Below are 68,201 nucleotides of genomic sequence, written 5' to 3'. Positions count from 1 at the left end.
TCTCTTGAAAAGCACATTGATATTTTAACTGTACCTTTTCCAGGAACTAGTGGGGAAAGCATATATGATGGGAAGTTTCCAGGTGAGTGATCTCTTCCCATCCTTCCTAGGTTACAGTGATAGACATAGTTTAGGTTGTCTTAAATTAATGAAGAATGGATGCAAGATTCTCCTTTCTTTTAATATTTTAAAATTCAATCATTTTGTGGAAATGATTTAAACATTGTACTATTTATGCTATTGTTGTTTGTAATTACTCTTTGTTCATGAAAATTCAATAATATTCTAACTATATCATAATCGTGTACATGATGGAAGTGGTCATATGTGCTAATAATGTACATATTATCGTACTCTCCATAAGTGGCCAAAGTCTCTAATTTTGTTATCAAGTTGTGTTTCTAATGGTCAAAATGTCAAATCTTTATTTTCAATTTATAATTTGTTGCTATATAATATGTAATTGATCAATTTTTTTGGACTTAATTTCAGGTTTGGTATTAGGGTTATTTATACCAAGATAACATTGTATTAAGTTTTTTCCTTGAATCTAGATTTGGGTGTATCTGCAATTGAAATGTTTCTGAGTGAGCAATAGGTGTTCTTAGGATCTTTGCAAAAGCTTTCTTTTGTGTTAATATCGTATATAGTAGGTGCTTTCCATGGCTCTTGATCTAAGCCTATCTTCACCTAAAAGGCCTTTTTGATGGAGCAATATGCATTCTTCAAATCACTTCACAAGTTTTATTTTGCACCATCAATGCCTGGGTCATAGCATTTTTTCTCAATAATCTGGATGTCCTTGAGAATTGGTTGGTGCTAGCATAATGACCTGATGGCTAAATCATTTAAGGACTATTAAATGCTAAATTTTATGATCTCCACAAACTATCAAGGGACATAATTCAAAGAAAGTATGTTTACTGTTTGAAGTCTAATGCTTTCTTAATTCCAAGCTTATGATTATTCTTTTAGAATTTGACAGTAGGCTATTCTTTTCACTAATAATTGATTAGTAACAAGGGATAATTTCAACTCTTGTTCAGATGAATCACCTAGGCTAAAGCATGATGGACCTGGTCTTTTATCTATGGCAATTGCTGATCGTGATACTGTTGGTTCACAATTTGTTATCACCTTCAAGGCTAATCATGACCTTGATAGGTAGTTTCTTATCTTCAAATATTTGTTCTCAGTTCCCTACCTCCCCAGATATATGCTTTGCTGTTATTCATCCTTGGATCTTGAGCTTTTGCATTTGTGGCATGTTGCAGAAAGTATATAGTCTTTGGACAGCTTGTACAAGGAAATGAAGTGTTGAAGAAAATTGAAAATGTGGGTGATGAGGAAGGAATACCAACTGTGACAGTGAAAATTATTAATTGTGGTGAAGTCATTGAAGGTATAGGTCATAGTCATCTCTGATTGGAGGGTATATTTCTTAAGATGGAATATCATGATCTAATTTATGGTAGACCTGCCAAAGATACACCTGTATGGTGCTGCATGAGGCTTGGCCATCATTCCTTTTTAATTTTACTTTTCATTTTTTTATCTTATCTGCAGACAAGAGGAAAAATAAGTTGAGAACGGGCAAAGATGCTTCTTCTGGTGCTAACAATTTTGAAGTGCGGAGGAAGGGGAAAAATAAAAAATCTTCAAGAGACAAAAGAAAGAAGAGAAGAAGACATTATTCGTCTGATTCAGATAGTTCCTCAGATTCTGAGATAGAATCATCTGAATCTGATAGTGATTCTGACTCATATCTCTCATCTTCCTCTGACATTAGTTCCTCAAGTGATGATGGGCACAAAAAGAGGAAGAGATATTTTAAAAGAGGAAAATATAGGCGTGGAAAAAAGAGAGAGAGACGACGTGACAAAAAGAGAAAAAGGCGTGTTAAGAGATCAAAGCGTAAATCAAGAAGGTTATATACTTACAATCTATTTATACTTCATGACATTGTCTTCTCTTCCAGCAAATTACCTGTTAATCAACATGAGTCCTGTGCATGTTTTGTTGAGTTTTGTGCTTGTTCAGCTGTGTATGAGAGGACTTTAATGTTTTCTAGATGTAATCAATACTTTTATGGTCCTGTTACTGTTTCCTTGGCTTCCAGTGTGATGCGTTAGAAGATGTTCTTTTCCTTTTTCCCCCTTAGAAAAATAAGTTTTTGATTACTAATGGTAGGTTTTTGTGATCCAAAACCTGCAATCTTGGTAAATTACTAAAATTGTTCAGGATTTGTTTGTTCCTAAGTCATAATGAGTTGCATATATGAACTAACGATGCGCATGAATAGCAACTATAAATATTATGTAAAATGCATATTTCTATCCTTTCTTTGAAATGCAGTTGTCGCTTGTGTCTTTGTTGAAGTAGATCCATGTGTTTCTCTCTAGTGCTTGGTAAACATTTGTTGAGAAAATATCATGGTTTTGTCCCTCGAAATTAATTTTGTTAATACATCTGGTGTGGAATTTACCAAAACCTTTTCCAATCCACGCAAAACAAATAGGGTTATGATGCTTCAAGTTCAGGGGTGAGCTGATTAGCTTTCTTAAGTATCTTATAGAGCTTAAATTACTATATCCTCTTTTTTATCAGGGCATCAGATAGCCTTACAGATGATGACAGTGAGAGTAGCAGGGAAAGCAGCAGTGACAATGATGATCAAGGAAAACCACAGAAGCATGAAGGGCCTTCTCAGAAAAGTGGTAAGTGTTGGAGTTTTTGGACTGCTTTCTCAAAATTTTGATTGACTAGAAGTTTTCTAGGAAAATTTGACATGGTCCTGAAATTCAATGTCCTAAGTTATTTGTTTTCTATTTCCCTTGATAATGCTATTACTTTGCATGCACCTGCCAAAAGGATATCAGCTTGTTGGGTACTTGACATGGGCAAATGTCATACCCATAATTTGATTATTACCCCCCCCTCCCGTAATGCTATCATATAAGAGTTCTGGAACCTCGATATTCTTGTTTTCTACTTCCAATTTTCTTGCTTTGTTTGCTAAAGCCTACTGATATGGATAATTCTCTGTTATTTAAACTTTTTTTTATTTTTACTACACTATATCAATGGGGTTGTCTACGATTTGCAGTTGGGAACCAATCCCCTTCTGCTACAGAGAGAGCAATTCCTCACAGAAAGACTGAAGAGGCTGGTTTGGTGAAGGAGTGTGAAGCTCCTAAGGAAAATGGAGAGCGAAAGAGCAATGGCATTGAAGAAGATGCTAAATCTGACAGAAGTGCAGAGAGACAACCTGATGTGGTAGATGATCGCCCGAGCAAATCTAGGTCTACTTTTCATTCTTCTCCCTCAGTTATTCTTTGTACTTACTGATTCTTCCCGATCTGGTATTTTATTAAAAGTTGATGAGCAGGAGCAGAAGTGCAAGTCCTAAGAGGACCATGAGTAAGAGTATAAGTCCATGGAGGAGTCAAAGACGGTGCCCAAGTCTAAGCCCAAGGCGAAGTGTGAGCAGGAGCCCAGTTGCAAGTAGAAATCCTCCATGTTTTCCAGAAAGAAGTGGGAGCAGGAATCCTGCTAGAAGCATCAGCGGAAGCCCAACGAGGGCTAGAAAGAATAGAAGCATCAGTAGGAGCCCAGTTAGAGGACATCCTCGAAGAACCATTGGTAGGAGCCCTGTAAGGTCCCGGTCCCGGTCCCGAAAAAGCCCAAGTAGGAGCCCACCCAGGTCAACAGGAAAATCAATTAGTAGAAGCCCTGTTAGACTTTCAAAAAGAAGCACAAGTAAAAGTCCTGCAAGATATTCTCGGAGAAGCATTAGCAGAAGCCCCATAAGGTCTAGGAGAAGCACTAGCAGAAGTCCTGTAAGATCTTCTAGGAGAAGCATAAGTAGGAGCTCTGCTAGGGCTCCTACTAGGAGAAGCATCAGCAGAAGTCCATTAAGGGAACCAAGTAGGAATTATCGGCGTAGTTATTCAAGGAGCCCCACCATTGTGCGGCGGGTAAGGTCACCTCCTGGTCGAGGTAGAAGCATGTCAACAAGTGTTTCTCCTGACGCATCACCTAAGCGTATCAGAAGGGGTCGGGGTTTCAGTGAGCGCTACTCTTATGCACGAAGATACAGAACCCCTTCTCCAGATCGTTCTCCTGTGAGGTCCTATCGTTTCAGTGGTAGGATTGATCGTGAGAGGTACATGTCCCATCAGGTTCTTTTATGTTATACTCCCTTTTTTTTTTCCAGAAAACCATTATATATTTTACCGATGGGTGGTTTTTCTATTAATTACCAATTCTAGGTATTCAAGTTACAGGCGGTATTCACCTAGGCGCTATAGAAGCCCCCCAAGAGGAAGAACTCCTCCAAGGTATGAATCTGTTGGCAAATTATGTGTTTGTGTGTGTTTTTTGCTCTTCTTGTAGCTATGGTCATTGGGTGGTTTGAGTTTTGTTACTTGATTCCTAATAAAAATAATTTTTGCAGGTATAGAGGCAGAAGAAGCCGGACAAGAAGTCTGTCTGTATCACCGAGCCCGAGGTATAGAAATCGTCGCTATGGTCATAGCCGCAGTCGTAGCCCAAGTCGTAGTCGAACCTCTATTCGCAGCCGTAGCCCAAGTCGAAGTCGAACCCCTATTCGCAGCTGTAGTCCAGTTGATTCTCCAAGGGCTGGAAGGCGAAGGTCCCCTTCACAGAGCAGGAGCCGATCAGAATCAAGGTCTTCGTTAAACTCTCAGTCTCCAAAGAAGGTGAGCAAAGCGAAGTCAAGGTCATCATCAGGAAGTCCAGACGGTGGAAGGGGACTGGTCTCTTATGATGATGGTTCACCTGATTCAGGAAGGTGAAATAGAGTGAAAGTTGGTTGAAGATTTTTGTTTAGTGTTTGATGAGCCCCATCTTCTGTTGATGCACTGAACTGTGCAGTTTTACGAACTTCTTGTCTCTGATTTGTGTTGTTGCCAGAGGTTGTGGTCAGTAATTACATTAATCCGATTCTAAGTATTTTCATTGAGATGGTTGTTGTTGTTGTTGGCCTGTCATGCTTATTTAGGATAATTTTACTTCGTTATAAATAAAAATAATGAATAGTATGCGAACCTTGTTGCTGTTAGGGGTTAGGAAGAGTCTCTGTATTTGTTAGTGCAGTAGCATCATCCCCAAGAATCTTGTGTAGCTTTATCGAGTCTGTTGTTATTTGTAGCTTTTAATTAATGTGTTGGACAAATTTTCCTTCAATTGATGACCATCGGGAACTAGTCTTCTATTTTAGTTTGCGGTGTGCCTTGGTTACAAAAATTATTTTTATTTTTTATTTAATTTGTATGTTAATTTTAATTTTTTTATGTGTAAATTATTTTATACTTAAAATTGAAATTTTTATATAAAAAATTAAGAAATGTTTTTGAAAAATATTTTAAAATTTATTAAATAATGTTCCAAATGTTGAAAACAAGGTTTTTCTCTTCAAAATAAGTTTAAAAGCTCATTACAAAATTTGGTGTCGATAGTGTGATATCTATTGATGCGATTTTCATGCAAATCTGAACTTCAGACATTGGATTTTAGAAGTAAATTTGAAACAACTCTTTTTATTACAAGTTAAATGGCTTTGAACAGTGATCACGAAGAGAAGCTTTAATGATATCTGGGATCACTTTTTTTTTCCTTTGAAAATTAAATAAAAACTTTAAATTTGTATATAAATATTGTTATTATTATTATTATTATTTTAAAATTTAAAATTTTCTAGTATTTGAAATTGTTTTTGATAACCTTTGTCACGTATTAGTAGTCTCTTGGTGAGGTTACACTCAATTTTCATTCAATTTATTAAGAAGCTGAACACCTTGACAGCCAACAAAGTTGGCTTGAGGTTGTCTTTTTATTGTATTTTAATTAAAAAATAATTCTAGGCAATGATCAATTTTGTCCCTCTTTTCTTTGCCGACGATTTGTTACTTTTTGCAAAGGCGACAGAGATACAAGTGTGAGTGGTAAATGATTGTTTTAAAGAGTTCAGCTTACTATCGGTTTTGACTGTTGATCTAGAAAAATTTAAGCTCTTTATCTCGCCTAATATCCATGTAACGGTTGCTTCTCGTTTAAGTCAAGTATGTGACGTGCCTTTAACTGATGACTTGAAAAAATATCTAGGGGTGCTCCTCATTTATAAAATAGCCTCCAAGGAGATGTACTCTTACAACCTTGAGAAAATGTCAAAGGAATGGTTTAACCAGTTGGATGACATTGGTGGTTTCTTTATAAAAAAATATCACTATTTTATCCAGCCACAAGCACATAATAGATTAGCTCAAAATATTATAAATCTATGCTTTCGATATTGTTATTGTAAGCACACATTCAAGGCATGAAAAATTGAATATGTTTTTTGAACATATTTTCATCGATAATTTTCTATCTATTTTTGAAACTACATTCACTTAACTTTTTTAAAATTTTACATTCGTATCCATTCATATCAAAATTTTGAAAGAATCACTACCTTTTGATGTTTGCATCTTTCTTTTGAGCTAATGGGTCTTTAACAATAATAGGTACTTATTAAGACAAACAATTTTACTTAGCAATCCTGCATGCTTGATATTTTTTGCCATTTCTAAAAATCCATTGTTTCTAAATGAATACCATCATGCACCCATGACAAACATTTTCTACCAACATATTAAAGTAACAAGATTTGACATTGTAAATGTAGTTATAAGTATATTATAAATATAAAAATTCTTTAAAAATCACATTATATAAAATTTTAAAATAAAAACATTACTTATCCTACAAATAAGAACATATCCTAGATTCCTAGATAATATATGGTAGAAAAGTAAAAACTCTTACCTTATCGTAATGAAAAGAAACTTGAATGGTTTTACCACACCATTAAATATTTGATCATGCTGATAATATATTATAAATATGCGAATAAGTAGAGAAAAATCAAAATAGAAATATTCTTAGAAATTCAAATTCTTTAGGACATGGTTGTTACTATTCATTTTTATTGAAACATGTCTATTGGTTATAAATACATAGAGGATTATACATTCCACAGTTTAATGTACCATGGCACATACATGATTTACAGAAAGATGAATTATTTCATAATACCATGTATCGTATACCGGGGCGAAATCAGATTTTTTTTTAGGGGGTCGAAATTAAATTATAATTTTTACGATAGAAAAAAATGTAATTCACCATTTTAATAGACTATATCTTTATAATTTTTAAAGAATTAAATCAAATTTTTATATTTTTAAAAAGAGTTAAAATGTAATTTTATTTTACTAATTTAAAATTTAAAATTTTTAAAAAGATCATATAAAAAATTTCAGTTTAGGGGCCGGACCGTGCGAGCCCCTAATTTCGCCACTAATCGTATTAGAATATGAGTCTCGTAACATGCAAAAATCCATGTATTACACATTTATAATTTCTAGAAAAGAAAACCAATCATAATTGGGTCGATGGTGCAATGAAAAACCTAATAGATACCCGATGTTAGCCCATTATAAAACGGGCCCAAGCAGCACAGGCAGAAACTCAACATCAGGATAATCCAGTAATTTCGTTGCCAAATGTAAGTATCCAGGCCAGTGGAGGCTGCCTTCATAAGCCGAAAGAAAGCCCGTTAAGCCTTCGGTTTCATTTTCTCTCGTAGAATCATCACTCGGTCTTTTTTCTCTGTGGCTCTGCATCTCTCAGGTCAGGTGAACTTTCTAGGGTTTCTGCCTTTATCACTTACTATTGCACTATTTTACCCTTTCCCCTTTTCTTTAAAGAATATTTTCTGATCCAATACTTATGTAGTTATTTTTGTTATGTTTCTTTTTTGCTTACTTCGTTATAATATGTTTATGTATATTTTAGTTTTTGTATGATTCTTCGGTTTTCGAGTTTAAGGTAGAGTTTATTATAAGCTTGTAGTTTAAGTGTTTCTGCTGGTTTCTCCAGGGTTTAAGGTTTTCAGCTTGATTTCGTTATGATATTATTTGGCTCACTATTTAGGACTGTGTCTGCTTCTGTTTTCGTTTGGGAAGGAGGTCTCTAATAGCCTTGTTTTTCTTTTTCTGATATGGGATTCTGATTTAGTGCATTCATTCACTAGTTTAATTATGTAATTGCTCTAATGGCTAGGGCATAGGTTCCATCTTTTCAAATCTTTCAACCTGATTTTCTTCATGTTTTCTTGCTTCCTGCAATCAGTATGTTTGGAAATGCTAGGATGATTTTCACAAAGCTGAAATAGGACAAGAAATATTTTCCAGGTATTATAGATACCTGCAATGTTTTCCATTTGCTTCTTCCCAATCTCGAAATATACTGTGCATGTGAAAATCTATTTTTATATAATCCATTTTCTGCTAAATCTTGACTAATATCTTGAAACAGTTAATTCAAACGAAAGAAATAATGCATATATAGGGGAAAAGGTCCTTTCTGCTTTGCTATATTCTTTAATGAAGATTGGTGAATTTGGCAATGCTTTGACGAAGTAGGTTTCAGTGTTTTCTCTTTTTTACTTTCATTTAGTGTGCATCAATATTAATTTTGATTGGCTGATTGTAGCTGCTTGTTGTTTGATTAGATTGTTTGTTGTACTGGCTTGAGTTGTGAATCTGGTGAGCAAGGATGGCAAAGAAGAAGAATCCTCTAGTTTTTATGGATGTGTCAATAGATGGTGATCCTGTTGAAAGAATGGTTTTTGAGGTATTGTTTTAGCTACATAAACAAGCCAACAAGTCTTTACATTTTTGCCCATATACTCTTGTTTTGAATTAGTATACATTGGGTTTATAGATATATGTATATTGGAGATTATGTTTTTACACATATTTATCTGTTTTCTTTGATTCTTCAGCTCTTTCCTGATATTGCTCCCAAGACTGTAGAAAACTTCCGTGCCCTTTGTACAGGTTCCAATATTCTTATTTCTTATTGTTATTATCCTTTTTTCCCTAGAATTTTTTAAATTACTATATTAAGAATAATTCCTCTTCTTTACTCTTTAAGTTTTTGTTGTATATGATTTTTTTCCCATTCAAAGATGCATTGGTGGTTAGCGGCAAGATAGTTTTTGGGTTGTAATTGTTTACTATATGCTAGTTCCATACACAGCCATGTGGGTGAAAAAATAAAAATAAAATTACTTGACTATGTTTTCTGAAAAAAAGTAATTATAATTAAATGAAGAAAAAAATGAAAATGGATTTACAACTGCATGTGAAAAGGTAGCAGTGATTTTTTTTTTTTAAGATGAAATCACTTTTTTGGCTTTATTGATGCACTAGTTTTCTCCAGTAAATTAGTTTAATTTGTCTTCCCCTGAGTTGGAGACTACTTAACACTCCAAACTCAGGGATTTTAAGTTAGTATAGATAAGCACACATGCATAAGAATTTGAGTTAGTATCAGACATTTATTCATAGACATTTATATGTTTGTATTTGCTGCGTCCTTAAAATATGCCTTGATCTACAGGAGAAAAGGGCATTGGTCCTAGAACTGGAAAACCGTTGCACTACAAGGGTTCCTTTTTCCATCGTGTCTCTAAAGGTTCCTTGGCCAAGGTTTGTTTTATCTTCAAAATTGGATTTTTCACTAGCTGTTTTCTTGTAGAACATGTCTTAGAAGTGGCATGTCGTTTGGTCTGTTATGATTGTTTATGCTGTAGGAAACGGGACTGATGGCCATGACTGCTTTTCTTGTGATGTAGTTTTTAAGGTTGTATTTATCAAGCTGTGAATCCTCAAAATTTTACTAAACTTTGCCGTGTTCTACCCAGATTCTTTGCACATAAATGTCTTTTTTCTTACTTGTGGACTGACATCATATGTTTGTTGTGCAGGGTGGTGATTTTGTAAGAAGAGATGGTACGCATTCCTTGCAGAGAGGAATTTCATTTTAATTATTTTTGCAGCTGTAAATTGACTTGAGATAAGGTGGCCTTGAGGGTTGCTGTCTATGTGACTGCTGGTTGAAGTTGTTCTTGAAAAGCACTTTGATATTTTAATTGTACTTTTTCCAGGAACAAGTGGGGAAAGTATATATGATGGGAAATTTCCAGGTGAGTGATATCTTCCGGCATTCCATGGTTACAGTCTTAGTTTAGGTGTCCTAAATTAATGAAGAGTGGATGCAAGATTCTTCCTTCTTTTAATATTTTAAAATCCAATTATTTCATGGAAATGATTTAAACAGTGTACTATTTGTGTTATGGGTACAGGATTCTCCTTTCTTTTAATATATTAAAATTCAATCATTTCATGTAAATGTTTTAAACGTTTTAGTATTTGTGTTATGCACATGCTTTTGTTGTTTGTAATTACTCTCTGTTCATGGAAAATTAATAATATTCTAACTAGATTATAATCTGTGTGATGGAAGTGGTCATGCATGCTAATATAAGTAGTATTGTATCCTCCTCAAGTGATCAAAATCTCTAATTTTGTTATCAAGTTATAATTGTGTTGCTAATGCATGTGTTTATATTCTTGTGAATTGGTCAAAATATCAAAGCTTTATTTTTAATTTATAATTTGTTTCTATATAATATGGAATTTGTCAATTTGTTTTGGACCTGATTTCAGGTTTGGTATTAGGGTTATTTATACCAGGATCACATTGTATTAAGTTCTTTCCTTGGCTGTAGAAACTTTTTACTATTTGTGTTAAGCACATGCTTTTGTTTGTAATTACTACTTGTGCATGAAAATTTAATAATATTCTAACTAGATTATAATCCTGTACGTGATGGAAGTGGTCATACATGCTAATATACATAGTATTGTACTCTCCATAAGTGATCAAAATTTCTAATGTTGTTATCAAGTTATAATTGTGTTGCTAATGCGTATGTGTTTAATGTATTTATATTCACTTTGTGCGTAAAATCTCAAATCTTTATCTTCAATTTTTAATTTGTTGCTATATAATATGGAATTTATCAAATTATTTTGGACCTAATTTCAGGTTAGGTGTTAGGGTTATTATACCTGGATAACATTGTAATAGGTTCTTTCCTTGACTCTAGATTTGGGCATATCTACTCTTGAAATGTTTATGAGTGAGCAATAGGTGTTCTCAGAATCTTTGCAAAAGCTGTCTTTTGCATTAAGATTGTATATAGTAGGTGCTTCTATGGCTCTTGATGTGAGCCTCTCTTCACCTAAAAGGCTTTTTTGACAGAGCAATATGCATTCTCCAAATTACTGTATAGGTTTTATTTTGCACCATCAATGCCTGGTTCATACCTTTTTTCGTCAATAATCTGGAGGTCCTTGAGAATCGGTTGGTGCTAACATAATGACCTGATGGCTAAATCATTTAAGGGCTGTATTAAATGCTAAATTTTATGATACTCCACAAACTTTCAAGGGCAGCATTCAAAGAAAGAACGTTTACTGTTTGAAATCTAATGCTTTTAATTCCACGCTTATGATTATTCTTCTAGAATGTGACTATAAGCTATTATTCTTTTCACTAATATATATATTTTGGAAGCGTTCACTAATAATTGATTAGTAACAAGGGGTGATTTCGACTCTTGTTCAGATGAATCACCTAGGCTAAAGCATGACGGACCTGGTCTTTTGTCTATGGCAATTGCTGATCGTGACACTGTTGGTTCACAATTTGTTATCACATTCAAGGCTAATCATGACCTTGACAGGTAGTTTCTTATCTTCTTTAAATATTTGTTTTCAGTGCCCAACCTCCTCTGATGTATGCTTTGCTCAGTTTAAATATTATTCAGTCTTGGATCTTGAGTTTTTGTACTTGTGGCATGTTGCAGAAAGTATGTAGTCTTTGGACAGCTTGTACAAGGAAATGAAGTGTTGAAGAAAATGGAAAATGTGGGTAATGAGGAAGGAATACCTACTGTGACAGTGAAAATTATTAATTGTGGTGAAGTCGGTGAAGGTATAGGTCATAGTCATATCTGAATGGAGGGTATACTTCTTAATATGGAATATTATGATCTAATTTATGGTAGACCTGCCAAAGTTACTCCCTGTATGCTGCTGCATGATGCTTGACCACCGTTCCTTTTTTATTTTTCTTTTCAATCTTTTATCTTATCTGCAGACAATAGGAAAAATAAGTTTAGAACGGGCAAAGATGCTTTTTCTGCTGCTAACAATTATGAATCACGGAGGAAGGCGAAAAATAAGAAATCTTCAAGAGACAAAAGAAAGAAGAGAAGAAGACATTATTCGTCTGATTCGGAGAGTTCCTCAGATTCTGAGACAGAATCATCTGAATCTGATAGTGATTCTGACTCATATCTCTCATCATCGTCTGACATTAGCTCTTCAAGTGATGATGGGCACAAAAAGAGGAAGAGATCTTCTAAACGAGGAAAATATAGACATGGAAAAAGGAGAGATAGACGACTTGAGAAAAAGAGAAAAAGGCGTGATAAGAGATCAAAGCGTAAATCAAGAAGGTTATATGCTTATAATCTATTTATGCTTCATAACAGTGTCTTCTCTTCTGGCAAATTACCAGTTAATCAACTTGAGTCCTGTGCATATTTTGTTTAGTTTTTTGCTTGTTCAGCTGTGTATGAGGAGTCAAATGTTTTCTAAATGTAATCAGCACGTTTTGATCCTGGCACTGTTTCCTTGGCCTCCAGTGTGATGCGTTGGAGGATGTCCTTTCCTCTTTTTTTCCCTTAGAAAAGGAATTTTTTGATTACTAATGGTTGGTTTTTATGATACAAAACCTTCAGTCTTGGTGAATTACTAAAGTTGTTCAGGATTTGTTTGTTCCTAAGTCATAATATGAGTTGCATATGTAGTCTAATTATGTCCATGCATAGCAACTATAAATATTATGCAGAAGTTATTTGCATATTTCCATACTTTGACGTTCAGTTGTCAGTTGTGTCTTTGGGGAAGTAGAACTTTATGTGTTTCTCTCACTTGCTTGGTGAAGATTTATTTAGAAAATATCATGGTTTTTGTCCCTTGTAATTATTTTTGTTAGTACATCTTGTGGTATTTTCCAAAACCTTTCCCATCCACACAACCCAAATTGGGATATAATGCTTCGAGGTCATGAATGAGCAGATTAGCTTTGTTAAGTATCTTATAGAACTTAAATTACTATATCCTCATTTTTATCAGGGCTTCGGATAGCCTTACAGATGATGACAGTGAGAGTAGCAGTGAAAGCAGCAGTGACAGTGATGATAGAGGAAAACCACAGAAGCATAAAGAGCCTTCTCAGAAAAGTGGTAAGTGTTGGAGCTTTTGGACTGCTTTCTCAAAATTTTGATTGACTAGAAGTTTTCTAGGAAAATTTGACATGGTTCTGAAACCCGTCATTTTAAGTTATATGTTTTCTATTTCCCTTGATAATGCTATTATTTCGCATGCACCTGCCAAAAAATGATAACAGCTTGTTGGATACTTTGATATTCTTGTTTTCTACTTCCAATTTTCTTGCTTTGTTTGCTAAAGCTTTCTGGCATGGATAATTCTCTTTGTTATTTAAGCTTTTTGATTTCTACTACACTATATCAGTGGGGTTCTCTCAATTTGCAGTTGCGAACCAATCCCCTTTGGCTACAGAAAAAGCACTTCCTCACAGAAAGACTGAAGAGCCTGATTTGGAGTGTGACGCCCCCAGGGAAAATGGAGGGCGAAAGAGCAATGGCATTGAAGAAGATGCTAAATCGGACAGAAGTGCAGAGAGACCACCTGATGTGGTAGATGATCGCCCGAGCAAATCTAGGTCTACTTTTCATTCTTCGCCTTAGGTTATTCTTTGTACTTGCTGATTCTTCCCAATCCGGTATTTTATTAAAAGTTGATGAGCAGGAGCAGAAGTGCGAGTCCTAAGAGGACCATGAGTAAGAGTATGAGTATTAGTCCATGGAGGACTCATAGCCGGAGCCCAAGTCTTAGCCGAAGCCGAAGTGTGAGCAGGAGCCCAGTAGCAAGTAGGAATCCCCCGCGTTTTCTAGAAAGAAGTTTAAGCAGGAGTCCTGCTAGAAGCATCAGAATAAGCCCATCGAGGACGAGAAAAGATAGAAGCATCAGTAGGAGCCCAGTTAGAGGACATTCTAGAAGAAGCATTAGCAGGAGCCCTGTAAGGTCCCTGTTGCGGTCCCGAAGAAGCCCAAGTAGGAGTCCACTCAAGTCAACAAGAAAATCAATTAGTAGAAGCCCGGTTAGACTTTCAAAAAGAAGCACAAGTGGAAGTCCTGCAAGATCTCGGAGAAGCATTAGCAGAAGCCCCAGAAGATCTAGGAGAAGCATTAGCGGAAGTCCTGTAAGATCTTCTAGGAGAAGCATAAGTAGGAGCTCTGCTAGGGCTCCTCCTAGGAGAAGCATCAGCAGAAGTCCATTAAGGGAACCAAGTAGTTATTATCGTCGTAGTTATTCAAGGAGCCCCACTGCTGTACGACGGGTAAGGTCACCTACTGATCGAGGTAGAAATATGTCAAGAAGTGTTTCTCCTGATGAATCACCTAAGCGTGTCAGAAGGGGTCGGGGTTTCAGTGACCGCTACTCTTATGCACGAAGATACAGAACCCCTTCTCCAGATCGTTCTCCTGTGAGGTCCTATCGTTATGGTGGCAGGATTGATCGTGAGAGGTATATGTCCCATCAGGTTCTTTTATGTTATCCAACCTTTTTTTCTAGAAAACCATTATATATTTTACTGATGGGTGGTTTTTCTATTAATTGCCAATTCTAGGTATTCAAGTTACAGGCGGTATTCACCTAGGCGCTATAGAAGCCCCCCAAGAAGAACTCCTCCAAGGTCTGAAGCTGTATGCAAATTATGTGTTTGTGTGTGTTTTTGCTTTTGTAGCTATGGTCATTGAGTGGTTTGAATTTTGTTGCTTGATTCCTAATAAAAATAATTTTTGCAGGTATAGAGGCAGAAGAAGCCGGACAAGAAGTCTGTCTGTATCACAGAGCCCAAGGTATAGAAATCGTCGATGTGGTCATGGCCGCAGCCGTAGTCCAAGTCGAAGTCGAACCCCTATTCGCAGCCGTAGTGCAGTTGATTCTCCAAGGGTTGGAAGGCGAAGTTTTCCTTCACTGAGCAGGAGCAGATCAGAATCAAGGTCGTTGTTGAACTCCCAGTCTCCAAAGCAGGTGAGCAAAGTGAAGTCAAGGTCATCATCAGGAAGCCCAGATGGTAGAAGGGGACTGGTCTCTTATGATGATGGTTCTCCTGATTCAGGAAGGTGAAATGGAGTGAAAGTTGGGAGGAGATTTTTGTTTAGTGTTTGATAAGCCCCATCTTCTGTTGGTGCACTGAACTTGACTGGACTGTGCAGTTTTACCAACTTGTCTCTACTTTCTGTTATGGTATTTTAGGAATTTTCGTTGCGGTGGTTGTTGTTGGCCTGGCATGCTTATTTAGGGTAATTTTATTTTGTTATAAATAAAAATAATGAATAGTATGCGACCTGTGTAACTATTACGGGTTAGGAAGAAATTCGGTACTTTGTTTGTGCAGTAGTATCATACCCAAGTATCTGGTGTAGCTTTATGTGTATTAACGGAAAGTTTGTTGCAGAAGAGGCGATGCGTTTCTGCAGCATCATTTCCATAATTTCATTTTTGTTTCTTTGCCCCCAATTCATTATAATTTCAACCCAATTTTCCAAAAGGCCTGACTTTATATCTAAACATTAATAATTATTATATTTTGTGATGTTACTTAATGTGAATAAAATATAAATAAATGATAATTTATTTTTTGAAAATGTAATCCTAATCATTACATATTTATATTAAAAATTTATTAATAAGAAAAGTGATTAATAATATTTTTATATTAAATTATAAACTGAAATAAATTCTTAAAAACATTATTCTAGTGTAAATTATTTTAAATACCATAATTATATATGTATAATAAAAATTAAAAATTAAAAATTATTAAAACTTATAAAATTAACTTCAATGATAATATGATAATACATTATATGCTTTTTACCGAAATTGAAACCGATTATCTAACTTTAAATCGATATGCTAAATTAGCATATTACTAATACATAAAATAATATATAATTATCGTTACACATATACTATTAAAATGTTATATACTAGATATAATATTGTAGAAGGACTAATTTTCAAATGTACAAAAATGGTAATGGCTTAGATCATATTTCAATCGATATAGTAATAAACAATAATATATAATGTACTATTATTATATATAGGGCAATGAAAAAGAGTAGAAGGATTACCTAGCACTAAAGGCAAATATATGAAACTCTTTATGATAGAATTCTACTTTAGTGAAAGATTTAATAGACCATCAAGTCAATTGATTTTGGAGTCACTGACCATGTATGTGTTTCTTCACAATGGTTTAAGGAAATGAAATATGTTAGAGATAAGAACCCCTAGTTGCGGACTAGAGATGGGACAAGTGTAATGGTCGAAGTAGTAAGAGATGTACATATTTATTTTGATAATTTTAAAAATATTATTTTAAAAGACGTTTTCTATGTGCCAGTCTCCAATAGAAATTTAATTTTAATTGCATGTTTATTTAAATACAACTTGCTTGTGACTTTTAATAATAGTATTGGAATTTTTTGAATTATACTCTTATTAGTAATGGACGGTGGAAAATAATCTCTATTTTATCAAACCAAATATATACACACTGCTTAAAATTGAAATAACAAATAAGAAACTCAAGACTTCTCACTCTAATGATGCGTACCTTTGACATTTGAGACTTGATCATATTAATTAAGAAAAAATCACTAAACTTGTAAAACATAACACCTTAAGTTTGTTTAAGGAAGTTACTTTTCCACAATGTTAATATTGCTTGGAAAGTAAGATAGTCAAACAATCTTTTAATGCAAAAGGGACAAGGGTTGTTTAACCCTTAAAACTTTTGCAAATTGATTTATGTAGTCCCATGAATGTTAGTACTTGAGGTTATTACGATTATTACATAACTTTTATAAATGATTATTCCAGATATAGATATGTATATCTAATGGACTGCAAGAGTGAAAGTATTGATAAATTTCAAGAGTTTCGTGCGGTAAGGGAGAAACAATTAGTCTTACCCATAAAGATACATCAATCGGTTCGAGGTGGAGAATACTTACCAAATGAGTTCTTAGGTTACCTCGTAGAGAAAAGAATATTATCCTAATTAACCGCATCGAAAACTCCACAACAGAATAGTGTGGCAGAGAGAAAGAACGAAATCTTGTTAGACATGGTTCAATTAATGTTAAGTTATTTGCAATTGTCGATATACTTTTGGGAATATGCTTTACAAACGATTTGCTAAATTTTGAATGATGTATCAACTAAAAAAGCACCTAAGAATACATAAAAATTGTGGCATGACAGAATACCAAACCTAAATTATTTTTGGATTTGAGGATGCCCAATCCACGTATTATCGTTGAGTGAGAATTGAAATTTTAAAATTTGAAATATACAAAATTTAAAAATGGCCAAAGTATATGGATTAAATATACAACTTTTATAAAGTACATGGATTAACAACAAAATTTGACCTAAAGAAAATAAAATTTTTTGTATGAAAAAGAAAATAGTTTTTTAAATATTCTCTATCTCATTAAAAAAAATTATAATATTAGAGTGTATCTGAGTGAAGGATTTATTTGTTAAAGGATTTTGAAATCTCAAAAATAATTTTACTTGTTTGATAACCCAAAAGGGAATTTTAAAATTTTTAAAAAATTCCAACAGAGATTTTGAGAAGTTCAAATTCTTTATATTTAATATATGGGGTTACACAGTAAAATAAAAGATAATAACTTTAAAATTAATTTTTATATATATTTTATATTATTAATATTTTTACAAATCTAAACATATTACATGTTTTAATAAAATTACTTTCCTTTATAATTTTTTTTTCTTAAAAATTATTTATCGGAAGGAAATAAAGCATTTTAAAGTTGCTTATCCTCGGGAAGTTTAGCCGCATAAAATATCCACAGAAATTGGGAAAACAGAGCAATTTTCAAAAGGGGTTGGACATTTTGACGGCCCAAAGTTCCTAAAAGGTCCAAAAGTATCATATTCACAGGCACAAGCACGCAAGCAATCACGGCTCACGCGAATTCATAATTTGGTATTTCAGTTTACGAGTTGAGGATAAGCAAGCATATTCCAGTTGTTGTGTGTGCGCACAGTAGAACCAAAGCCATGGCTGGGATTACCACCAGCTTCCCTTTCAGGACCATCCCAACTCGACCCACCAAGACCATACCTTTACTTCTCTCTTCCCTCCAATCCAAGCTCTTTGGTATCCATGTCCGCAACCCTAACAGTTTCTCCTCTCCTCTTCACTGCTCTGCTACTATAAATGCCCGTTACGGTGCTGATTCTCGGTTCTCGCCTCCCGGTCGTTCTAAGAAGAATGATGAAGACCAGGCACTTGATTTATCTGCCATCAGGTTTGTCCTTGTGTTATTTGATTTAACTGCAACTTTGGGATAGCTTCGTTTCTTCATTTATGTTTGTTTGTGTTTTTCTATGGTTTTAGGTCGGATTCTGTCAGACTTATTGATGAGGAGCAAAGTATGGTTAGTTGAATTTTCCTTCATCTCTTTTTTTCACTTTTAAATGCTAAGAAGGCATTTTGTGCATTACATTGAAATTCTTTTATCAGTTGAAAATTTGATTAAATTTCTTAATCTGTAGATTGGGATAGTCTCTAAAAGCCAGGCTATTCAAATGGCTGAAGATGCAGGGCTCGATTTGGTATGTTTTCTCGGTTTCTGTTAATATTCTCTTCTTTCTTGACTCTTGACTCTGAGTTTTTGACTTAGTGATTTGCCTTACCATGTCAATGACAAGAACTTATCCATTTCTACAAACTGGAGAATTTGTAATTTTTTTGCTTGTGAGGGATACTTAGCTTTTCCATTTGTTTTTTTAAATATATAGTTGTGTTGGTAGCAGGATATTTTCAGTAGAGTTGCGAATTTTTCTTGACAAAAGTTGAATGTGTTTTAATTTGTAACAATTTCAAAAACATTATTTTCTTCATGCATAAACACATCATGTTTCTATTACTTTTGGATGGAAAAAGCATGGACTAAAGGTAATAACCAAATGGAGCCTTTGGCATTCCCATGTTCTACAATTGGTTTTATTACATGTTTATATTATATGACATTACAGAGAGAATGTATGTAAACCACTAACTTGCTTACTGGGGTTGGGAAGCTTTACAATTGTAATTTAACTTCCATGCTATAGGTATCAGCGTTATTCTAGTTCTTCTTTTGTGGTTACATGAACGTTGAGTGAAGTGCTTGTTTAAAACCTTGTGTCTGCTTGCTAGAAGTGGAAGAGCGAAAGTTTAATAAATGGTTAGAAGACAGAACAACGATATCATAGTTGCTTACATTTGTTGCATGCTAGAATAGGCATATACAAGCAACTTGCTTGAGAAGGTATCGGTGTCATTGTAGTTTGGGTTTTTTCAGTTCAGGATATTGGATTCGTTTATTCATATTTGGTAATTTGTTTTGCCAATTTTTCTTCTGCTGCATAAGTCTCTAGATGCTAGCTTATATCCTTAAACTTCATGGTAGGACATTTTAGTCGGGTTGTTTTATTTCTCTTGAGAAAACTGGATGTCAAAATGGTGAGTAGAAAGAGAATAATATGAAAAGATCAACCACATGTTCAAGCTAGTGATTGATGCTATGCTGGTCTTTGGCAAAGGTACTATGAACCTACAATCTGCTCTGTTATGAGTAGATACCTTAGGATAAAAAAAAAAGATTGTGTAGGGAAATTCAAGTTGGTATTTTGTTATACTCGTATCTGTTCGTTGTCTCAGTTTTTTGCTTTGGGTTCTTTCTTATTCTTTATTTTATTTTTTTAAGTGATTAGAATTAAGTAGCCTATGCCAAGTACATTGAAACTTATAATTTTTCTCTTAGAAATCGAAGTTTCTTTGAACTTCTTGTGTGTGTAATGGTGATACTGAAAATTGTTTTAATACCACTTTTGCAGGTGATATTATCCCCTGATGCAGATCCTCCCGTTGTCAGAATAATGGATTATAAGTACGATATGTTTTATGCTAACTTGAGAGAAAAAGTATTTGTATATTGTTATTCATACATTTATGGAAAATTTCTTCTGCCAGTTTAGAAGAAATAGTTCTGAAATAAAAACGGCTGCCAAATGGTGATCTTTTTTGATAGTTAAGCTGGGGAAAAAGATATAAGTTTGGAGTATCCCTTTTAAATGAGACAGAAGTAACTCTATGTACCCTCTCAATGTAATGTAAATAAAAGGTGTGGGAAAAAAGTTGAGTCTACCTTGTCTCTTCATCTACCCTACTGAAGAAACTGAAATCCCATCTAAAATTTTCAAAAATTGATATCTTAATGATGTTGTTTATCAATTAGTCATGTCCCCCAGGAGCAAAGCTAGAAATTGTGTTAGGAGACCAAGATAAAATCATAAATTGTCATTGGTTACGGGGTGGGGGGAGGCATAGCCAAAAAATGATCGTGTTAAAGACCCACATTCAATTATTAATTTTTGAGAGGGGCCAAAATGCAATTTCTCCAGTTTAACCAAGGGGCAGTCAAGGCCCTTGCCTGCCCCCCTTTGGATCCGCCTTGATGTCCATGTTATTGAAGACAGCACTATTAGACTCATATTAAAAAAAGAAGCTTAATTAATAGTCTTAGTCTTACATATCTTTTCCTTCTGAAATTTCATTTTGAAGTGTATTAATATACTTGCTTTTACCTTTTCCTCAGTAAGTATAGATATGAACAGCAAAAGAAGAAGAAAGTACAGCAGAAGAAAAGTGCGTGTTAATGTCCTCTTTGCTAGAGTTTATTTTTATTTTTATTGGGGAATGCTAAACTCATATACCATCTGGCTGGTGGCAAAGTAGCTCTGTTCTAATTTAATATCTTTATGATATGATTCTGTGGACCCAACCAGATTGATTGTGGATTTAGCACTCCCTTGTGCATTTCTCTTTGATTCATGATTGAAACTTTCTTTTCTTTTGTTGCTTGATGCTGAATAAACTACTATTTTAACTGTCAGCTAATCGCATGGATTTGAAGGAACTGAAAATGGGGTAAGTATTTTGCATTATAGCTTTATGTAGTTATTTGTCTTTAATCTCCCCACTTTTTGGCTTTTATAAAATTACAGTGTCTTTTTGGTTTTGTTAATGTTCAATTATCATCTATAATTACAAAATAAGTTTCTCTTCGTGAATTTATTTCATAAGCATACTTCATAGATATTTGCTTGCTGTTAAAATTTTCTGTCAGTTTTCTGGTGACTGTTGTCTGTCCCCATATATTCTTTGTGCGGGTATCTAATTTTTGTTTTAAACACCCATGACTTCATAAATGAATTATAATCCTACCGTTTAATATCTTGATTTTTGTTAGTTTATAAGTTTGAGATGTTTTATCATTTTAACATTAATATGCATTTTATTTATTTGTGAAAAAACAGTTGTCTCTCTTGGGAAAGAAAGATGACAGACCCTGATACCTTCTGTTTTTTTACATGATGTTTCAAGAAGCATATGCACAATCCACTCTTGCGCATAAACCCCATACGAGGCTTGCAATTTAACCTATTTTGAGCTGTTTTCTGGAGCCTGCCTTTCCTATGTTGAATTTGCATATAAAGGAAAAGCCTGATATTAATAGGGTTTAGGCTTGTGGCTTTATAAAAAAGTGTCATTTCTATTATCATTTATTAACACTGGAGGTAGAAAACTCTGGTAATTTACCATGGTAGTGTCATATGAATGGTACTATCTCAGTGAAGTACTCGTGCTTGATATTGAATCCAACTTTGCCCGGTCTCTTTCTTGATATATGAGTTCTGTAGAAAGGAGCCGAATTAGTTTCTATATGTTATGAACTTACTCATAGGCTGTAATCTGGTAGATTAGGATTTATTATTTAGTTTCTTAAGAAATAGGATCAGTCATTAACTGATTCCTAATTAGTTGCTTTCCTAGTTTGTTAAGATTCCTGAGTTTGTAGGATTGTCCTATTATTTTTCCTAGAATAATGGATTGGAATGCCGGTCATCCTGATATAAGTATTAGGCTGTATTTCCTTGATAATCAAGAAGAATTTTCCTTCACCAAAATTCTCATGGCGTCAGAGCTAGGCTCTAAACCCTAATACGACATGGATGCACAAACCACCTCCTCCTCAGAAGTCAATTCCAGACCCGAGCAAAATCCCTCAGCTAAAAACTATGAAAACTCCTCAGCCAATATCATTGAAAACTCTCCTCTTCCTATCACTAGTCACAAACTCAATGGCCACAATTTTCTTCAGTGGTCACAATCCGTCCTTATGTTTATTTTTGGCAGAGGCAAGGATGATTATCTCACTGATGCTCCTATTCCGGCGACAATGGATCCCAAGTATCGCATGTGGAAGATTGAAAATCACATGGTCATTGGAAGATTGAAAATCACATGGTCATGTCATGGCTAATAATCTCCATAACCATGGAAATTGGAGAAAATTTCTTTCTCTACAAAGCAACCAAGGAAATCTGGGATAGGGCAAGAGAAACTTACTCTAGTTCCGAAAATACCTCTAAACTTTTTGAAATTGAAACTTGACTTCATGATCTACGACGAGGGGAGATAACTATCACTCAATATTTCAGCACAATAACCTATGTTTTAAATATACCCTTGGAAGTGTCCAGATGATGCAACTTTACACAAAAAGATTGTTGATCAAAAGAGAACATTCAAATTTCTCCTTGGTCTCAATAAGGATTTGGATGAAGGGGTAGAATCTTGGGTAGCAGGCCTCTGCCTTCCATCTGAGAGACATTTGTTGAAGTTAGAAGAGAAGAAAGTAGGAAGAAACCGATGATGACAGAAAATATGAGTTCCCCAGTTGCTGAAGGCTCAGTCTTGTACACACAGATCTGAGGATAACAAGCAAAGAAAAGGAAGGCCATGGTGTGACCATTGTAAGAAACCTGGTCTCTTCAGAGAAACTTGCTGGAAATTACATGGGAAGCCTGTTGATTGGAGGCCTAACCGAACACGCTAGGATCGGGACAATCGTGCAAATGTTGCCAACACTTCTGACAACACCAACACTAGCACTGAAATCAATCCATTCACCAGGGAGCAAATTGAGGTGCTGTAGAAATTACTCGGACATATATCACCCACTACCGAACAACATACTAACATGCTAGTACATCAAGGTACATTTTCCTTTGCCCATATTGCAACAACCAGAAAATTAAGACCATGGATAGTTGATGCTGGAGCTTCAGGCCACATGACCGGTGACATTAATGTCTTTCACAAGTTCAGTCCATAATCAAGCCCCTCTACAGTACGAATTGTAGATGGATCACTCTCAAAAGTGGCAGTAATTGGATCAATCAAATTGACAAAGGACCTCTTATCTGTCCTTTATGTTCCATAATTAGACGCAATCTGATTTCTATTAGTAAACTCACCCGTGACTTGAACTGTGTGACTAAATTTTATCCAAATCTTCGTGAATTTCAGGCAGCAGATTCGGGGAAGGTGATTGGCAGTGCTGAAATTTGTGGTCTCTACTTGCTCAAAAGGAACTCTCTTCTACATGAACAAGTTCATTCAAGTTGTGGTTCTGAGTCTGTTTCTAACTCTTTCTCTAATTCTGTTTCTGTTTCAAATGAGAATCAAGTCATGTTATGGCAATTCCGCCTTGGTCACCCAAATTTTGTGTACCTTGAAAAATTGCTTCCCCATTTGTTCATCTATAAAAATTCCAAGTTTTTTCATAGTGAAATATGTCGACTTGCAAAACACATGACATGTTTATCCTAGCATTCAATATAAGCCATCACATCCATTCTCTATAATTCTTAGGGACATTTGGGGACCCTCACGAGTGAAAAATATTAATGGGGATTGTTGGTTCGTATCTTTCATGGACGATCATACTAGAACCACCAGGACATTCCTTATGAAGGAAAAATCCAAAACTGGGGAAATCTTCAGGTCTTTTTATTCTATGATTCACACCCAGTTCAAAAGTAAAATTCAGATTCTTAAGACCGATAATAGCAGGGAGTATTTTACATCAGCCTTGGGTTTCTATTTCATGACACAAGGAATTATTCATGTGAGTTCTTGTGTTGACACCCCTCAGCAAAATGGGATAGCCGAGAGAAAAAAATAGTCACTTACTTGAGGTAGCTAGATCACTAATGTTTACTAATCATGTACCTAAACACTTTTGGGGTGAAATCTTCCTTACTGCCACCAATCTCATCAATAGAATGATTAGTCGAGTGCTACAATTCCAGAGACCTCATGAAGTCCTCCTACAAGCCTTCCTTCATGCTAAATCTTTTTCTTCTAATTTTCCACTTAGAGTCTGTGGCTGTTCAACATTTGTTCACATATACCAACAACATCGAACCAAATTCGATCCCAAATCAGTAAAATGCATTTTCCTAGGATATTCTTCTAATAAAAAAGGGTACAAGTGTTCCTCACATGTTACTCGAAAGATGTACAATTCCATGGATGTCACTTTTTTTGAACACCAATCCTATTTTTCCAAATCTGCAATTCAGAGGGGAGAACTCAAGGGAATTTTAGCTTCGGGACATTCTTCAAGAGACTCAATCCGTGTATATTTCACCCCAAAGTGTCAATCCGACATCCTTACCCTGTTCCAAGTTCTCAAATATCTCCTAAAAATCCGAATCTCAGTTTCACATCAGGTCCAAATGACACACCATTAGAGTCTAAATTGCATGAGTCCACTCAACCTCAACTTGGTACCAATCATCGGAACTTTTGTGTCTATTCTAGGAGGGGATGACCTATTGAAAATCTAGAGAATGCCACTCAAATCAGAGATTGTCAAGAACTTGAACCGGAGCCTCCTGCTTCAGAATTTTACACTGGTATGGATTCTTCAACTCGTGAGCCACTTGTTCCTTTTGTTGATGATTCTGATTTGCCTATTGCTCAAAGAAAGAATGTCCAAAAATGTACAGACCACCCTATTGAGAAATATGTGGCATATGGGAAATTGTTGCCATAATATAAAGCATATATTTCAGCTGTTGATAGTATACAAATCCAAAATTCCATTCAAAAAGCTTTGAAAAATCCAACATGGAAGAAGGCTATTGAGGAAGAAATCAGGGCTCTAGATAGCAATGAAACTTGGACTCTTTCAGAGTTACCTCAAGGGGAGAAGCCAGTGGGTTGCAAGTGAATATTTACAGTTAAGTATAAGGCAGATGGAAGTATTGAGAGGTTTAAAGTCAGGCTGGTGGCAAAGGGCTTTACTTAGTCATATGGAATCGATTATCAGGAATATTTGCACCTGTTGCCAAGTTAAACATGGTTCGAGTACTATTGTCACTAGCAGTAAATAAAGACTGGCCTTTGCATCAGCTAGATATCAAAAATGTCTTTTTGAATGGAGATCTTGAAGAAGACATTTACATGGAAATACCTCCAGGTCTAGAAAACTCCTCAAACAGCCATCAAGTGTGCAAGCTGAAGAAGTCATTTTGTATGGGCTAAAACAATCACCTTGTGCCTAGTTTGACAGGTTTGCCAAAACACTAGTCACAAATGGATACAACCAATGCCAGACAGATCATTCCTTATTTGTGAAATCCTCATCAAAAGGTAGAATTGCTATTCTCATTGTCTACGTTGACAAAATCATTCTAACTAGAGATGACTCAGAGGAAGTTATCAAACTCAAAAGATTACTTGCTACTGAGTTTGAAATTAAAGATCTTGGTGCTCTCAGATATTTCCTAGGCATGGAGATTGCTTGATCTAAGGCAGGGATTGTTATATCCCAAAGAAAGTACATATTAGATTTGCTAATTGAGACGGACATGCTTGGGTGTAAACTTACAAAGATGCCTATGAACCCCAACCTAAAGTTTAAGGAAAAATGAGGAGAGTGTACCAGTGGATAAAGGGCAGTATCAAAGATTAGTGGGCAAGTTGATCTCTCTCTCACACACGAGGCCAAACATTGCATTCTTAGTAAGTTTTGTTAGCTAGCACATGAATGATTCGCCTGAGGAACATTTAGAGGCTGTGAATTGGATTCCAAGATACCTAAAGATGACACCAGGCCACGGTTTACACTTCAAAAAGAGTGAAATCCGTGAGATAGAGGTATACACTGACGCTAGTTGGGCTAGAGAATCGATTGAAAGAAGATCCACAAGTGGTTACTGCTCCTTTGTTTGGGGCAATCTTGTTACATGGAGAAGCAAAAAGTAGTCAGTGGTGTCAAGAAGTAGTGCAGAGTCAGAATATCGTGCTCTTGCTTTGGGCATTTGCGAAGGAACGTGGATTCAGAGATTTCTAAGATTTTAAGGACCAGATAAAAATACATAGTGACAGTAAATTTGCAATAAGCATTGCTAAAAATCCAGTACACCATGACAGGACCAAGCATGTAGAAATTGATAGGCATTTCATTTTAGAGAAGGTCAACAATGGAATAGTCCAACTGAGCTACATCCCTACTCAACTGCAGCTTGCTGACATTCTCGCCAAAGCTCTTCCAAGAATCAGCTTCGATGAATTCAACTCTAAGCTGAGATTGTATAATATATACACCCCAGCTTGAGGGTGAGTGTAGAAAGGAGCCGAATTAGTTTGTATATATTAGGAAATTGCTCATAGGCTGTAATCTGGTAGATTAGGATTTATTATTTAGTTTCCTAAGAAATAGGATTAGTCATTAACTGATTCCTAGTGCTTTCCTAGTTTGTTAAGATTCCTAACTTTGTGGGATTGTTCTATTATTTTTCCTATAATAATGGACTGAAATGCCATCATCCTAATATAAGTATTAGGCTGTATTTCCTTGATTAAAAGAAAAATTTTCCTTCACCAAAATTCTCAAGTTCCTTTGTTCAATCAAATGTATCTTCTTGATCAACAGTTGGGGTAAAAATTTGCAAGAGTAACTCGTATCACCTTAGCTTCTATCAAGAACTTTATTTTAAAGCTATAATGAATAACCATTTTGAGCACTTTCTAGTTTTTTGGCTGAATTGCTTTTGTTTCTTTTGAACAGTTATAACATTGATCAACATGATTATTCTGTTCGTTTGAAAGCTGCAAGGAAGTTTCTGAATGATGGTGATAAGGTGGGGGGTTTTTTTTTCTTGGGGGGGGGGTTATAATAGTTATGCTTGAAGTGAAATAATAGGCCTTATTTTGTTTTGGAGTTCAATAGCAGTGAAATGTTTTGATCTATGCTTTCAGGTTAAGGTCATAGTGAACTTGAAAGGTCGAGAAAACGAATTTAGAAATATGGCTATGGAACTCATCAGGCGTTTTCAGAATGACGTTGGGGAGGTAATTCATTAAGTATTTCTTTTTCCTCCTTTCATCAATATCAAATATGCTATGTTCAAGGTGGAAAGAGTTATTAAAATCATATAAAGTTCTCAAATTTCCAACGGTGCCATATTGTAAATTGTTTTTAGATGAAATCATGAATTAAGCAGTATGCGTAGATGACAAATTTAACTTCTTTTCAAGTTGAAATGAGAGTTGTTTTAAGCATTTCCAGGAACGAGGTGACATTAACTAGTATTGTGATTTAACCAAGGTAATTTCTTTCAAGTAGTATTATGATTTCAAGTCTTTTTCTTTTCTAATCACAAGCATTTTATTTTCTTTTTAAAAAATGTAATCAAGTAGTTCCACAATAGAAAATCATAATTAAATGTTCTTTGCCAGATTGGATAGTATGTGTTGGCGAATGAAACGGAAAAATGATCTCTGAACAGAATAATTAGCAACTCACCTGCTTATGGTGTTTGAGTCTTAACTTCCAATGGTGTTCGTTCCCTTCATCCATTTTATGCTGTTCAATGCATTTGTTTGGGTTTCACTTCCATTACCTGAAAGCAGCTCTTAACTTTACATCCTAAACTCTGTCCTGATCTGCAGCTTGCAACTGAGGAAAGCAAGAACTTCAAAGACAGGAATATATTCATAGTTTTGGTTCCAAATAAGGCTGTTGTACAAAAAGCTCAACAAGATCCCGGAAAGAAAAAAGATAAACCGACCAAAAATGAAGTCTCAGCTGGTGTCTGAATATGGAATTTGGTGGCATATCAATCAGGCAGGGAGATTAAGTTCTTCTACCATGGGGTGGCCACGTCCTTGAAAGTCTTTGTATAATGTATAGTATATTAGTCTGTCACAATTTGTATTGAATATTGGTTCTATTTAATAACAGAAGTAACCTTTTCTTTATCAAATACTCGCAACGTTTATAGGACCAGATTTGAATTTTCCTTTTGCCTTCCTCTTTGTTCCATGCATGTGATTTGGTTGATATATGGAGCAATCCCGAAGGTTAGTTCTATTAGGCGGTCCTTGGGACCCGATGTATTTGTTGAAGTCAGCTCCCATGTAGCAGCAAAGGTGGCCATGCAAGGAACGTGCTTCAACAGTAAAATTGGTGCAGCAAGCTGAAGCTATCCATTTAGTTTCCTTAATTGAATGTTTTGTATTTAGTTAGGATCAAACTCAGTTGGTAGCTGCATTTTGATGTAATTAGGTGCTGAATGACAAGTTTAGGTAGAAGTTTTTTTTGCTTTTCAATCAAGTTTACCAAGTTACTAGGCAACTTAGTGGTGTTAGGTATGTTATTAGGTGATTACTTGTTTGTTTTACTTGTTGACTGATATATGTAATGGCTTAATGCCTTGTTGGTTTTGTTAATGAAAGAAATCAGCTCCTTTTCATTCAATCTTCTTCTCTCTTTTCTGTTTTTCACTTGCTAGTTTCATCTTTCTGTTTTCTGCTTCCGAGTTTGCTTCTTCACCAAGGCTCGAGGCTTACTACTCAAGCAAGACAGAAAACAGCTTGTTGCTGCCTCTTGCACCAACAATTGGTATCGAGAGCTCTTGTCTTAGTGGACCTGTTGCTTCAAAACAAGGATCTTGATGGCTTCTTCAGGATTTTCACCAGCAACCCCACCAGTCTTCAATGGAGAAGGCTTTCACATATGGCTGGTCAAGATGAAGACTTACCTACAGGCCTTCGATCTGTGGGAAGTTGTCAACACAGATACTGAGCCAGCACCACTGAGGGCTAATCCCACAGTAGCTCAGATTAGGCAACATGCTGATGAGAGGACCAAAAGGCACAAAGCCATGTCCTGCATCCAGAACTGTGTGTCAGATGTCATCTTCACCAGAATCATGGCCTGTGAGACTCCAAAACAGGCCTGGGATAAGCTTAAGGAGGAGTTTCAAGGCACTGAGAAAACAAGGCAACAGCAGCTGTTAAACTTGAGAAGGGATTTCGAGAATTTGAAAATGAAGGAAGAAGAAACAGTGAAGCAGTATTCAGATAGAATTATGGCAGTGGTTAACAGCATAAGGCTCCTAGGTGAGCACTTTGATGAGGCAAGAATTGTGGAGAAAGTCCTCTCCACTTTGCCTGAGAGATATGAGGCCAAGATATCTTCCCTAGAGGACTCAAGAGACCTTGCTAGCATCTCTTTGACTGAGTTAATCAACACCTTCTATGCTCAGGAACAAAGGAGAGCTAGCAGAGCTGAAGATCACCAAGAAGGTGCATTTCAAGCCAAGGCCAGAGAAGCTTCGAGCACCAATGCTCAAAGAGGCAAAAAGCCTTGGAAAAACAGGCCTAAGCCTGATGCTGCAAGGAGCAATGACCAGCCCTGCAGATATTGCAAGAAGCCTGGCCATCCAGAAGACAAATGCTGGTTTAGGCCAGATGCAGTATGCCAACACTGCAAGAAGAAGGGCCATGTTGAAAGGGTCTGTAAAAACAGAAGTAAGCCAAGGCAGAATCAATTTCAGCAGTCAAAGGTTGAAGCTCGAGTGGCTGAGGACAGTAGTGACCAAGAAGAACAGGTCTTTGCTGTTTCCTGTTTAGCTGCTGAGAAGAAATGCTCAAAAGGCTGGTTGCTGGACAGTGGTTGCACTAACCACATGTCACCAGATGCCTCCTTGTTTAAAACCTTGGACAGAAGTTATAAAACCAAGGTCAAGGTTGGAAATGGTCAGTTTATAAGGGCTGAAGGAAGAGGAGAAGTGCTGATATGTACTCCCACAGGCAACAAGATCATTCCAAATGTGCTGTTAGTGCCAGAGATTGACAGAAACCTTCTCAGCATAGCTCAACTGCTCGAGAAAGGTTATTCTGTTGTGTTCAAGGATAAACAATGCCACATTACTGATCCAAGTGGATCAAGCCTTATGACAGTCACAATGACTGATAAATGCTTTGAGGTTCACTGGGCAAATGACTCAAACTCAGCATACACAGCTTCTGTTGAAGACTCCAAGCTTTGGCATCAAAGGCTTGGACATGCCAACTTCAGATCAATGGCTCGATTGGCCAAAGAGGGCTTGGCAGAGAACTTCATCAGCTCAGTGGAGCATGATGATGTGAGTGAAGTTTGCCAAATGGGGAAACAGGCAAGACTGCCATTTCCTACAAATTCAGCTTGGAGAGCTACTGAAAGACTGCAGCTGGTGCACTTTGATGTATGTGGCCCGATGAGGACTGAATCACTCAGCAAAAACAGGTATTTCATCCTCTTTATTGATGATCTTACAAGGTTTTGCTGGATTTTCTTTTTAAAACACAAGTCTGAGGTAGCTCAAGTGTTTGTGAAGTTTAAAAATGCTGTAGAAACAGAAACAGGTTGCAAGCTGAAATCGATAAGGACTGACAATGGCACTGAGTACACTTCAGCTCAGTTTCAAGCCATTTGCAATGATGCTGGTATCAAACATCAGCTTACAAATGTCTACACACCTCAGCAGAATGTGGTAGCTGAAAGAAAGAACAGAAGTCCAATGGATATGGCCAGATGTCTCCTGTTTGAAAAGAAACTGCCCAAGACCATGTGGGCTGAGGCAGTAAACACTGCTGTTTACCTTCAGAACAGGCTTCCTACCAAAGCTCTTGCATCCGAGACACCTTTTGAGGCTTGGTTCAGTTTCAAGCCTTCCTTGGCACATCTGAAGGTGTTTGGTTGCCTGTGTTATGCACAAATACCAGCAGCAAAGAGAGACAAACTCTCTAAAAGGGCTCAACCAGGTGTTCTAGTAGGCTACAGCTCAGTCAAGAAGGGCTACAGGATTTTAGATCCCTTGACAAACAAAGTCCAGGTGAGCAGAGATGTCATCTTTGATGAAAAAGCCTGCTGGAATTGGGAGAAAAATGAGCCAGAAGCAATTTCAGAAGACCTAGTGCCTAATCAAGCTGAACTTGAGCAGCTAGGACCTGAAATGGATGTTGATGATGTGCCTGTGAGAGGCACAAGGCCCCTAGAAGATATTTATGAAAGGGCACAGGTTGCAATAGCAGAACCTAGCAGTTTTGAAGAGGCTGAGGCAGATGAAGGTTGGAAACAAGCTATGGTTGATGAAATCAACATGATTGTAAAGAATCAGACATGGGAGCTGGTTGAAAAGCCTGCCAACAGAAAGACTATCGGTGTAAAATGGGTCTATCGAGTGAAGCACAATGCGGATGGAAGTTTAAACAAGTTAAAGGCCAGGCTAGTTGTAAAGGGCTTCAGTCAAAGGTATGGTCTGGACTACATGGAAACATTTGCTCCAGTAGCCAGACTCGATACAATCAGATTGCTGATTGCAGTTGCTGCTCAGAACCAGTGGACAATCCACCAAATGGATGTCAAGTCTGCATTCCTCAATGGATTCCTAGAAGAGGAGATATACATCGAGCAACCCTCAGGTTTTATAGTGCCTGGTAAGGAACATTTGGTGTATAGGCTAAGAAAGGCCTTGTATGGCCTAAAACAGGCTCCTCGAGCCTGGTATGCTCGAATTGACTCATACTTGGTCAGTTTGGGATTTGAAAGGAGTGCTAGTGAGCCAACACTCTATGTTAAGAGGAATGGAGCTGAAACACAGCTTATTGTGTCACTATATGTTGATGATCTTCTAGTGACTGGAGGAGACAAGTTTATGATGGCTGATTTCAAAGCAAGAATGAAGGAAATGTTTGAGATGTCAGACCTGAGATTGATGACATATTTCCTAGGAATGGAAGTCAATCAAGTAGAAGGAGGAATCTTCTTGAAACAAAAGACATTTGCCTTGAAAGTGCTGGTTAAATTCTCAATGGAGAATTGTAAACCAGTGAGCACACCAATGGCTATTGGCATAAAGCTATCGAGCCAGGAGGAACATGAATCTGTTTGTGAAACAGATTACAGAAGCCTTGTTGGGTGTTTATTGTATTTGACAGCAACAAGACCTGACATTCTGTTTGCTGTGAGCATGCTATCAAGGTTCATGCACTGCTGTAACCAGCAACATTACAAGGCTGGGAAAAGGGTGCTAAGATACATCAAAGGTACCTTAAACCATGGAATACAGTTTAGAAAGGCTGAAGAGTTGAAACTAATTGGCTACACTGATAGCGATTGGGCTGGTTCAAAGGATGACATGAAGAGCACTTCTGGCTATGCTTTTACACTTGGCTCAGCTATGATTTGTTGGAGCTCAAGAAAACAAACAATGGTGGCTCAATCGACAGCAGAAGCAGAGTATGTAGCAGCTGCCAACGCTGTTAATCAAGCTATGTGGCTGAGAAAAATTTTGAGCGACTTGAATCTACAGCAGAATGAAGCAACTGTGATACATTGTGACAACAAGTCAGCAGTTGCTATTGCTAAAAATCCTGTCTTCCATGGCAGGACAAAACATTTCAACATCAAACTCCATGTGATAAGAGAAATGGAACAAGCTCGAGAGATCGAGCTAATCCATTGCAGTTCTGAAAATCAGATTGCTGATATCTTCACAAAGCCTCTTGGTGTATCAAGATTTCTAAGCCTGAAGAGGGAGCTAGGAGTCTGCTGCATAGAAGCTGAGGAGGAGTGTTGAAGTCAGCTCCCATGTAGCAGCAAAGGTGGCCATGCAAGGAACGTGCTTCAACAGTAAAATTGGTGCAGCAAGCTGAAGCTATCCATTTAGTTTCCTTAATTGAATGTTTTGTATTTAGTTAGGATCAAACTCAGTTGGTAGCTGCATTTTGATGTAATTAGGTGCTGAATGACAAGTTTAGGTAGAAGTTTTTTTGCTTTTCAATCAAGTTTACCAAGTTACTAGGCAACTTAGTGGTGTTAGGTATGTTATTAGGTGATTACTTGTTTGTTTTACTTGTTGACTGATATATGTAATGGCTTAATGCCTTGTTGGTTTTGTTAATGAAAGAAATCAGCTCCTTTTCATTCAATCTTCTTCTCTCTTTTCTGTTTTTCACTTGCTAGTTTCATCTTTCTGTTTTCTGCTTCCGAGTTTGCTTCTTCACCAAGGCTCGAGGCTTACTACTCAAGCAAGACAGAAAACAGCTTGTTGCTGCCTCTTGCACCAACAGTATTGCTCATCTCTGGTGTATGGTAGAGGACTACATGTCGAAGCAGACAAATCTTGTTTAATAGTAATCAGATGTGAGAGATAAAATTGAGATCTCTCAAGAAGAAAAAAAAAGAATCTGGTGCAATGTTGCATTGGTGTTAAAATCTGATGTGCAACGTATGAGGGGGTTTAGTGTTGCTTTTAAAGTTTTCAGAAAGTAGGCTGTCTAGAAGATGGAGAGATTTCAACAAATCCACCTAATGATTTGAACTTTAGCTTTGGTTTTAAGTTCTTCCATACCAAGCATACTGGCTGTCTCTCTTCATTTTTTTTTTGTCACCATTTTCAACCACCAAATAAAGCAATGGGGTTATGCTTTTGGTTGTATTGTTTCGCTATCCGATTTTTTTTCTTGTATTTTAATCCTCTTTCCACCTGCTGGACGTGGCAGCACGTCTGCTAACAGCTTCTCTTCATGATGGATAAGACTAAGCATACTAATACTCTATGATACCTAAATTCGATATAATGCTGGTATAATGTATTGAATACGGGATATTTAATTTATTTTCTTTTAAATTTACGACCTCTTTAAGTTGGCATTGGATAAAAGTTTTAGTAATTCAAATCCAAATTCCCATTATTTTTGTAGAATCAAATAAAATTTTACATTATCTACCTTAATGCTAATTAAATACGTTTCGTGTCAAAGACAATATTGGACAACAAATATATTCCTTCATGATCCAAGCAGGCACATTCTTGTGTTTGACTTCGTTATCTTGAAATACATCTTATTGGACAATTTATAATTTTATTCAAACAAAGCAATTAAATAGTACTATATATCATGAATCTCTATCCCTGGCTACTTTAACAATAAAAACCAAAATTTTGTGCTATTGGGAAATTTGTTTCAAAGGTCACTAGAATTTTGATAAGGTCTAACTATCAATTTCATCCCTCTATGAAAATTAAGAATATAGTTCCTCTGTTTAATTTGTACTATATTAAAATTAAAATGTTAGTCTAATTCTTGATAAATATATGAACTTGAAGGGTTAATTTTTGTCAGTTTATTGCATATAAACTGTTTAGCTATTGATTTTTTCTAATTTGGACATATAAAATAATACTAAACTATCGAATTTTAGGTTAGCGATTTAATTTAAGGTTCAATAGTGTTACATAATTGGATTATCTTATGAGTTATAAAATTCAAAATTAGACCATTTTAACCATTATAATTTATTATGTTAGGGTGAAAAAAAATTCCATCATAATAAATTTAATGAAAAGAAAAATTATATAAGTTTTTAGTATTAAATATATTTTCTGTGATTAAAAAAAATATTTTCTTTTATAAATATGTTTATATAACATACATATTAATAAATACATTTTTATTATTTTAATTTTAAATATGGCATATTTCATTCAAAATTCATGCTTGGTTGGTCTAGAGAGAATATGAGATTTATTTATTTGAAAAATATTTTTAGTGACGTGACATTATTTGCTCACCGCATCTATTGTCTTTGATTGATTAATTTCGAGGTTGAAAATTTTAAGGTTATAAGTTGAAATGTATAATTATTGTGTGTAAGTTGGATGGAGATGTGTTGTATTTTAATTTGTTAGTTAGAATATGGTTAATTATTTGTGAGATTGTAAGTGAAGGAAGGAAAAAGAAAAACATCCATAAGGTTGAAGAAAGTCATGGGGAAATTGAATACACAAAAGAAGCATGGTTGGTTATGGAAGTAAAGTTAAGAAAAAAGGAAAAAGAGGGGAAAAGAAGAAGATGAAAAGAAAAGAGATAGAGAGAGGAAGGTCGTTGAAGGTTGAAAACTTGTATAAGCCGGCAGTGAGGGGGCAATGGTAGGTGGAAAAAGAAAAACAGACGAAAGCTTAACTTCAAGGTAATGGCGACACTGCAACCATCGACACCATCCCTAATGTGGACACTTACGTAAGCGAGTCACAGTGTTGAGCTCCCAAATCTCATATTTCTTGTCATTCATAAAGCAGTACTCCATTGTTTGAGTCCTCCTAGCTAATTCACTTCCCCAATGGAAGCCAGTGCTGGACTTGTCGCCGGCTCTCACAACCGCAATGAACTTGTTGTCATCCATGGCCATGAAGAGGTAAATAATACATAGAAAGAGGAAGAGAAGATGATATAGTTTCTTGTTTTTACTTGAGTGACAAATGTGTTTTGTGTGTGCCTACAGCCTAAGCCTTTGAAGAATCTGGATGGTCAAGTTTGTGAGATTTGTGGTGATGAGATCGGGGTGACAGTAGATGGAGATCTATTTGTGGCCTGCAATGAGTGTGGTTTTCCCGTTTGTAGGCCTTGCTACGAGTACGAAAGGAGGGAAGGCACTCAACAGTGTCCTCAGTGTAAAACTAGATACAAGCGTCTCAAAGGAAGTCCTAGAGTGGAAGGGGATGAAGATGAAGAGGATGTGGATGATATCGAACACGAATTTAACATCGATGATGAACAGAACAAGCATAGGAATGTGGTGGAATCCATTCTTCATGGGAAGATGAGCTACGGAAGAGGCCCTGAAGATGATGAAACTCCTCAAATTCCTGTTATAACTGGTGTCCGATCTAGACCGGTCGGAAAAACTTCTTTCCTTGCCTTTTAACATTCACTGCTTTATGTGAAAATCCTTCCATGATAATATCTTTCCTTCCTTTCTCTTGTTGCAGGTGAGTGGGGAATTCCCAATAGCAGGTGCTCTTGCTTATGGCGAGCATATGCCAAATGCTTCTCTTCATAAACGAGTGCACCCATATCCCATGTCTGAAACTGGTATGCATGTTGTATTCATGTAGCACATTGGACTAAAACGTACTTGTGGATTAATTCTAATAATAAAGATTATTGAAAAGTATTATTATTAAATATTTTATTAAAATATTTGTTAATAATAAAGATTATTAACAATTTTAAAAAATATATAAATATTATTTTTATTTAATAAAATAATTTTATAAAATATTCAAGAGGATGTGAGTGTCTCAAAAATGTAACTTTTGTAAAATTTTATACTTTACTAAATATATATGACGATGTAAAGTAACTTTCCCAACAATAAAATTCCCATGATTCAGGTTGAATCGCATTTCATTTCAATTATAATGATTTGGGTGGGCTTGAAATCTAACTTTTCCACAAGCCTATATAAGTTTTTTGCATCCAAATAGTGCGACTTCTGTAATGGCTTACTATTTGTTTGGCACTGGACAAAACTTGCAAACAGAAGGAGCTGAAAGATGGGATGATAAGAAAGAGGGAGGATGGAAAGAGAGGATGGATGATTGGAAAATGCAGCAAGGGAATCTCGGTCCCGAAGCTGATGATGCGTATGACGACATGTCCATGTAAGTAGTGCTCGGCATGGGAGAATTTTGTTATTGCCTGAACCAGTTTGTTTAACCAGTACGAGTGATTTCTATGTAAACTTTCTTTCTAGGCTTGATGAAGCTAGGCAACCACTGTCAAGGAAGGTGCCAATAGCATCTAGCAAGATCAACCCTTACCGTATGGTGATCGTGGCTCGTTTACTTATCCTGGCTTTCTTCCTCCGCTATCGAATTTTGAACCCGGTGCATGATGCTATTGGACTGTGGCTAACTTCTGTGATATGTGAAATCTGGTTTGCCTTTTCGTGGATCCTTGATCAGTTCCCTAAGTGGTTCCCTATAGACCGTGAGACATATCTCGATCGTCTTTCCCTGAGGTATACAAATTTTGCAGATATTCTTGTGGAAAATCTCATGAGTGGAATCAGTTTATTGTGACTGCAATCATCAGTTGATCTACAGTTTAAGTTTCTTTTGTCCCATAACCAAAACTCACAATGGTTGGTGCAGGTATGAGAGGGAAGGTGAGCCCAACATGCTTGCTCCAGTGGATATCTTTGTCAGTACAGTGGATCCCATGAAGGAACCCCCTCTAGTTACAGCTAATACAGTTTTATCGATCTTAGCCATGGACTATCCAGTGGATAAGATCTCTTGCTACATTTCGGATGATGGTGCTTCGATGCTCACCTTCGAGTCATTGTCAGAAACAGCTGAGTTCGCTAGGAAATGGGTGCCATTCTGTAAGAAATTTGCCATAGAGCCCCGAGCACCTGAGATGTACTTCACTTTAAAGGTTGATTATCTCAAGGACAAAGTCCAACCCACATTTGTTAAGGAGCGACGAGCTATGAAGGTTTGTATATATGAAATCCTGGATTCAAAATTCTTGGTTTAAGCTGCAGTGAGAGCTAATTTTATGTTAAAGTTGAAAATTTTCTTTGGTTCTTAACAGAGAGAATATGAAGAGTTCAAGGTGAGGATAAATGCACTTGTAGCAAAAGCCCAGAAGGTTCCTCCAGAGGGGTGGATCATGCAAGATGGGACACCATGGCCAGGAAACAATACAAAGGATCACCCTGGTATGATTCAAGTATTTCTTGGTCAAAGTGGAGGCCATGATACCGAAGGAAATGAGCTTCCTCGCCTTGTTTATGTATCTCGAGAGAAAAGACCTGGTTTCTTGCATCACAAGAAAGCGGGTGCCATGAATGCCCTTGTAAATATCTAATCAAAGCACCATATAACTTATGTTTCATTCAAGTTCCCTTCATAATTATGCTAAATCTATGAAAAATATTTCAGGTTCGTGTCTCTGGGGTGCTTACAAATGCTCCTTTCATGTTGAACTTGGATTGTGACCATTATATAAACAACAGCAAGGCTGCAAGAGAAGCAATGTGTTTCTTGATGGATCCTCAAATTGGAAGAAAGGTTTGCTATGTTCAATTTCCTCAAAGATTCGATGGTATTGATAGGCACGATCGATATGCCAATAGAAACACAGTTTTCTTTGATGTAAGTGCGATTCCCAACCCTTTGAGTTGTCCCAGTGGGGATTTGTGCTTGTTTTTTACGCTTAGATTATACAGTGAGACAGTAAATGATTCAAAAATTTTCTTCTTTTCGTTGGCTTCTGCAGATTAACATGAAAGGTCTAGATGGTATTCAAGGGCCTGTATATGTCGGCACGGGGTGTGTTTTCAGAAGGCAAGCTCTCTATGGCTATGAACCCCCCAAGGGGCCTAAGCGCCCAAAGATGGTAAGTTGTGGTTGCTGCCCTTGTTTTGGACGCCGCAAGAAGGACAAGAAGTATCCCAAGAATGGTGGAAATGAAAACGGGCCAAGCCTAGAAGGTGGTTCAGATTCCGTGTTTTCCCTTGTTTTTTCACCTACATATTGTTTCTTCAACCCACTTACCCTAAATTTCATATATACTTGTGGAGCAGCAGTGGAGGATGATAAGGAGTTACTGATGTCCCAGATGAACTTTGAAAAGAAATTCGGACAGTCAGCCATTTTTGTAACTTCAACCCTGATGGACCAAGGTGGTGTGCCTCCTTCCTCGAGCCCTGCAGCACTTCTTAAAGAAGCCATTCATGTAATCAGTTGTGGTTATGAAGACAAAACTGAATGGGGTAGCGAGGTACATCCAACAAACTTGAAATTTCATTTCCTAATTTGGCTAGAGCTGGCCTTTTTTTTTCCAAGTTTAAACATTAACAGTCTAAACCTTTTTGTGCTTTCTATATGAGCAGCTTGGTTGGATTTATGGCTCAATCACTGAGGATATCCTAACAGGTTTCAAGATGCATTGCCGTGGATGGAGGTCAATATATTGCATGCCAAAGTTGCCTGCATTTAAAGGTTCAGCTCCCATCAATCTCTCGGATCGTCTCAACCAAGTCCTTCGATGGGCGCTTGGTTCAGTCGAGATTTTCTTTAGTCGTCACTGCCCTGCCTGGTATGGCCTGAAGGGAGCAAAGTTAAGGTGGCTTGAGCGATTTGCATATGTCAACACCACCATTTATCCTTTCACATCCTTACCATTGCTTGCCTATTGTACCCTCCCAGCAATCTGTTTGCTTACAGATAAATTCATCATGCCACCAGTAAGTAAACTGGGTTCAACTCTAACTGAAGATTAAAATTAAATAGCATTGTTTAGTAATGTGTAACATGTTGTGAATTGTCTTGTATGGCAGATAAGCACGTTTGCAAGTCTCTTCTTCATTGCCTTGTTTCTTTCAATATTTGCAACTGGTATTCTTGAGCTAAGGTGGAGTGGAGTGAGCATTGAGGAATGGTGGAGAAATGAGCAATTTTGGGTCATAGGTGGTATTTCAGCACATCTATTTGCTGTGGTTCAAGGTCTGCTGAAGGTTCTAGCAGGGATCGACACTAATTTCACAGTGACATCAAAGACAACAGATGATGAAGAGTTTGGAGAATTGTACACCTTCAAATGGACTACTCTCCTCATTCCTCCAACAACAGTGTTAATAATTAACCTAGTTGGAGTTGTAGCAGGCATCTCAGATGCCATAAACAATGGATACCAATCTTGGGGACCACTTTTTGGAAAGCTCTTCTTCTCATTCTGGGTCATTGTCCATCTCTATCCATTCCTTAAAGGTCTAATGGGGAGGCAAAACAGGACGCCCACCATTGTTGTTATATGGTCAGTTCTGCTGGCTTCAATCTTCTCCTTGCTTTGGGTCAGAATTGACCCATTTGTGTTGAAAACAAAGGGTCCAGACACCACACAATGTGGCATCAACTGCTGAACCCCCTCTCCGAAAAGAAAAGTGTTCCCGTTCCTTCTTTGATGCGTGGTTGTCTAGATTATACATGTAAATTCTTGCTCTTATGAAGTCTTTTGTTTGGATGTTGTATGAACAAGCAAAATGGAGATGCACATGAAAGAATAAAACTAGAGTGAAAATTTTTGTGTAGTTTATGTATGGATTGTACCAAGTTTTGTCATTGAATGATAATCATGAATGTACTGTAAAATAATGGAGCAGATCTTAATCAGTAGGTCAGAGTCATTTTACCAAATATCAATATTCTTGGCTTGAAAGAATAGTAGCCAAGTCTTGAGACAAATGAGCAAATTTGACCAAAAAAAAAAAGTGTTAATCTATGGTGTTTCTATCAAGAAGTAAGGTTTTAGTTTGAGTGAATGAAGAGAAATTTAAAATTTAAAATTAAAAAGGGAATATATGAAAAATTTCCGAATTGTGTTTCAGCCCTTTTTTATTGTCACAGTCACTCCCCTTTAAAATCTTTTTTACCCTCACCTTCGACACAAATTTTGGACAATGAGGTTAATGATATTACTTTGATAAAGAAAAAAAAGAAAGTTAAAAAAATATAAAAAAATTAAATTGCTCAAAATAAAAAATATAGGGACTAATTGTATAATTTAACCTAAAATTTTTATGTGAAATAATAATTTAACGTGACTGTTACGCTGTTAACGACAATTAATGGCTCAATGACTAAAATGTTGCAACATGATAACGTAAGTGGCTAAATTGTAATTTAAAACAAACAAAAGTGACTATTTTAATAGTTTACCCTTAAAATTGTCAAGTTAATTACTATTTTAAATTAATGTTAAAACATTAACATTTCATCAAATTTAAACAATTATTAATAAAAATAAGTTTAAAGGGTAATTAGTTAAACTTTATTAGATTTTGAGAATACCTCTAATTATATTCTAAAAATATTAATTAATAAATTAAAAGCAAATTAAAAATAATTTCTAAAAACATTTAATATAAATATAAAGTGTAATTCAATGATTTTATCTAACAAATTTTATTTTAATGTGAGTTTAATAAAGTAAAAATAAAATTTAATTATCATATTAATTATTAGTTTAAAATGATAAATGTAATTTTATACGAGTACATAATCTAATTCAAGTCAATATTTCTTACAAATAAAAGTTATCAAATAACGCTAAAAGCTATTTTTTTTTCATTTGAAAGTGTTGATTAGTATATAACTATAAAACTAAGTTATAATTATAAAATTGAATTCTCATATTATTTATTAATTTTAAAAGATAAATGTAGTTTAATACAAAATCTAAACCAATATTGAAATGATTTTATTTAAAAATTTATTTTTAATATTAATTTTGTAATATAAAGAATAATAAAGGGATTCACATTGATTCAAAAGTTTCTTTAAACTCATGTTTCTATATATATATATTATAGATATAAGTTTTTTGGTATAATTACAAGTGCCTTCATCTATTTTTATGATCTATATATGTCTATTCGCCGAATGTGGTATTCAGGTAAAGTCCTCCCAATAATAATGACTCCATAAAACTTAGTTCAAGTGCATGGGGGAAGAGATGCACTTTCACTTCTTTCAACCACTTGTTAGTATTAATTCCAATGCTACATTTGTTTTATTGAAAACACCTTTCAAAAAAAATGATTTTTGGAGGATGGATTCATTTTTTGGAAAATATAATATTTTATGGTATTTGGATGATTTTGCATAAAACATTTTTTGGTTTGACAATTTTTTTTGAAATCATTTTCTAAAAGTTGTTTTTAGTAAAATAAACAGACCATAAATATATTTGTTACAGAATAATATAGTAGCATTTCATTGACAATCAAAAATCATTTTTATAATAATTATCATCATATATAAATTTAATAATAAATAATGCCTAATCAAAATTTAATTTAAAATAGATATATTACACATATGAGTGGGGGATATTGACACATTAGAGTTGGAGGGAATAATGAACCTAAGCATGATTTAAACAAATACTAGTGTTGTCTGAACTGGACTAGACCGATTGGTCGGACAGGGAACCTGCCAAGGTACAGATCTGGTAAGAGGTATATTGGTTTGCAAACCAGTACAAACTGGTTGAACTAAACTAAAAACACCGATTAAATCAATTTTTATAATTTTTATTTTTTTTGAATTTTCTAATAATTTATTTGTTTTGAATTGTTCAGACTAGTTAGATTAAGAACTGATGGTTTTACTAGTTCAATCACCAGCCTGATTTCGAAAACATTGACAGATACTCATATTTATATAATTAAAATATTCATATTTTATACTATAAAATATTTATTATTAATATATTTATAATTTTAATATATATTTATTATCAAAATATTAATATAAATATTTTTCAATAATATATTTAGAATATTACTTAAGATTTAAAATTATTATTTTAAAATTTATTATTAAAATTAAATTGTAAGATATGGTTTATTAAAATAATAAATTATATTAATTGTTTATTATATTATTAAATACAAATAATTAATTATATATGTTTAATAATATTAAAGATTATAATATTTGATATTAATATACTAATATTGGGCTTGATTCAAGATAATTTTTATATGAAAATAAAATTATTCATAAATGAGCTTTTTTTTCAAAAAATGACTTATGCTTTATAAAAGGCAAGTCAATTTACAGGAAAAAATGACTTATTTTTCCATTGATTAAATTGTTTTCCATGAAACACATAAAATAGAAAAAATTCTCATAAATCATTTTCCATGAAACAAATACATGTTAAGTTTGTTAATTTTCCTTTTGTTGGCCATTTCTAGTGAAAGTACCACAAAACCCCCTATATTATACCTTGGATTGCACTTTAGCCCATTTATTGAGAAAAAAATGAGTAAATTGGCTCCTATACATTAGATGAGTGAGCAAAACAACCCCTCCATTAAAATTTGATGTTTATATATAAGGTATAATAACAAATTTAATCCTCAACCTTTACACGTTTATTCAATTTGACCTCTACTCTTTTATTGGAAGTAAATTAGAACAATTTGAAACTAATAAGGCTAAAGGGTAAAAAGGGCCTTAATAATAAATTTTAAAAAAAATCAATTAAGCCCTTTAAAAATTAATAAGGCTAAAGACTCAAAAATGCCTTAGTAACAAACTAAAAAAAATTAATCCCTTTTATAATTTAAGATTATTAAAAATCATAAAAATTATAAACAAAATTTATAAAAAAAGTTATAAATTGGAAGTAAAATAGAAAATCTTGAAACTAATAAGACTAAAGGATCAAAAAGCCCTTAGTAACAAATTAAAAAAAGAACAATTAAGCCCTTTAAAATTTTAAAAATATTTAAAAACATAAAAATTATAAACAAAATTTATAAAAAAAAAGCTATAAAATTTTTATTAAAAAATAGTAATACTCGATATTTTTAACAGAAGGGTTGTTTTGCTCACTTATCTAATATACAAGGGCGAATTTACCCATTTTGCATTATAGGAGTTAAAACGCGATATAAGATTTAGTATAACGGGTTTCGTAGTACTTTTACCACCATTTCTAGTTAATATAAAATAGATATAGTGTAACACCCCAAAAATATCACGTCACTAATAGTAGTATTTCAAAAGATAAATGGTAAATTTTCTCAAAAAGTACTAAGAGTTTATCAATTAAATAATGATAGTAAAGTCACAATTTTACATTGAAAATGAAAGTGTGAATAGTGAAATTTTAGTAAAGATTAAATTGAAATTTTGAGAAAGATGGACTAAAAGTGCAAATTTACTATTTTAGAAAAAGGGAAAAAATTTAAGAAATATTTTTTATGAATGTGGCATGGATATGAATTGATAGGTAGAGTAGGAAAAACAGTTAAAAAGTATAGGAACTAAAGTGTAACTTTACCATTTTGTGAGAAAAGGGCTTAATTGCAATTATACCATGAATAAATAACATCTACATAAGTAATAATTACTTAGGAAACATAAATATGCCAATTTGGTCATTTTGTCATTAAAAATTATTTTTAAATTTTAAATTAAAAAAGAAGAAGATATTTTGATGGGAGAAATTATAGCCATTGTATTAAAATTATGTGATTGAATATGAACTCTTAATTTAATTAATTAAATAATTAAATGTTAAATAAAAATAAAGAAAAGTCTATAGATATGAAGGCAAATTATTCTCTTATATAAAAACCATGGGGGAGAAGAGAGGAGAAAAAGAGTTTTCCATTTATTTCAATTTGGCCCATTTTTTAAGCATATTTCTAACTTAAAATTCTTTGAAATTAAAGTTAGATGTCACATTCAATTCTAATTCAAGGGTGTCCTTTCATATGAAACCAACCATGAAGGCTTGAAGATGAAGATGGAAGTGGGAGAAAACATGGGTAAGTTGTTCCAATTATTATGTTATGTTTATTTGAATGCATAATTTGACATGAATTTGTAAGAATTAAGTGTGTATAATTATTTTCCATGTTCTAAGTGATGAAAGTATTTTTCTCATGTATAATGTGAATGGTGAATGATTTTATGAATAATTTAGTGGATGATTTTAAGTGATTAATTTGATAAAAATTTAAATAAGGACTAAACTGAAAATTATGAAAAATTTCAAAATCAAGGAATTAAATAGAGAAATTAAAGTTTGAATTTTTATGATAAGGCTATAAGAATACGGTATCTACATTTTTGGGAAAATTGCGCTTAAATTAACATGTTTTAAATTAAAAGGACCAAATTGTAAAGATTTCAAAACTTGAATTTTAGGACTAATTTATATGATTTGAGAATTTACAATTCTGAAAACAGAATATGAAAGTTTAATGGCTAGAAAATCAGGGACTAATTTGTGGAAAATTTAACAATTTTAGTTGTAGGGACTAAATTGTAAAATATGAAAATTTTAGGAAAGGAACTGTTTTGCAAAACTGTGAAAACTAGGATTTAGGACTGAAATGTAAAATAAGAATATCTGATTTTTAGGGCTGAATTGTAAAACTATGTAAATTTGGGATTTTATGAACTAAATGATAAAAATTAAAAAATTTGATTTTCACAGACTATTTTGTAAAAATTGTAAAGTCTGAGGTATAAGGGCTCTTTTTTTAAATTTTGAAAAATTTATAGATAAATATGAATATAATGATTATGTACTTGATTTTAGGAAATATTAAATAAATACGAATGAATTAAAATAATAGAAATTTGAAATTGGTAAATTAAATTTGAATGTAAATTAGAGTATTGTTTGAATTGTATATACAAATTTATGGGAATAATTTAAATTAAATCCATGAAATAAGTTTGGATGATGGATATAAGTATAAAATTTAATATTAAAGATAAAATTAAAATTCAAAGGTTAAAATTGAGTCTAGTGATAATAAATTAAGTATATATGAATGTTAATATACGTATAAAATTTAATATTAAAGATAAAATTAAATTTCAAAGGTTAAATTTTTTTCAAAATTTTTAATGTGAGAATCTTTCTTCGGATCTATTTATGATTGTTACATATAGATAGTAATATAAAATAATATTCTCTTCTCGGGATTGGTGGTAAAAAAGAAAAAAAGGTAAAGTCAAGTCTCTCGTTTCCGCTATAAATACCCATCTCGTTAGTCTGTAAGTATAAGCTCCCTTTATTCAATTTCTCATAATTCGATTTTGCTTTTGTTTTGAAGCCATGCTTGGTTCTCAAGCTTTAGGGTTATTCTTTAAGAATGATGGCGGTGAGAGGAAAAAGGAAAAAAAATGGCCCTCTTGGTATTCTTCCACAGCTTTCTTGAACTGCAACTTCGTCTTAGATCGTTGGTTGCCTGTTGTTGATAATGGTGCATCCATGTGGGCGGTATACTGTTATTTTTATTGCGGTTCAATAAAGCTGTGGGAAGATACACACAGGGCCAAAAGCAAAATTTCGAGATCGATCGTCCCTGCAGGGATTTGAAATGCTACTTTGGGTGCTTGTAACTTTTCCTTTTTATCTAATTATTCTTTATTGTTGGTTTAGTTTTGCCTTTCCGATCCGCTTGCCTGTAGTTTTCTTATGGACTGATAGAAGTTTTTTTTAGACATGATTTGATCACAAATTGATTACAAATATAGATTATAGCTCAATAATTTCCATGGTTCTTTGCTTTAATGAAAAAAACTCTTAACCCTAAATGGCTTTTGTTGCTTCTCTCTAAATCAAGGAAAAAGATGAAAAGAGTACTCCTAATCTGCAGTAACACTGTAATAGAAGAGAGAGAAAGAGAATGATAGCTTTTGTTTTTGGTACTTGGAATTTTCTTCAGCTATATAGAGTTTTTCTTTGCTGAATATTTCTCACAGTTTGTTGGATCGTCTGTATGTTAATTGTTTTGACTTTGTTTTATATAAGTGTAGGTGTATCCCCCATGTGTAGGTTCCACACAGACCTGAGAGGTTCGAAAATCTCTTTTACTTTGATACTTGTAGATAAAATTTGCATAGTTATCAGCTGAGCTGAACAATTTGTAGCTATAGTTGCATCCATAAATATTATTTAACTTTCAGTCAATTTTCATACATTTCCAAAACCAAAGATCCCATAGCAGTCAAATTTTTGCCTTTTTGCTAGTGTCTGTATGACTCACTGCTCCCTCGTTAATGGGAATACATGCTCTTTAATCTGTTTACAGTGTAAAATTGTTGACTACTTAAAACTGCCTATATATTATTCTGGAGAACTTTTTAACTATAATAGGGTTACTACTCAAATAAGGCGCAATTATTTGAAGTTTCAGTTATATTGAATGCTGTAGATGGACCACTGGAATTAGGCTTTAGCCCACCCTAGCTAATACCTCATTTGAGATCTCCAATTGCTCAAGTTTATTGTCATGGTTATTTGTATTCATCCAATGAATTTGAATGCGTAGGCGTTAGGTGAATGAAGGTTTTATCAAACGGAAATTAGAAACTTAGCTGCTGGTTAGGGTTTTCCCTTTTGCTTCATAAAATATGTTGTTTTTCAACAATGCTTAGCTGCAAGAAAAAGGGGTTGTAGATTATCCTAAGACATGTTATATATCTAGTCTTGAAAGTAGTGGGGATGTTTGAAAATCAGATCTGAATGTTGGTGAGCTTCAAGTGGATCTACTAGCGTGGTGAGATTATTTTAAAGGCTGCCAGGAATGGAAATTTTGCTGTTTAACTTAGCTGTATTCGCAGATGTTCACGAGAAAGTTGAATTGATCCAGTTATGATCAGAGGCCAACTCGATTGTTCAACTTCTTTTACAGATCATCTCATATACTTCTAATTATATATCCATTCATGCATGTCTTAATGCCACCAACTAATTTTGATTACTTAAATATTTTAATCATTCATTGCTCCTTTTGTTTGGTATTTCCTTGTTTTTAATAATTACTTTATGATTCAAGTAACATGCATGGAGCATATGGCTCCTATCATGGGTCAGCTAACATAGCATAACTTTAATATAAATCACAAAATCACTTATGTCAACTACATTAAGATATTTTTAAAAAAATTAAAATAGTTTATTAATGATGTAATTTACTAGATTCAGTGAACTAAAATATAAATGTGAGAATTATGACTGACAACTTAATCTCTTTCTATCAGTCTAATTAATATCTCAAGTCATTATTTGTTTAAAGTGTTGTGCTGGCATTATTATTGTATCATAAAGAAAAGATTTTGTGATCAAATTTGTAATTAAACTAATATACTGCTACTGGACAACCTAGCTGCCATTATTCAAAAAGTTATATAATTCTCGTAGCTTTAGGAAATGAAAGATAGAGAGATCAAAAGCTGTTATTTGCCTTGTGTTCTGTGAATGTCTACTTGGTAAACTTATCAGCTGGTATCTACACTACTTCAATTGCTGCAACATTAGTCATATGGCTAGTTTTATTGTTTTATTCTTGCCGTCTTTTCAGCTCTCTTTTGGTCCGGTTTTATAGTATTTCTTAATACCTTTTGCACTGTCAATATATTGAGAGAGAGAGCATTTACCAATCTTTTGAATTGTGAACCTTTTACTCATCTCCTTTGGCATGTGCATGTTTCACGTACAAAATTATACCATTTATTTGCATAATGCTGTTTTCGTATTTGTATGACACCATGACGTAGTTAAATGATATGAGTAGGTCAGCCTGGTTTTTATGGTCGAAAGTGAAATGGGATAGTGATTTTTTGCAGAGAAACCACTGACAAATTTTGTTCATACTTTCCAATCCACCATTTATTTGATTAATTCATCAATGAGAAACCTATTCTAGCAGCTTAGTTTGTGTGAAGAACCTTAGAAAACTGTCAACAAAGAAGCAAAGGTGAAGTATAGAAGGCTTCACTCAATCAAAGCTTTCACAACCAAGGAATGGGATTTTGAAGGCTTAGAAATTAGAAAGTGTAATAATGATGAGGGGTTCACTTTGGCTCCTACAAGAGTCCTATATATATATATGTATATTCCTTTTGATCTTGATGGTCAACAAAGTTGCCATTTATCGTTGTTGGGTGGTGCACTATCGCAATCAAGATAAAATAGGGGCAAAGACGGCCCCAGCATTCTCGTAGTTTCATTTGTTGTCCTAATGCCATTAGCTCCAATGGTTTTAAAACAAAGAGTTATGCATCAAAAGCGACGTGACTCAAAAATTTTCCCCAACACATGGGGGCGGAATTATTGCTTTGCCCTGCTATTTCCCTATCACTTTGTCCTTACTGCCATTCCGTCCCGTTGGTTCAAAATTCTAATCACCTCTGCTCTGCTCTACTATTTTATCTCTTTCACTGGCGCCAGTTGTATCCTATGGACATTAATTCATTGCTTATAAGTACCATCTATGCCCTTTATTTCTCTTGATATAAATGAAGAATTTTAAAATTGAACGTATATAAACTCGAATAAGATATTCAACACCAAGTTCGAGTAAAATAGTACACAACTACAAGTTAAATTCTCTCCACCCAAGTTAAAAAGTCATGAGAGCAATAGCATGAATTTAAACGTACAAGAATATAATCACAGTGGAAAACTGAAAACACCTGATGACATGTGTTTTCAAATGTGTACAAGAGATTTCAGTTTCCCTCTCTCACTTCTCCATTCAGTATTTGCTTTAGTGAAATAATTTAGAATAAGATTGAAATTATTTTAAATTAATTTAAATTTATTTTTTTAGATAATTAAAATTTAGATTTAAATTTCAACTAACTATAAAATTAAAAAAAATTTAAGACTATTAAATAAATATGGAGAATTCGAGTAGTAAGTTCATTGGTTGAATGGAATTCATCCATATTTTGAGACCATGACTCAATATATAAATTTGTCTGCGTGGTAGTGTAGTGTATATAGATGTGTGAGTTTGAACTTTTATATTATAGTGAATATGGATAGAAGAACATCTTTATTAATTAGATTGTTTTATCTTGGCTTTAACCTATCAATATACGAAATATATATTTGATTTTTTACCAATTTTTAAATTTTTTAAACACTTATTAACATAAAATTAGTAATTATTAATGCTACGGCCCCAAAATATCTTTAGTCTAAAGGGATTAAGTGTCAATATAGTATAAATAAAACAATGTATCTCTGGGCTTCTATTTTTTTTTTTTATGTTATATGTCTTATTATTATTTTTTATATTGCTTTTGTTGCTCATTACTGGGATCTTGCGGTTAGCTTCTCTGACAATGATTTTGTATTCGGTATCTATCTATTTATATATACACTCCTTTTATAGTAAGTACCCCATTTTTTTTTTTAATGTTAAAAGAACTACTGTTTTAAATACCTATTCACCTATGGATTCTAATGGTTTTTCTCTGCCGGTGTCTTCTAACCTTGGAGTTGAGAGAGCTACCATGAAGGTTCGTTGTCGGGACGATGACCTGATTGACTATTATCTGGTCAGATTCAAAGATGAGGAGGATTATTCGAAAGTTCTGACGGAGGGTCCCTGGATCATTTACGTGCAGTACTTAACTGTACAACCTTGGTCACCTACGTTTTCCACTGATAAAGTTTATCCTCGTAGAGTCATGGTGTGGATCAGATTGCCTGGCTTATCTTGCACCATGTATAAGAAAAGTATCTTTATGGCTATTATAGGTATGGATAGGTTATAATGATCGACTATAATACTGATAATGGCTCGCGGGGTCGATTCGCTAGGATGACAATTAGTATTGATCTTTCTGCTCCGTTAATATCAAAAATCATGATTGATGGGAATCTTCAGCGTGTTGAATATGAAAGACTTCCAACTGTCTGCTTTGGTTGTGGTCATTATGGACATATCCAGGATATATGTCTGCATAAAATGAATGCTGAGGTTAACGATGAGCCTGCGGAACGGAATGCTTCACCAACGGCGGACTTACACCGGAGAGTGGAGGAGGAGAACTTTGGATCTTGGATGATTGTGGAAAGAAAGAATAGAAGGAAATCGAATAATGGACAAGATAAAAAATTAGGAAATCATGGCGTTAATGAAGGTGGCTCCCGAATTTCGGTCCTTGATAGAGAGCAGCATATGGAAATTCATAGCACTAATGAAGACGGCGTAAATAAAAGGATTTGCTATTAATGACCTTGAGAGCAAGGAATTAACTTTCAAGGCTAAGGCGCCTGGGCCAACTAAGAAATTCGGTGACAGGTCCAAAGGAAGAGGAATAATGGTGGCTGGCCGAAGGTGCTTTCTGAAGCCCATAAGCTGTCAAACCAACAAAGAATGGCATTGCTGGTGGTTCCTCTTTAGTGCTCGGGCAGCTACTCAAGTTAATGCCCTCTCTCGTTTTAAACCGAGATTAATTGAAACTAGGTTGGATTAAGGAGAAGCACAGAGCAGCTCCTATGGAAGACAATTACCAGGGGGAATCAACTCGTCGAGTGGATGTAGCTTCGGTCTTCAGGGAGAACTTATCCCTAAGTTTGAGGCCAGTCCCTAAAGCCCCCTTGATTGTAAGAAGTATAAACTCGAAAACATATGTATTGGATATTGAAGGAAGTTAAAACAAGTAATATGTTGTGCGATAATGATTTGAAGTAAGGACTAAATCATAAAAAGGATTAAATTTAAGAAATTTATAAAAGTTCAAAATTTAAGAGTTGAAATGTGAAAATCTGAAATTTTAATATATTAATTGTTATTTATGGTTTTTGATTTGAAAAATTAGAAAAGAGAACATTATGCGATAAGAATTGATGTTATAGGGATTAAATTGTAAATATTTTAAAATCTGGAAATTTAAGAAAAAATGCCTGACTAATAAAAATCTGGGAATTCTGGGCTGTTTTTGAAAGAAACAGATTTTGTTTTCAAGGACTAAAATCATAATAGTACACTTCTCGTCCTTATTCCAAAAACTGTGGGATCGGAATTTAGTTCTGAATTAAAGCCGATTAGCCTATGTACAGTGCTCTACCAGGCAAGTTTCATAGCTGGCGGCAGATTGTCGACTCAAGATGTCTACATCTAAGATGTCCATAGCTTATCATCAAGCGACGATTAAGACAATCACAGCTAAGGTATCCACAACCATTACATTTAAAACGTTTAACCTCACGAGCACATTGCCTACCAGTAGGAATAGTAGACGAAGATGACGTAGTGGAAAACTTAGAATTAGATGGTGTACCTTGTGAATTTACCGCATGTTTTCCAAAACATTGAGGTTGAGTATTGTGAGTGGACCAAGAGTAAGTCCCAAAGCCCGTGGAATATTTCAAACCCTTAAAAGTAGGGGAAGAAATTGAATTTTGCGAATTTACCATAGATGCATTTTGATAAGTACTACCTTGTTTCAATTGTTCTTCAAATAAGATTTCTTTTTGAAGCAAATCCTGAATATCGACAGAGTTCTGTTCTTCAAGTAAGTGTTGGATATTCTAATTTAACCCAATTTGAATTTGTACCATAGTAACATCCTCATCCTCATGTAAGTTAAGCACGAATCAATAATATTTCCATCCCTTTAAAATATTCATCAACATATTTCGTACCTTGTGTGAGACGTTGAGGTTTTTTATGATTCTCATGATGATAGAAAGAAGGCACAAATTGTTTTGTCATTACGTGTTTCATTTAATCCCATGTGTTGATCAGACATTCATGATTTTGACACTGGTCACGGAAAGTTGAGTCCACCAATTTAGGGCATAATTGATGAATTCAGGTGCTGCTAACTGTACTTTCTCATCATCTAGACAATGATAATAAGCAAGCATCAATTGAACTCATCGTTCCCACTTGTAGTAAGCATCCGGATCTTGTTTACCTTAAAAGAAAGAATAAAAATATTCAGTTTTACCAAAGAAGACTATCCGTTACGAGCATTGGTCACCTTATCATCAAAAGTATTAGTACGAGTGTTACGACCACAACGAGGAGCAATTTCAGTATTATGATTTGAATGAGATGAATTATGCTGTTGATGAGGAAGAACACGAAATTGTTCATTCATACTGCACTGCATAGGACGCATCTCAAGTGTAAGATTGTCAATCTAAGTATGGGTATTACAAAGTTTCTTTTCAACCTCATCTTTCAATTCATTCAGATCATTTGTATTTTTAATGCACATACTAGCTACGTCTTCCAAGGTAAGTGGCGACTTTTTTTTCTTCTTTCTCATAATAACAGTTACGTGTATTGCCAACCGTTGTGATAAGGTCTAAAATCACAAACACTCAATCAAGCAAACCTCACTGTTAACTTTAAAAATGGGTTTGCATTCTAAGGATCGAAGAAAAAAAATATATTCTAAGCTTGTTAATTCTCAAAGTTTCAATTTAGCTCAAAATATATTCAAAATTAAGGAAAGTCATTTGCTAGCAAAATGTATCCTAAGCTCTAAGAAGTCAAGGAAAACTCGACGCAAAATAAATTAAGACACACGAAAGTTAGGATAGTGCAACTTCTTCATTCCTACTAACACAAAAGAAATTCTAAAACTAAGAATCAAATAAAAAAAAATTAAGTTTACTCAAAATCCCAAAAAACTACAAAACAACTCGACTTCTTAATTTTTGATGTTCTTGACGTGCTAAAATCACAAAATCTTATGGAATTCCTCCAAAATTAATGAATTTATAATTTGAAAATTTAGGCACTAAATTCCAAACATAGAATATTTTTAATTTTTTTTAAAATTTTAAAATTGAATTAAGCATGTTCACAACTTCACATCCACGATTCTTAATTTTGGATATCAAGATTTCTAAGAATCAAATTTGTGATTTTTTTAAAACTAAATCTTTTCTCCTTAATACTTGTTAAATTCGTTTGTCATAAATTCTTGTGCGATTAAATTTATCTTTACTTAAATTGAGTAATTATACATTTAAAGAGATTAAATCCATCACTACGTTGACCCAATTAAGCATCCGAGTACGATTTGATGCATGCATCAAAAACTTTATGAAAAAAAAATTAATTTTAGATTCAAGATTTTATAAATAAGATAGAATAAAAATTATTGAGAGAGAGAGAGAGAGGGTGATGGGAGCGTGGATTGTGTTGGGCCGAGGTCGGCCGTTTCCACTTCACTAAAAAAGAATGAAATCACCATATTCATTTATTTTTCTCTCTCTTTCACATTATTTATTCTTTTAATTTTTGGAAAAATAACTTTTTGATTTTTTTCCTGATGTGACACTGAATCCACCAATCATTATATAAGACACACATACATTATATCATGATTTTATTACATGTTTTTAACAAGTCTACATTTAGCGATTGAGTAGTTGAGTGAAAGTAAAAATTCATGTTGGTGAGTGTGAAATTTTTATTCTTCAAATATCAAAACATAAAAAGTGGTATATTAATATATGTAGGTTAAATCATTAATAACTTAATCCATTTCATATATATATATATGAATAAAAGGTGATATAAAATATTCTCTCCATGTCCATGCCCATGCATGGCATGAAGCTTGGAAATCCCTATATTCAATAATATATGCGGAGGCACTTTCTTTTCGAGACCAGATAATAATAATAAAAGTACAAAGAACCTACCATATAATTCAGTATCAGCAAAACTTTTCTCCGAGGAAAAGCTGAAAGAAATTGCCATCTTAATTCAGACAAAAAGAGAACACTTTCATAATAATAATAATGCTTACGTACCATGGTCTGTTTGCAGATAAAGAGAAACGGAGCGTTTTTCTTCCTTCTTTTGTTGGAGAAACCTAGTCCTGAATTGCCATCATGTTTTCCCACAGCTTTCTTGAGCTTCCATGGTGCGCTAGCAAATGTTATGTTTTTTTCTTTTTCTTTCTCCCTTAAGACGGAGTTAGTACTCAAAGAAAGTTCAAGAAAGCTGTGGAAAAGCATGATCAGGACTTCTCCGTGGAAATTGCTTGATAGCCAGATCTCAAAGACTTGTGATGTGGGAAGGCTTTTCCATGACCTAAAAACACAGAGTAGTACGATGAAAAGGAAGAAGAATAAGGCAAGACCTTTTGATGGAGCATTGCTATGGTAGCAATGTATAAACTGCATAGAAGCTGCTTTATAGGGAAACAAAAACGGGGAAGAGGAGGCTGTCAAGGAGGGGTGGGGGCGTACATTGGTTTTATTTATTTATTTATTTTCACTCTCAAAAATTGGCCTGCTTTAGTACTAGTGGTGGGTGCTGAGGGGTACAAATGATCAGCCTGATTAGATTACAGATTGTTGAAAGGGAAACAAAATTAAACCCAAACATTTAAAAATCATTAGACAAACCGGTTAAAAGATGGAAAAATTCACACACCAATATTTTCTTAAAAAAATCCCATGCCCGTCACATGTAACTATGTGATTTCGATTTCTCTCGCTCTAAAAATTATTGGAAACTAAAGGGTATGGGTTGTTTATGGTCCCCTATCTTTAGGGGGGGGGGGGAATCATAATAACAACAATAAGTGATCACAGATCATATATTGTCAACTTATGTGATCATATATCATTACGAAAAAAAGTTGTCGAACTTAATAGTTTTGTTTCAACTTCAGCATTTAATTTTTTTTTAAATTTTTTAACTTTCTTATTGGTTGTAGGAGAAGGGATTATATGAAATTATGATTTCACGTAATCTCTATATCTTTTCAATAGGAGCATGACAAATCAGATTTTTCATCATAATTTTTAGTATTTTTAGTTGGATTTAAATTATTTTAGGTGAAAAAAACTAAAAATTAGGAAGAAAAATATAATTTACCATGCTTCCATTAAAAAAGAATAGAGATGACGTGGAATTACAATTTTATACAATCATTTCTCTTGATTGTAATTTAATTTTCGTAATCCAGTTCACTTACACCATTAAAAAATTCCTTTGAAACCTTAAAACACTAAAAAATTAATTTTATTAACTATAATATCACTTTTTAAATGACACACAATTTCCAGCTTCAACCTTAAAAAACCCACATCAATTAACTAATAAAACTTGTTAATAGTGTTAAAATTATACTAATGAATAACAACAAATTATGCTAAATGGACTAATTTCTCATGTTGAGACCAAAATAAAAATTTTACTAAAATATTTTTACTTTTTTAATTGTTTTCTTTTTGGGGGATAACTATCTCATAAATCATTTGTGGAGTTTTTTTAAACTCCAGGTGATGTATACAAAAGGAAGGCCTAGGGCTATCATGACTTTTTATTACATTGTTAATATATGGATAAATTTCAATTCTAATCTCTCTATCTTTTTAGATTATATAAAAATATCAAATTTTAATTTTTGGCCCCTATATTATGCTTAAATTTAAGATTTAATTTTTATACTCTAATTTTTTTAATATAATTTGATACCTCAACGTTTATATTGTCATTACTTAGTCTAGATACTTTATTCTAATTAAAATACTAATGTGAATTTTAGGAATATTAACACCGTTAAAATTCTCTATTAAATTCATGTCCATTACAATACTTTTTTCTCATTTGGCTACCGAGATTTTTAAAAAAAAAAAATTGGTACTTGACACCAATAATTTTAACGATATTAATAATTGGACCTAAATTTTTAAATTCAAAAAATAGAGAGGGTAAATTCTTAAAAATAAAAAATGTAGAGATTAAATTCTAAATATACACAAAAAGTACATAATCTCAAAGCAGATTGTAATTTTTAAATTTAACTAAAAAGAAACCATATTAATTCAAATAAATGCAACAATTAAAATCTTTCTTAAAGACGAAAAAATTGAAAATGAGAATAAAAAAGAAAGAAAGATAAGATTTATTTTGAATTCACTGTTTTTTATTTCTCACATTTTCCTGAATTTTAACTGAAAAATTCTGGAAAAGAAATAATATTAGAAAACTTGGCGAAGGATTAGAAGGTAACATAAAATTATGATTGATGACATATTTTAGAGTGATATTTAACACCTATATTTTTCTTTATAGATCAGTAAGCAGTATTTAAAATAATTTAAGACCATGTTCTACATATGCCTTCTCTCGTATGCATTTAATATAAAAATATTTAATGTTTATTTACATGTAAAATTTTTTACAGAAAATATTTTCTCTATTTTTTTATATTTGTTTTATAGAAAACAGTTTGGTCATTGGAAAATGACTTACAGATAAACATAAAATTAGCCATTTTTCCTATAAAATGATTTTTTTAAGAGTATTAGTTATTTTTCGAAAAAGAACTCTTTTATAGATAATTTTATTTTTATATAAAAATTAACTTAAATCAAACTTAATATAATTATATTGATAATAAATTTTATTTTTATTTTAAAAATATTTAAAATTATTAAAATATTAGCATAAAATATTATATTTTTTTAATATTATTAAACATCCATATTTAATTATTTATAATTATTCATATAATAAATTATATTAATAATTTATTATTTTAAAAATTATTTAATATTTCAATTTTATTTTAACAATAAACTTTAAAAATAATAATTTTAAATAATATTCTTCACATATTATTGAAAATATTAAATTTTAATATTTTAATAATAAATGTTTTGTAGTATAAAGGTTAAAATATGTCATAAGTTTATGTACTCTTCACAAAGTTGCAATTTAGTCTCTGTACTTTTATTTTCAAGAATTTAGTCCCTCTACTTTTTATATTTGAAAATCAAGTCCAATTACTGACATTGTTAAATTTTTTCGTCAATTTTGTTGATTTCATATTTTTAAATAAAAAATACTCACTTGGTAGACATGTAACTAAAAAATGACATTGTAATGAATCTGAATTTAACCAAATATTTTTAATATATGCAAAAATAATGTAAAATATAAATTTATAGATATAAAATAAACTCAATTAAACAATAAAAAGATAAGAAAAATCTCAAATGTATGTTTGTTTCTTTGAAAACAACTTTTATGAAATACATTTAAGAAATCTATCAAACAACAGAAAATAGTTTACACAGATTCATCCAAACACTAGAAAATATTAACTTTTCCAGAAAAATAAGTCATTTTTTAGAAATCATTTTCCGGAAGTCATTTTCAGTGAAACAAATAAACCCTTAATTTATTATGATATTTTACAAATGTATATGTTATGTGTGACAGAGTATATGTTTATATTCTATAAGTGTCTAAACTGGTATCATGCGTCAATTCAACATCAACTCAATTAGGAAAATTACTAAAAATCAAATATTATTTTTGAAGTTTTATTATTGCAAATAGAGTACATTCAAAAATACAATTACATGTCCGATCAATTATAATGTATAATCAAATAAGCAAAATGGATGAAGAATAAAAAAGAATCAAAGGCACTATCCAAAAGGTTGTGCTTGATGTTTAGATGGTGCCTTTAATACACTATCGGCCAAGGTCCTTGCACTAGCAGGTCCCTTAAGATGGCTAGGAAAAACCGCTTTCATCACATCATTGTTGAATATGATTGCTTTGCTATTTTGAATAAGCTTAATAGTCAAACTTTGGTTTTATTTGTGTAGACCCATAGACTATGTGATCATATTGATTTTACAATTTTCCAGTACGTTCATAGGTCGACCAATGAGATATCACATAGGCTAGTCCAATGGTTTTTTTCATGAGAATGTTGATCTTTCTTTTGGTTTGGATCTTCAGATGTTATTCTACTGATAGAAGTTTTCTTCTTACATAATATTAGTTAAACATTAGATAATTAGTGAGTTAATATTTGCTTACATTTTGTTTTATGTTTAAAAATCATTGAGGACATTATTCAAAAGATATTAATGAGAATGAAAAAATTTTATTAAACCAATCTGTTCAAAAAAGGACAGTACATTTGATGATATTACTACACTAAAGGCATTAGATCCTAACACTAAGACCTTACTTCACCAAAGATATAACCTTAAAATAAGGCACTTAATAACATATCCATTGTCTACGGGGAAATTATTACAACTATACAAACCCCTTTAAAATAGCTCACAACAAAGGCATAACTTTGCCATTGGGAGGGGAACAACAATGCGAAATGATTGCTAATACCCTATAGACTGAGGAGCAAAATGAGGAACCTTCTTGAGGAAGGGCTCGCATCTGATTAATTAGTTGGTGAGGAAATAGCAAAACAAGGCTATGATCAATAGGTGGTTGAGAAGATGATTAGCCACACTGGGACTGAGACATGACCCAAACTCCTTCGGAAAGCAGTAGTGGGGAATTTCCAACAATGGGAAAAAGCCTAACAGAGTAATGTCACGTGGAGGTAAAAGGCCCATGGGTCATGAAAATTTCCTAAAGAAGAAGCAATGACGGTATGTAGGGAATAAGCATTGACCAACTCTGTGCTAACAATTGTGATAATAAAGAGGATGCAAGTGTTATTGATAAGTCATAAAAGTAACATATTTTAATTCCATTCTTAATGCGTTTTTGGATGATTAATTATTAAATTAATGAATTTGATGCACCTAATCCTTTAAATTTATGTTTTTATACTTAGGAGAGTATTTGAGAGCGAATAAAGTGAAAAACAAGCCAAAATCGGCCACACGCCCATGTGCCAGCCCATATCGATATCGCACCCTATTTTCCAAATACGTGAAAAAACCTAATTTTTAAGTTTTCTGAGCATTCTAAAGTTTATATCTATTAAAGAAAGATCTAAGGGGGCACTTAGAGAATATTGAAGAAAATACTCGAAGAAGGCCATCGGAATCAACTCGGAAGCGGATCTCCTTCAAGATTGAATATCTTCATTTAATTTCCTTCGAAGTTTTATTGAGTTTCTTTATGTCTTGTTGTTATCCTAATTTTGAGATGTTTTAATTCCAGATTATGAACTAAATTCCCTAGATACCTAGGGAAGATGAAACTTATGATGAATCTTATTATTTAATTTCTGATTTACATGATAAATACTTGATTCTTGTTCTAAATTATGTATGCTTATTTCGTGTTTTAATATTTTCAAGATACTAATTCATGTTTAATGTGCTTATTTCAGTGGAGCAAAAGTCCCTGTTTAAGAGTAGATCTAACATAATTGAGTGAAGTTGCATGCAATCCTAAAAATAGGACGACATAAATCTATCGGATTAGAGTCAAATCTAATAAGGGAATCCATAGATCGAGTTAATGCGACAATAGGGGTTTTAATTAGAAAGAGATTTCAATTAATCAACCTAGAGTCAGTTGTTCTTACTCTCGAAAGAGATATTAACATAATTTAGGGATTTCTACGGATCAAGATACAAGTGAATAAATCGTTTAATTTAGATTCATAATAATAGGTGAAGTCTAAGTGGATTCTTTCCTGGGTATTATCTATCTCATTAGTTATCTTCGATTATTTTCCTATTTCATTCTCTGTTGCATTCTTAGTTAGATTAGTTTAGTAATTTTAGATTAAAAACAATCACTCTAATTTGTCGACTAAATAATAGAAAACCAATAATTACTAGTACTTTTAGTCCTCGTAGATGCGATATTCCCTACTCACCATAACTATACTATTGTTCAATAGATGCGCTTGCCTTAGTCGTATTTATATTTAGTTTAGTGATCATCAAGTTTTTGGCATTGTTACTGGGGACTAAAATATTAGAAACACTCGACTTTTATTAATTTAGCCATTTTTATTTTTATTTTTGTTTTCTAATTTTTCTTTTATTTGCTTCTGGTAGGTTCCTTTAATTTATGACTAGAAGAAACCTGTCGGGACCATTATTATTTGATAGTGAGATTGAAAGTACAGCTCGTAGAAATCGTAAAGAAGTAAGACAGAGTCGACAGAGTATAGTAGACAAACAAGAGGACGTTATTATTATTATTGAGGAGATGGGTGATAACCAGAATAATCAGTTGCCTATTGTGGTTGCTACAAATCCTTCAAATCCAAATCCTACTCCTCGTACTATTAGGGGTTTTAATTAGAAAGAAATTTCAATTAATCAACCTAGAGTCAGTTGTTCTTACTCTCGAAAGAGATATTAACATAATTTAGGGATTTCTACGGATCAAGACACAAGTAAATAAATCGTTTAATTTAGATTCATAATAATAGGTGAAGTTTAGGTGGATTCTTTCCTGGGTATTATCTATCTCATTGGTTATCTTCGATTATTTTCCTACTTCATTCTCTGTTGCGTTCTTAGTTAGATTAGTTTAGTAATTTTAGATTAAAAACAATCACTCCAATTTATCGGCTAAATAATAGAAAATCGATAATTACTAGTACTTTTAGTCCTCGTGGATACGATATTCCCTACTCACCATAACTATACTATTATTCAATTGGTGCGCTTGCCTTAGTCGTATTTATAGTTAGTTTAGTGATCATCAGTTATCCAGAATAATTGGGGATAAAGCATTTGTAGGTGGCTTTTTAAGTCTGCTGCCAAATCCCAAGGCTCTTCAATGGACAAGACTACAACTTAACAAACAATAAGGAAAGGACCTGACCCCTTATAAAAGGTCATCTTGTCGTAAATAACACGATCATCACCTTAACGATGGGTCACCTAAGTCATGAACCATTAGAGTCAGGCTCATCAAATCTTATGTAAATCTTGAGACAAAGTACGCAACATTGCATCACCTCTTAGCACCAACCTTCTAAGACTAAGCTCGACTATGGCTAATTACATCAAGTCAATTTAGGCAACGCCCTAGGTCTGACCATCCGCCACTCTACTCCTGGCCTTATGTGATAAGTTGTCCATATCGAGAAACTCACATCAAACTCCATACTCTCTATATAAACTCCCTCCTATACGAGCAAGAATCAATCTATGAGATTTAAACGAAACCCCATCTGCTTAAGCTAGTATTCCTCCAATAATTTTTTCTCCTTTAACTCTTGGCACAATTATAGTGTGAACTACCTCATATATTGTAAACCAAAACTTTAACAAATGTATAAATTAATGAGTTAAAAAGTACATCATACAAAATGTTTTAGTCGAAATTTGGAGAATGTACATGAATTAGACTAGATTTGAGCATACTTAGGGGCGAAGCTAGAGGGGGGCAGGTAAAGGCCATAGCCGCTCCCTAACCCAAAATGAAAAATTGCATCTTTAGTTTCTCAAGTGTTTGCAACATTTTAAGTTAATTTAATGGTCAAATTGTACTTCAACCCCTCCTAAAACTTAAAATTCAATTATGTCCCCTCCAAAAACAAAAAAAAAGTTTAATTCCTTGAAAATTATAAAATTTTACATTAATACAATGAAAAAAATTATACTTTTAACCCTCTAAAAAATTTATAATTCAGACACCTAAACATATTCAGCTTCACCAATTAGCATACCACATCTCAAATACAATCAATTCCAATTGCAAATCGCATTAATTAAACAAGAAAATGTTTTACCTTTGCTTAAGGGTGCAAAAAGCCCTCAAACTTAAAAAAAAAACAATTAAGCCCTTTTTTTTTTGCACTCATTTGGGTACTTGAACTTTCAAAATGCATCAAAATGGCCCTCAAACCTTTTCAAAAAAAAGCAACTAAGCCCCTACTTTTTTTTTTTTGCATTCAATTGGGTACTTGAACTTTCAAAATGCATCAAAAAGACCCTCAAACTTAAAAAAAAAAAGAAGCAATTATGCCCTTGCTTTTATTAAAAATTAGAAAAGAATATAAAAAATTTAAATAAATAAATAGTATTAAATATTATTAAAAATTCAAATATTAAAAAATTAGAAAAAATTAGAAAAATATATAAAAATCATAAAAAAATTGTAAAATTGTAAAATTTTATAAAAATCTTAAAAAATTATAAAATATATAGAAATATAAAATTTTATAAAGTCGTAAGAAAATTATACAAAATGTAAAGAAATATAAATTTCGTAAAAAAAATTATAAAAATTATCGTACTAAAAGAAGCATTTTATAATTTTTCTATAACTTTTGTTGATTTTTATTTTTTTATCATTTTTCGCCACATGTTACGCTGTGTTGCGACACGTGATGACTTTAATTAAAAAACTAGGGGCCGTTAATTTTTTTTATGATTTTTATAAAATTTTACAATTTTTTATTTTTATGATTTTCTTTTAAAAATTCTAATTTTTAATAAATTTAAATTTTTTATATTTTTATTAAAATTTAATAATTTTTCTAAAATTTATTATTTATTATTCTTTCTAATTTTTTTTCTAATTTTTAATAAGAGCATGGACTTAATTGCTTTTTTTTTTAAATTTTGAGGGTCTTTTTGATGCATTTTGAAAGCTCAAGTGCCCAATTGAGTGAAGAAAAAAGAAGGGGCTTAATTGTTTTTTTTGAAGAAGTTTGAGGGTATTTTTTATACATTTTAAAATTTTAAATGCTCAATTGAGTGCAAAAATAAAAATAAAAATAAAAGACTTAAATACTTTTTTTGAAAAAATTTGAGTACTTCTTTCACCCTAACCCGTTTTACCTTTGTTAATATGTATATATGTAATATGTTGTTATATATACACACTATTTCTAGGCTTATAGCTAGTAGTAGAAAATAGTATAAAATGAAAAGGAATCAATCACGTGAGGTTACAGCGAAATGTACCGATTTACTAGAGCAACCATCGATGGATTTTCCTATCGGCAGTGGGCTGGCAATGGCATGCATGCATGCTATCCGTCGGCGCAATTTTAGACTTTCCTTTTCTATTTTTGCATTATTATCGACATATAGGCCCGATTCTACATCTCTGCATGGTCTTTGTCTGTCTTACCTATTATATAAATAATAATATAAAAATAGACTGCAATATATTAATTTTCACCATCGATAATGTATAATACAGTGTCGTAAAATTAAATGATGAAATAACACTAAAGTTGAAGTTAGATGAATTTAGTTTTATTTTTTTTATGATATAAAATTATATATTATTAATGTATTAAATATAAATTTATATTTAAAATTAAAAATATACTAAGGCAATTAATATATAATAGAAAAATATTTTTTTTTTAAAAACAAAGGAAAATATAGGAAGTGATTGGATCTCCAAATACCTTTGGTGTTTCTAAGATCAATCATAAGAGACATTGACAACTATTTGGAAGTCTAAAGCAAGTGGTAGTACGTGCATGATGTTCAGAAAATGCACGTGGATTTCAGCATATGATCTTGTCAATATTTTAACATGAAATCGCCTAAATTTTTAATTTCAATAATAGAAAAGAAAAAGAGAATTGTGTCCACAGCTTTGCAGACTTTGCTTCAAAATTTACAGCTTCAACAAAGTTTTTATTTGCAGAGTATATATTTGAACTTGTCATCAAAGAAGAGTGAGATAGTGATGATGAAAAGTGAGTCACCAAATGTACTGTACCTTAGCCTATGCAATGGCTGTATTATAAAATTGGTATTGTGTGTCAGATTAGGTCACTGAAGTTGTAGTATTGGATGGGGCCATCTCATCATATCTACCTAAGCAAGATCGGGAATTTAGTTAATGGATTCCTCATGGTCTCCGACGTCTTAATTAGGAAGGATATCTCTTCCTCCTACATCATACGCAGGTTAATTAATTCACTTGATAAGTGAGTTTATTTCTTAAAAAAATGTTAGATAATTTATCATCAATTAATTATATATTATCAATATATCGTATATCATATATTTTTAGAACTTGTAAGTCTTGAATACATAAACAAAATAAGAATAAGCTTATTTTTTTATTTTTTATAATGGTTTGGACATAATTTTATTTGAACTAAAAAACTCTCCCATCCATAATAATTTTGAATTTTGAATTTCATCCAAATACTTGGTTTAGTATCTAGCTGGATTGGTATGCATGCTCCTACAATAGCTTGACAAGTGACAACAACGGATCCTGATGGCAGTGTACATATTTTGGTTTTGATGAAAGTTCTACATGAGATGGAACTAAACTCTTAATTTTTATTTTTCTAAAATATGTATCTAGTCAAGGGATCAAGAAAGTAAAAAGAGTAGAAAGCTAATTACTGGGTGAAGGGAAAAAAAATTTATACTTTTTGTTTGGACAGATAGGGGAAAGAAAATTATTAATTATAGTGACTTTTTATGATTATAACATTTTTATTAAACTATTTATAAAACAAAGAGAGGATAAAAAATATTTTTTAAAATTTAAAATTTATTTTGCATTCCTTTCCTTGGCCTTTTTCCCAAATGAGGTAAATAAAAAAAATTAACTTTTCAGGGAAAGCAAGGGGTACTCAACTTCCCCTGTTTTCCCTAACAAGGCTTACTTTCCTTTCGTTTCTCTTCCCTACCTTCAATTCAAACATAGGGTAAAGAAAAATTAAATTATATGAAGAATGGAAACCGCATCTTATTGTCATGGCTTGCATATCAAAACCCGTGACGAATGCACACAAATCATCTCATGGAGGTAAACTAATTAAATAGGGACTCATTTGACCTACTTGAATTGTCCTGATTTGTGAAACAAATGGAGAAATCTATCTTCTTGAAACTTTGGTGGCCTAGTGGAGCACTACTCCCGTAAAACTAGAGTTGTCATGGTTAATATTTGTAATACTAAGGGATAAGCTTGTATAGAATTTAAATCTCTTAGTACTCTCATCTTGTAAATAGACTTTAATCTCGACTGGTAATGTAATTTAAATTGTACTGTTGGATTTAGGGAGCTCAACTATAAATAGAGACATTCCCCTCATTTCTAATGATCTCACTGCATCTTGTTCAGAGTAATTAAATATACTTTGAGAGCATTTACTCAAACACTTGGCGTACTACTATTTTCTTGTGGCTTTTTTGTTTGATTCAAGTCCATTTGTCTTTTCGAGTTACTTTTGCTTTATTTTGGAGCCTTAGAGAATTTCCATTGAGAATTCTTACTTTCGAAAAATAGGCTGACTTAAGCAGATTTGAAGCAAAAGAATTGTCTAAGATCATGCAATATATCAAACTAAAATTCTAACCCCATGTCATTATAACTAGGGGTGAGTATTCGGTCGAGTCGAGTCGAATTGAGTAAAAAATTTTTGAGTTAGTCGAGTTGACGAATTCTATTTTAGCAACCGAACTCAATTTGAATTTTTTTTCGAATCGAATCAAATCAAGTAAAAAAATTTCGAGTCAAGTCGAGTTGAGTTAACGAATCCTATTATTTATACTCAATATTGCGTTTACATGGACTGATTAATTAACTAGTAGACAAAGTATAAGATTATTTAACTACATAAATAATATAACAATATAATGGTTTTGCCTTTTTAACTTAATGAGTAAACATTTATGAAAACGACGTACTTTTGTCTTTTAATTTAATAGTTTTGACTTTTAACTTTTTAAAAAGTAAACATTTATCAAAATGATGTAAGTTTTGTCTTTTCTTATTCTGATTTTCGGATAACTCGAATTGTGTAATTCATATTTGAGTTAAACCAAAAAACTTAATTTTTTATTCGAGTTGATCCGAATAACTTGATTAAATCAAAGAATTCAAACTATTTAATTCAAAATTTAAATTTTTTAACGAATTTTTTAAATCAAATCGAATTTTTCCCGCCCTAATAATAACCAAAAAAACATGGAACCAATAATAATAAATAGATAAAAGTAAAAATTGGATGGATCCCACCCAACCGTGTGGTGGCAAAGACTAAAAGAATAGATGAGATAGGAATTGAAGGACAAAAGAAAAGAAAAAGTGAATGAAAAATAGGGTTAGGTGTTTTCTGTTATCAATCATCATAAAATATTGTGAGAATTGAAAGTGAGCCCACCCCTTCAATCACATGATCGTGCACACATATCGTACGAGCCAGCCAACCAGACGAGATGGCACCTCAATTCTTCTCTTCATTGTCTCCTCCAACATGTTTGTCCCAATCACCCAAAACGTCTCTTTAATTTCTTCTTTTGGGTCGTCTTAATTATTGCTCCTTTTCATCACTGTTTTTGTTTCCCCCTTCCATTTTTACTTGGATAAAATAATAAAATTTTGTACTATACTTGGTTATTTTTGTTCCTCAAAATCAAGTATTTACGGGTTGAGGCATATGGAATCATTTTTCGAGTTTTAAAAAAATCACCATACTTAGTAATACTGTTCTAAAAAAAATCAAAAAATGGCGAAATTGCAAGATACTTAGTTATCTTCAATTCAAGTTTCATTGTGTAAATATTGTACCTGGATTCTCATTCTAGATTTTATTTTTGTTTAACTCCATCAACGGTAGATTATGTTCAGATTTATTTTGTTCTAGTTTCAGGTATATTTTGATATTTGTTTGTATTTGTTTATGCATTATAATCATCGATTATGTTTATAATTGAACGGATATATTGATTATAGTTATATGTATATATTGATTATAATTGCAAGCTAATATTGGCATGGTAACAAGGATTAATTGGTTACTCGAGTTTTTAATGTATTATTTTATATTTGATATTTTATTGAACACATTTTTTTAATATAAACATTGTAATATTATTATTTAAGTATATATTTTATTAAAAAGTTTATTTTTGAGGAATTATTAAAAAGTTAAATATTATAATTTTAAACATATAGTTTCATCTTACACTTATCTCAAGTTGCAATATCATAGCTTATAATGGTAAAGATTCAATTCAAATTTCAAAACAAAAATTGGATGTAATTTGAAGGGATTCTAATTATTGAAAGAATCTTCTCTTCAATTTAGACATCGTTTAATTCATTGGAAATTATTATTATTTATCTAAAAGAACAATCCTTAATTTTTCAAAATATTTCTTCATTAAAATGGAACTAAGTCATAATTGTTGAAATAAAATGGGTTTAAAGTTAAAGATTTAATAAGTCATAAGAACTTTTTTCCTAAGATGAGTGTTGAAGTGGTTGAGAACTTTGCACCTAGCGGTGACGATCCCAGGGCAGTTTTCGGCTAGGGTAGAGTGACTAAAAAGGTGAGATTTTATTAGGAGGTCACAGAAGAAGAGGCTGAAATGACGGTAGATTCTCAACCTTGTGTCTCATTTTGTGCTCTAAAGGCGATGATCAAATTATTAATGAGGATGAAAAATAACTTTTTTATCGAGACGCTTCCACCGAGGTAGTTGATGGAGTTCCTTGTGTTCAATTCTTTGAGAGAGTTCATAAATTCATGGAGAAAAGTATGAGTAAAATAATAATCATAAAACTCTTGGGAAGAAGGGTATGATTTAACACCATAATCAACAAAAGCATATGTTGTTATGTAGAAACCATCGCAATTGTTCCAGTTGATGGTACATGGTTAAGTTCTAGTATATAGAAGATTATAAACCGTCCTTGTTGAAAAACTTTCGGTAATTTATGGGTAGTATCTTCTAGTTCAACCATGAACAACCCATTCACCATGATGCAAGAGGTTTTTTAGTTGTGTTGTTGTTGAGATTTAGAGTGGGTTTGGATGGGCGGTGCGTTTACCTGCGGTTAGTATAAAAAGAATGGTGGCGGTGAGATTAGATACTGTAGCGATACTGTAGCGTGAGACAAAAAGTAAGTTAAACGCACCGCACCCAATCGCCCATCCAAACCCACCTTTAGTGCCCTTAGTGTAATGATTTCATCTATGTACTTCTAATTTTTCAAACAAATTGATTTAATAAATATTCATTAGGACCATTAATATCTTTGT

The 68,201-nt window shown here is 33.3% G+C and overlaps 5 protein-coding genes across 25 annotated transcripts in view; 4 read left to right on the top strand and 1 right to left on the bottom strand.

Moving 5' to 3' along the window:
* Positions 1-5,241, top strand: part of LOC107953677 (peptidyl-prolyl cis-trans isomerase CYP95) — a 7,738-nt gene extending 2,497 nt beyond the window's left edge. For 6 of the 8 annotated variants that reach the window (XM_016889059.2, XM_041097134.1, XM_041097136.1 and 3 more), the window contains 9 exons: positions 44-82; positions 1,047-1,164; positions 1,275-1,402; positions 1,567-1,927; positions 2,608-2,717; positions 3,107-3,302; positions 3,389-4,165; positions 4,272-4,340; positions 4,457-5,241. In XM_016889059.2, coding sequence (XP_016744548.2) covers positions 44-82; positions 1,047-1,164; positions 1,275-1,402; positions 1,567-1,927; positions 2,608-2,717; positions 3,107-3,302; positions 3,389-4,165; positions 4,272-4,340; positions 4,457-4,817 — 2,159 coding nt within the window. In that variant the 3' untranslated portion in view covers positions 4,818-5,241. The remainder of the gene's footprint in view (positions 1-43; positions 83-1,046; positions 1,165-1,274; positions 1,403-1,566; positions 1,928-2,607; positions 2,718-3,106; positions 3,303-3,388; positions 4,166-4,271; positions 4,341-4,456) is intronic. The other 2 variants (XM_041097139.1, XM_041097138.1) reach the window with 1 other exon arrangement.
* Positions 5,242-7,581: 2,340 nt separating this feature from the next.
* Positions 7,582-15,570, top strand: LOC107953678 (peptidyl-prolyl cis-trans isomerase CYP95). Of its 10 annotated transcripts, none has more exons than XM_041097145.1 (16): positions 7,597-7,695; positions 8,197-8,258; positions 8,383-8,485; positions 8,579-8,700; positions 8,852-8,906; positions 9,472-9,560; positions 9,839-9,863; positions 10,019-10,057; positions 11,545-11,662; positions 11,786-11,913; positions 12,079-12,439; positions 13,122-13,231; positions 13,542-13,731; positions 13,824-14,597; positions 14,701-14,766; positions 14,879-15,570. In XM_041097145.1, the coding sequence occupies exons 4-16, from the start codon at positions 8,623-8,625 to the stop codon at positions 15,201-15,203; spliced, it is 2,358 nt and encodes a 785-aa protein (XP_040953079.1). In that variant the 5' UTR covers positions 7,597-7,695; positions 8,197-8,258; positions 8,383-8,485; positions 8,579-8,622; the 3' UTR covers positions 15,204-15,570. The 10 variants fall into 10 exon arrangements, with proteins under 10 accessions (XP_040953082.1, XP_040953076.1, XP_040953079.1 ...); XM_016889060.2 differs by having other exon boundaries at positions 13,818-14,597; XM_041097146.1 differs by having other exon boundaries at positions 7,624-7,700.
* Positions 15,571-17,931: 2,361 nt separating this feature from the next.
* LOC107953680 (translation initiation factor IF3-4, chloroplastic) lies at positions 17,932-28,287 on the top strand. Of its 3 annotated transcripts, XR_005915936.1 has the most exons (10): positions 17,932-18,430; positions 18,520-18,559; positions 18,678-18,737; positions 20,004-20,056; positions 20,765-20,814; positions 21,063-21,096; positions 27,095-27,167; positions 27,286-27,634; positions 27,766-27,867; positions 27,979-28,145. XR_005915936.1 is itself a non-coding variant. In XM_016889061.2 (9 exons), the coding sequence occupies exons 1-9, from the start codon at positions 18,180-18,182 to the stop codon at positions 28,123-28,125; spliced, it is 801 nt and encodes a 266-aa protein (XP_016744550.1). In that variant the 5' UTR covers positions 17,932-18,179; the 3' UTR covers positions 28,126-28,287. The 3 variants fall into 3 exon arrangements, 2 of the variants coding, with proteins under 2 accessions (XP_016744550.1, XP_040953067.1); XM_016889061.2 differs by lacking the exon at positions 27,766-27,867 and having other exon boundaries at positions 27,286-27,378; positions 27,979-28,287; XM_041097133.1 differs by lacking the exon at positions 27,766-27,867 and having other exon boundaries at positions 27,286-27,390.
* Positions 28,288-35,156: 6,869 nt separating this feature from the next.
* LOC107953681 (cellulose synthase A catalytic subunit 7 [UDP-forming]-like) lies at positions 35,157-40,244 on the top strand. 3 transcript variants are annotated; one of them, XM_016889065.2, is made up of 12 exons: positions 35,157-35,554; positions 35,642-36,034; positions 36,129-36,231; positions 36,683-36,803; positions 36,896-37,162; positions 37,296-37,641; positions 37,741-38,004; positions 38,091-38,303; positions 38,428-38,641; positions 38,738-38,931; positions 39,044-39,397; positions 39,491-40,240. In XM_016889065.2, the coding sequence occupies exons 1-12, from the start codon at positions 35,480-35,482 to the stop codon at positions 40,070-40,072; spliced, it is 3,126 nt and encodes a 1,041-aa protein (XP_016744554.1). In that variant the 5' UTR covers positions 35,157-35,479; the 3' UTR covers positions 40,073-40,240. The 3 variants fall into 3 exon arrangements, with proteins under 3 accessions (XP_016744554.1, XP_016744551.1, NP_001314540.1); NM_001327611.2 differs by having other exon boundaries at positions 35,460-35,554; positions 38,735-38,931; positions 39,491-40,244; XM_016889062.2 differs by having other exon boundaries at positions 35,215-35,554; positions 38,428-38,931.
* Positions 40,245-52,071: 11,827 nt separating this feature from the next.
* On the bottom strand, positions 52,072-54,676 carry LOC121219273 (uncharacterized). The gene is made up of 2 exons (XM_041097132.1): positions 54,268-54,676; positions 52,072-52,409 (listed from the first exon to the last, which is right to left on the bottom strand). The coding sequence occupies exons 1-2, from the start codon at positions 54,640-54,642 to the stop codon at positions 52,359-52,361; spliced, it is 426 nt and encodes a 141-aa protein (XP_040953066.1). The 5' UTR covers positions 54,643-54,676; the 3' UTR covers positions 52,072-52,358.
* Between the last annotated feature and the right edge of the window lie 13,525 nt (positions 54,677-68,201).

Source organism: Gossypium hirsutum, chromosome D07 (assembly GCF_007990345.1).
Source record: "Gossypium hirsutum isolate 1008001.06 chromosome D07, Gossypium_hirsutum_v2.1, whole genome shotgun sequence".
In the NCBI taxonomy this organism is placed as follows: Eukaryota; Viridiplantae; Streptophyta; class Magnoliopsida; order Malvales; family Malvaceae; genus Gossypium; species Gossypium hirsutum.
Note: the sequence above shows the minus strand (reverse complement) of the source record. Positions and strands in the feature narration are given on the sequence as shown.

Excerpts from the sequence above, each read along its gene's own strand:
- LOC107953678 (XM_041097142.1), top strand. The coding sequence starts at position 8,623 with ATGGCAAAGAAGAAGAATCCTCTAGTTTTTATGGATGTGTCAATAGAT. Across the intron at positions 13,232-13,541 it reads AGAGCCTTCTCAGAAAAGTG|TTGCGAACCAATCCCCTTTG; the intron begins GTAAGTGTTGGA and ends CTCAATTTGCAG. Across the intron at positions 13,732-13,817 it reads GATCGCCCGAGCAAATCTAG|GAGCAGAAGTGCGAGTCCTA; the intron begins GTCTACTTTTCA and ends GTTGATGAGCAG.
- LOC107953680 (XM_016889061.2), top strand. The coding sequence starts at position 18,180 with ATGGCTGGGATTACCACCAGCTTCCCTTTCAGGACCATCCCAACTCGA. Across the intron at positions 20,815-21,062 it reads GAAAGTACAGCAGAAGAAAA|CTAATCGCATGGATTTGAAG; the intron begins GTGCGTGTTAAT and ends TTTAACTGTCAG. Across the intron at positions 27,379-27,978 it reads TTCAGAATGACGTTGGGGAG|CTTGCAACTGAGGAAAGCAA; the intron begins GTAATTCATTAA and ends CCTGATCTGCAG.
- LOC107953681 (XM_016889062.2), top strand. The coding sequence starts at position 35,480 with ATGGAAGCCAGTGCTGGACTTGTCGCCGGCTCTCACAACCGCAATGAA. Across the intron at positions 37,163-37,295 it reads CTCGATCGTCTTTCCCTGAG|GTATGAGAGGGAAGGTGAGC; the intron begins GTATACAAATTT and ends TGGTTGGTGCAG. Across the intron at positions 39,398-39,490 it reads ATAAATTCATCATGCCACCA|ATAAGCACGTTTGCAAGTCT; the intron begins GTAAGTAAACTG and ends CTTGTATGGCAG.
- LOC121219273 (XM_041097132.1), bottom strand. The coding sequence starts at position 54,642 with ATGCAGTTTATACATTGCTACCATAGCAATGCTCCATCAAAAGGTCTT. Across the intron at positions 52,410-54,267 it reads TTATCTGCAAACAGACCATG|GTAAACAAGATCCGGATGCT; the intron begins GTACGTAAGCAT and ends CTTTCTTTTAAG.